This window comes from Procambarus clarkii, unplaced genomic scaffold, assembly GCF_040958095.1.
Source record: "Procambarus clarkii isolate CNS0578487 unplaced genomic scaffold, FALCON_Pclarkii_2.0 HiC_scaffold_261, whole genome shotgun sequence".
Classification (NCBI taxonomy): domain Eukaryota; kingdom Metazoa; phylum Arthropoda; class Malacostraca; order Decapoda; family Cambaridae; genus Procambarus; species Procambarus clarkii.
Genome location: NW_027189294.1, coordinates 206,503 through 272,500, shown reverse-complemented (window position 1 = coordinate 272,500; position 65,998 = coordinate 206,503). Strand labels below are relative to the sequence as shown.

Genomic DNA, 65,998 nt, shown 5'->3' with positions numbered 1-65,998 from the left:
TAGCCTTTCAATCGAGAATTTATCTGTGGGGAAAACCTGCTGGGATTTATATGAGAGGAGAACTTCCAGGGACTTGTACTGAACTAAATTAAAAATTATTGTCTGTAAATTAATTCTACTAAATCTCTAGCTAGGGTCGTAAATCCTAGCTCCTCTTTTCCTAATGACAGATTGTGGGCTGTAAGGGGCAGGTGGGGTGAATGAATTAGTCGATAGGTTGATTGAAGATCCACAGTCCACCTGTAGACAGGTATCTCACATCAGCTTGTATTTTATTCAAGGATAAGATTTAATAAATTCAGTTCAATGACTGAACACTGGCTCTGTTTAAATCAGATATTTAAACATGTACATAGCCTAGCCTAGCACCATAACTATTAACAGACAATATATTCTTATACTATAAACAATAATTTAAATTGTATAAGTATGATAAATGACCTTAAATATGGTCTAAGTACTGTTAAGTAGGTACTAAAATTATATTCAATTAAATGAACTTATATGATAACTTAAAAATAACTAAGTAAGCAATTGTTAACTTAATATATATATTCAAGTATATATGCAGATGTATTTATTCAATTTACATGGTGAGGTACAATCAGCCTTATTGAATCTTTTCCCACACAATGGAAACTCATGAGGTTTTGTTTATATATCATGACTGAATCTTTTCTTATACAATGGACACTCATAAGGTTTGATGCTTAAAGATTCAACTGCTGTATTACAATAGTAATAAATTTACTGAAATATGAGGCGTTGCCTTGCTTTATAACCGACAGACAGACTTATAGGATATTAAAGTCATACAAGCATACAATTGGCCAATTAATATACTAAATAACCTTCAATATACTTCTCTGAATGCCGGGTGCCTGTCTGACAGTGTGCCAGACTGGATAACTCTCTTGTCGCGAGTTTAGGCACGATATTTTATATCACAGCTTTGTTGTATGATGATCTAGTAGCGTTGCTACGTGATTGTCCTTAATAGCAGTTGCAGAAGGATGATAGTGGAGGTGGAGGCAGTGTCACTTTGTGCTCCACAATACACTCTTATATAGATTTAAATGTTCTAGGAATTTTCCTTGTAGATATTGTCCAAGTACTCCCCCAGTTCTAGAAAATACTTTTTGGTGATAAAGATAATTCGATAAGGTGTCCTGAGCTAAGTAATGTTCACTAAGGCACTGTCACTTGTTCACTCCTTTGTAAACAAATGTGCTCTGGCTGCGGGGTATGGTGGGTGCTTCTCTCCCAGCCATCGGCCCCCCCCCCCCTACCCCCCATGTTCCCTGAGCACGGTAGCCTTCTATGAATATTGATTGATTATTTTTACTGTCTAGACATATGATTGAGATAAGATGTGATTATAATATATTTAGATATAGGATATAAAGATTATAAGTAGTACTTGATAGTACTACTGATTCTTATTAAGGATTCAATTTATAATCCATACCAGAAATCGAATCATGTTCCAAAAGTTTTTTAATTAAGAAATCCTTCTGGATCCTTGAGAGATCATACACAAAGTCACGTAGGCACCTATAGGGTCCTATGGTGTACGTGATCCTAGTGGCATTGTCATCTAGGATCAAGATGTATAATGAATCTATTGTGATTCTAATATGATTTTGGTATGATTTAGATATGATATAGAAATAATACATTTCTTAGATGATAATATAGATATGGTGGGTAAAATTTCCCATATTATCGATTGACAGGAAAATTATTCTAAGGTTAATTCTACTGGTGTTAGTTTAATAACTGATAGTCTTATCTGATTAGAAGTCTTCAGTCTGGGCACAATAGTGGAACACTTGGGCAGTAACAGGTATGAGCCGAGTGACTACTGCCATCATCCTCTCCCACGTGTGGTGCTGATGTCGCTGGACCCAGGTTTGCCACAGAATCTGCCTTAAGAATACAATGTAGATATTACAAATATACTCATATTCACAGATATGGCATGTAAATGTTGGTTTAATAAAAGATTGTGAGAGGCTCACCCGGTTTAGGAGGTCACCCACCTCAACACCGATGGGATATTATAATATTACTAGCTGTACCCGGCCACGCGTTGCTGTGGCTCAGCAACGCAAGTGCGTTGCTGAGCCACAGCAACCTTCCCTGTCCCCCAGTCCTCCCCACCATTCCCCACTCCACCATTCCCTCTTTCTTCCCACCCTGCTCCACTCTCCTGTCCTTTTGTCCTCCCCACCATTCTCCATTCCCCCCGTCCCCTTGTCCCCACCATCCCAAACTCCCACATCCCCTCGTCCTTGCCCCACCATTACCCCCTCCCTTGTCCCCTCGTCCTCTGTACTATCTCTCACTTCCGTCCCCTCGTCCTCCCCACCATTCCCCACTCCCTCGTCCGATGCCTTCCCAAATGGTCTGATGTTCACATCAGAAAATTGGGAACATCAAGTGATCTGATGTTCCCATCACTGAAATATAAGAAAAACAGTTAAAAAAATTAAATGAAAATATGAAAAAAACTATACTCACGAAATGAATGGTATGGTAAACAACACAGCTCAATTCCAACGCAGTTCACACAAAAAAATTAAATCAAAATGAAAATAAATCAAAATCTATGAAAATTCAATTTATCAATGCAATCAGAAACATTGAAATGGAATTGTAACATATCTAGTATAGCATGTGTGTTGCTCTTACATGCAACAGATGGCGCTGTTTTTCAAGGAAACCATAGTTCTGCCTGTCACAGGTGTGGCATCAATACTTATACTTACTAAATGAACGGTATGGTAAACAACACAGCTCAATTCCAACACAATGCCACACAAAATATTTCAATAAAAAATAAAATAAATCAAAATCTATGAAATAAAATTTATCAATGCAATTGGAAACATTGAAATGGAATTCGTGACATATTTAGTATAGCATGCATGTTGCTATTATGTACAACAGATGGCGCTGTTTAAAAAAAACATGTTTTTTCCTGTCACAGGTGAGGCATGTATATAGTAGATATATTTATAAGACCTGGCCAGACGTGAATGGAACGTTGTGTGAAAATTTCAAAGCAATCGGTGAAGATCTTTCGGAGATTAGCGATTATGCACATACGAACATTTCCATTTTTGTTTATATACATAGGGCCCTGTGGCAAAACAGGTAATTTTAACCAACCGGAAACGAGGAACTCTCCTTATTTGAGGTCGTGGCAGCCGAGGTACCGAGAGATGGCTCGGGTATCGAGTATACACGACTGCCTCCTTTTGTTTCCTCACGAGAGTTATGCTGTCACAACAATGGCCGCCTCCCTCTTCCTCCTGGTCTGGTGATGCCACCAGAACCGATTTAATTGTCTGCCCATTTACGGAAGAAGGAAGGGAGGCGTTGGTTTTATTTATGAATATATTTTATCCAGTCACAGGGAACAATTTGTTATTAATTTTAATGCTGGATTGGAGGATTTTAGCAATTGATTTATGTTCAATGTGGATATTTTATGGCGTGGCAATATATATATCCCATGTTTATGGGAAAATTTCCACTGTAATCTCGTTTTCTTTGAACACGCTACTACATTAATTTGTGTTAGTATTGGTTAATGGGTTAGTACAAGAACAGCAGCACAATTATCTGCATATTGCAACGAAGATTATAAAAGGATATCGGTATTTTCCCGACCATAGTGGTGGTAGGGTGTGATGGTGGTGCTACAGGTGGAGGTGGTGGTAGTGGGGCTACAGGTGGAGGTGGTGGTGGTGGTGGTGCAATTGGTGGTGGTGGTGCAATTGGTGGTGTTGGTGGTTCAGGTGGTAGTGGTGGTGTTGGGGTGGTGGTGGTGGTTGTGGTGTTGGGGTGGAGGTGGTGGTTGTGGTGGCGGTGGTACATTGGTGGTAGTGGTGGTACAGGTGGAGGTTGTGGTGGTAGGGGTGGTGGTGGTGGTACAGGTGGAGGTGGTGGTACTGGTGATGGTGGTGGTGGTGGTACTGGTGGTGGTGGTAGTACTGGTTGTGGTTCTGGTGGTGGTGGTGGCGGTGGTACATTGGTGGTAGTGGTGGTACAGGTGGAGGTTGTGGTGGTAGGGGTGGTGGTGGTGTGACAGGTGGAGGTGGTGGTACTGGTGATGGTGGTGGTGGTGGTACTGGTGGTGGTGGTGGTACTGGTTGTGGTTCTGGTGGTGGTGGTGGCGGTGGTATAGGTGGTGGTGGGGGTGTTTTTTCTTTTTATTTATAAAACTAAATACATACAATATACATACAAGATAAAGGTACCGAAGCACCAAAATAAAACCGAGCATCAGCTCCACACCACACAACAACAAACACCATAAATCAGAAATGCAACAAAAAACATACAGAATAAACTTCACAGTAAAATACAAACAATGAACACATAATAACAATTAACACAGATAACAAGGCACATAGTGCAAAAAACGTAAAAGTGAAAACATAACAGATCCAAAAATAAAATACATAAGAACACACAATAAAAAACCGCTCCACCCAGACGGAGCGTGCCAAGTATGGACAGTAAACCACAAAAGTGCACAAAAGAAAAACACCAGAATACTAAAGTAAAAAAATATTAAAAACAATGCAAAACACACATACAACACACGGAACATGCGGGACACCACAATACAAACAAGTAACGCATGACCTGAACACACAAGAACCAGGAAGAACCTAATGAAATGGCACCCACACAAACAAACAAGAACTAAACCCTGGAACGCACAGGAACCAATGCTACAACCACAACCCAAACACACATGAAAGAAAATACCGAAACACGCAGGAACCGGCAAAGGAAACACAAAACACACACACACACACACAAACATTAGACAACACACACACACACACAAACATTAGACAACACACACACACACACACACACAAACATTAGACAACACACACACAAACATTAGACAACACACACACACACACACACACAAACATTAGACAACACACACACACACACAAACATTAGACAACACACACACACACACCCAACAGCACAAGAACGCAACACAGAAAGCAACATACAAAACACACAGGAAAACCATAGCACAGTGCAAACAAAACAACAAAACAAAATACCCAAACGGGGCGAGCCAAAAACATGGATACAAAGCATACATATAGCAGACAAGGCAACAATTACAAAACATACTGGGAATACAGAAGTCAAGTATAAGCACTATGCATATTTATCTGGGAACTCCTGCGCCAGAGAGCGCAAACAATAAGCCTCTCAAACCAGCATGATGTCATTGGGCATCTGTCTATCATAAGATGCACAAGGCCGAGGCATCAGATCCGGCACACCATAAATAAATCCCTTCTCCTGTGGCACCCTAAATAGTAGAGGAGCACCACGGGATCGGATGCACCCTATCATCCAAGGTGAGTTCAAACCACTGCAATCCACAGACCAAGTCCCCGGAGGCCGTGACCACAACGAGGGATTCCACATGAGGGGGTCTAGCACTGGGTTTTGTACTGGGTTCCGCACTGGCTGCATACTTGGGGGATCCGGTGGGGACGCAGGCTCGCCAGGGCCCCTGCCATCGGACACAGGAGCTGAGGCCACCCGGCGCACATCCTTCCTCAGTGCCATGACGAGGTCCCGATCACCGGGGCAACTTCCCACGGTGGAGAGTCAACAGCAGAAAGCGCAGGGGGCGACACAGGAGGCAGCACAGAGCCCTCCACAGCATCATCAACTACAACGTCACACTCGGCAACCCACTCACGAGGGAGCGATAACTTCCTAGCCTTCCGAGAGCTTTGACACAGGTCGCTGATCATTCGAACTGGTGCCACCAGCAGGAGGCACTCGAGTAGAGCCCTCGGCCGGTTGCACCAAACTGTGCAAAGCGCGAGCCGGAAGCACAGCAGCCTCAGCAACAGGGGATACAAGCCCACACCCCACAGGCGACACAGGAACTGGAGATGGGGCAGGCAGAGCCGATGGAGGTGAGGGAGCCTGCGGAGGTAAAGGAGCCGGCTGAAGCGAAGAAGCCGACAGCAGGGGCGGGCCATCACCCACCACCTCCCCGACACCCACAACACCAATCACACTCACGGGTACGTCGGCCGAGGAACCCAATAATAACACCAGGAGCTGCAGACGGCAGGGAAGCCTCCCCCACCACACCATCACAAGGCGACACCTCCGCAGCCACCAAATGGGGAAAGTCCTCCCTAAACAGATTCACAGGAGCCGCCGCCACACCACAGCAGGCCACCGCCTGGTGCCCCTCAAGGCCATGCCGAAAACAAGTCCGGGGCTGTCCTGCATAGAAGGCGTGCATGGTGTACCCCATCGATGTCACAGTCGACGGAACCGGAGAGTTGAGATGCATGGCGATGGTCCTGGTATTGCTCGAGACCCCCTTCCATCTACCGGAAGAGATGGCATTCATCTGGAGGGACACCACGGTCCCATATTTACCAAAGTAACGTCGAAGTAATGATTCAGGAAACTCAAAAGGGACCCCATGCAGTGCCACATAGGTGAGGAAGCAGCAGCGATCTGAGACAGAGACGGTACCACCGTCCACAGGGAGAGAGAACGAATGACCATCATAACGGCCCACTATATCCTGGTAAATAGCCGGAGAGCTGAACTTGACGAGTATCCAGTTTTTTGTAAGAACCTGGACGCCAAACACATCTGCTACATTGATGCGGAACATATCCAATATCACCACTTCCACAACCAGATACGATGCCCGGCCAGAAAATTCCAGACCAATTGTCTCAGAACGGTGGACAGGGGGAGAGGGTGCCCCATGTCACCAAACAAAACGACCGGAGGGCCGTGCCCTCGGTCTGGACACTCTGACAGCTGGGGCAAGACTGCATGGGGGTGGTGGTGGTGGTGGTGGGAACTGTTAGTTGTGATCCAAATAAGTAATTATCAAAAGAAGGCACCAAACCGGGAAGGCTATGTAGCACCACCAAATGTGCTGAATAATTAGAGGGCACTAAATATAACCAAGGATGCCAATACGAGAACAGAAACGCATAAGACAAACGATATCAAATAAATATCGGACCAAGAATTCTATCGAGGGACAATTGACCATGAGGGATGATCGGAAAGCAAAACACACGCTCATCCTGAAAGTCAGTGTCGGGAAACCGACACACACACACACACACATATAACACAGTCTCCCTTAGTCTGTATTCCCTTCAGGATGGAAAATGGGAGACTCCGTGACGTCATCGACTCCGTGACGTCATGGAAGTCATCGTATATTTACATTATGAAACATTGTTAATAGACTAGTTTAGTATCTAGAAGTAACAAAAAAGTATTCAATAAGACTGAATATAATTATTTACATCAAATTGTAGCTAGGTTCCCTTGTTAATGTAAAATTACTTTGAGAGAGGAACCAGCATGAGGGCGTTGCCTGACTGGGAGGAAGGCTCCCGCATCATAACAACAATAACAACAGAGCAGCCACCACGCTGTCTTGGCTAGAGCTGGTGTAACCAACTAGACACCCCATTTACGTGTCAACACCAGCAACACAGCCTAACAACCATCACAACAACGACTGTATCCGGCTTATCAAGTATTTTGTATCTGAATTATAATGTGCACATTTATTCATTTATAAAAATAAGTCGGTTATAATGTATGAACAACCTAAACCACATGTACGTGTACCCCATTTTACAACCCTCACAGTTCATGTCATACCTGTAATTGATATGTTTAGGGAACTTTGATTAATTCCTTGCATCCCATACAGGTAAATTGTGAGAGGAGCAGCAAGAAGTTGAGCAGACAGTTGGTTCATACACATTACTAATTGTTTGCCAAGCTTTATCATTCCCACAAGCCGCCATTACGTGGCACCAGGAGGCACAGGGCCACACCCAATCTGAGGCTACACCTACACGCCTTACCAGGCCCACACTACTGGCACAGCTAAGCCATTAATACTCTTAGTAGTTATAATTAGTAATTACTAGTAGATTAGACCACCATATGTGGTATACTGTATTATAACAAATTAAAAGGTAAACAATTGGTAGTTTAAGGAGGAGCCATAACAAAGTGGTTTAGGCTACCAATTGTCCCTCCCATTAGTGTGTAAGAAGATTTCAGGCAGTTTACAAGTATATACAGTCCACTTAATTAATTCTTACTTACTAAGAAAAATAAATAAGACATAACTTTATTTATTAAAGTCAATTTGAAAAAGAGAGATTAGCTGCCTGGAATTTCCCCACAATATTTGGTCCTTTGAACCTAGATATTATACATACATATAGTGCAATATTACCTACACACATTATAGCAGGAAGACACTGCTATATTTTTTGCATTTTTTCTAGCCTAACTTTTCAATCTCATAGCAAACAGAACTTACAACAAGCACTATTATTGTTCTGGCAGTACCAAAGGAACAAGTGTGCTTTTTTCATTTCATTACAAGAGGTTGATAAGAGGCTACTTTACTTATAAGTTACTTATAAATGTTTTTTTTGTAATTATTGCATTATTATTGCCATTACTGTAACATTTACTGCATGCCACATTATTTACAACTAATTCTTGCACAAGGGTAGAACATTTTAGGCTGGTGTTGTACAGCAACCTAGTCTAATTTATTGTGCTAACCTGGTGTAAGGGTAAGAATGTTACACTTGTCTAGAGTTGAACACATATTACAACCTAGCAAGTACATATTTTTATGCAGTATTTAAGACAACCCGAGTTGTGTTGTCAATATGATATCAATATAACTATAAGTATAATTTAACTATAATCATTACACCTTTGAGTGTTAACCTGTGTCTCTGTACCAACCAAGGGTGATAATGAAGGGCTAACTTGCGGATACCAACATTGATACAGGTCTACCACTCAAATTATAGAGTGTATGATTATACAGTGTATATTTAAATAAATGATAAGTAGCTCTAGTTCGGAAACTAGTGGCTTTACTAATACAAGTGCCATAAATAGTCCTGACACTAGTCTATACGACTATCAAGTCTTCCAAGATGTCTACTGTCAAAAATGTCCAAATAACCCTCACAGGATTGAGGGGACATTTATCACGGCAGATTAGCACATGTGAAAACATGAGTAGACAAACTCCAGTTAACTATGTCGCACTAGAAAACTATCTTAGGCTTACACGGAACAAGTATGACCGTGTGTTGCAACAAATGAAAGAATATCAAGTTTTACTTCAGAATACCAGTGTTGGTGGAGAAACATTACAAGATGTATTACAAGAACATTCCGATTATGAAGATGCAATGTTTATAAAGTTGCAACACTTTGATGATATCATACATGCCCATAAAGCCAATATAAATATTGCAACCACAACTTCCCAGAACCAGACAGCACCAGAAGTCAAATTGCCATCACTTAGTTTACCAACTTTTTCTGGAACAGAAGACGAGAGTTGGGACGGTTTCTGGAGCAAATTTGTCGATTCTGTGGATTCTAATGCCAATGTGCCAAAAACAACAAAGTTTACATACTTACAGAGTGTCTTGAAGGATGAAGCGTATCAGGTAGTCTGTAATCTAACTCACACAGATGATGATTATGACAATGCAGTACAACTCCTGAAAGATAATTACGCTAAACCTGAAAGGACCATCAGAATTCTAACACAGAAACTGTTAGACATTAAACCTCCAAATAATACTGCAGTCTCACTCCAAGCCTTCAGATTGGAGCTTGAGTCCATGCTCAAGGCACTTAAAAATAAAGTGAACTTGGATGAGTCAGACTGGATAATACAAGTCCATATGACACGAAAATTACCCAGGGACATACTGGATAAGTTGTTTGTATAAGTAGGTAAGTCATCCTTGACTGTAAATGAGATTACAAAGGGTTTGCAAACCATCATAGAACGAGAAAGAGTTAATCCAGAAGGAAAAACGACATCTAAACCTACGTCTGCTACTAATAGTAAACAACAGAGTACAAACAGTACTCCAAACAAAGCTAAAACATCTTCCCCCTCCACAAAGTGGAATCAGGGCAGTGTAGGAACATATGCAGTTGGTCCCTCCAAACCTACAGTTAACGCGTCATCCAAAACGGTGACTCCTCAAGATACTGTTAATGTCTGGAGACCATGTGTGTTTTGTGAGCAATCACATTCCATGTACAATTGCAGACGCTACCCTGATCGTGCAACACGCATAAAACGACTCAAGGAGTTACATAGATGTCGCAAGTGTATAAGGGAACATCATCCCGACAATTGCACAACTGCAATGCGCATCTGCAATAAGTGCCATAAGGGTCAACACCATACTGCACTTTGTGGGGACACAAGTACAAAGTCTCCCAAACCACAGGAGGAGGAAGGAGCTACAGCATCAGTACAGCTTTGTACTGTGTTACCTGACATAAGTGTCTTCTCGACAAGGTCTAATCATAAATCAGCTCTACCTACTGCACGATTGATCATTAGAAATGGAAAGAATAAAGCTACCGTACGTGGATTATTTGATCAAGGGTCCCAACTGACCTTTATATCAAAGGAGTTGGTAGATAAACTGAAACTTACACCTGTAGAGGAGACACGGATAAACATAGCAGGATTCCTGACTAACCCAGGAGCCCGAGCTTACAGGGTAGTACGACCCACAGTACGATTAGGAGGTTATGTACGAAAAGTACCAGCACTGGTAGTAGATAGATTCCCCACAGACCTGTATATAGAAGGTCTAGGAACAACAGCCAAATTTCTGGAAGAAAAGGGAATTCCTTTGGCTGATAACATTACATCGGACAACCTTTCCAATATTGGAATCCTTATGGGATCAGATGTCTACCATAAGTTTATCATAGGAAAGGAAGATTACCATGGTATGAACGTGTTACCATCTGCAGGTGGCTATTTACTAACAGGCCCAGTATTACGGCTAAAACAACCCGCACCTGTAGATCACCAACATGCCAACACAGTAATGGTTGCATGACTAGGAGAACAGTCTCCACTGCAACTCAGAGACATATCCGAGGATGAGCTTGATCCCCCAGTATATAAGTTATGGGACCTGGCAACTCTCGGCATTGTCCCTGAACAACCTAGCCCAGATGATGACTGGACTTACAAACAATACCTAGACTCAGTTATCTACAGAGATAATCAGTACTGGGTCAGGTTACCATGGAAGCTGAATCACCCTCAGCTACCCATCAACTACTTTATGGCACAAAATCAATTAAGATCACAGGTGTTACGCTTACAAAGACAACCTGAAAACTTGAAGTTGTACCATGAAATAATACAGAAGCAGCTCGATGACAAATTTATCGAAGTTGTAACAAATGATAACCCAAAGGAAGGACATTATCTGCCACACCACCATGTACAGAAGAATTCAGCTACTACCCCACTACGGATAGTATTTAATTGCAGTGCAAAGATGGGACAGAATAGTGTTTCGTTAAATGACTGCCTTCAAACTGGCCCTAGTCTAACACAAAGGCTTTACGACGTGCTGTTAAAGTTTCGTATAGGGACTTATGCATATACGGCCGACATAAGCAAGGCATTCCTTAGGGTAGGTCTTCAAGAAGAAGACCGGAACTACACAAAGTTCCTATGGATTAAGGATCCTAACGATCCAAACAGCGAAATAATCACTTATCGGTTTGCGTCTGTTTTGTTCGGGGCCACGAGCTCACCATTTCTGCTTCAAGCTACCTTGGATACGCACTTGAAGAAGTCCAATAGCCCGAACAAGACAGAAATTAGAGGAAACCTGTATGTGGATAATTTTCAAGGAACAACCAACAGTGAAAGTAAACTGTTGGACATATACCATGAGGCCAATCGAGAATTAATGCGAGCCAATATGCCTCTCCAGTCTTGGGTCTCTAACAATGACAAATTAAAACAACTGATCGCAACTGAATTTCCCGACTACCAAGTACCCGAGATGACAAAGGTACTAGGTGTCCAATGGAACACGACAACCGATCAGCTGACAATCAAGTCAGTGGAGACAGATACCACTAACTTAACAATGAGAAAATTGCTATCACAAGTCAGCAAACCCTGCGACCCATTAGGCTTATTAAGTCCAATACTAATTAATGGGAAGATGATAATACAGGAATGTTGGCAACAAAAGATAGGCTGGGATGATCTTCTAACACCTGCCCTACAAGAAAAATGGCAAGGGTTAGTGAAAGATTTAAGTATCCTAGAGTCTGTCAAGTTCCCTAGGAACACAGTAGTAAATGAAAAAGAACCAATTAAGCTGCATGTATTTTGTGATGCCTCAGGAAAGGCTTATGGTACAGTAGCTTACCTGGTCTCAAATGGGCAAGCCAATTTGCTCACATCAAAGGCCAGAGTGGCACCTTTAAAGAAAAGATCACTGCCACAACTGGAATTAACAGCCTAACTGCTAGGTGTAAGATTGGCTCATTATCTGATGAAGGCCTTAAGCCACATCCACTTTAAAGAAACAGTAGTATGGTCAGATAATGAGGCAGTGCTACAGTAGGTTAAAAACAATAACAGTAAGAATCCTTACGTGAGTAACCGCGTTAAGGAAATACGAGAGTTGTCAGCAGGGTATAAACTAAGATATGTACCTACTAAAGAGAATCCAGCTGACTATCTCTCCCGAGGCCTGACTTTACGGCAATTAACAAAGGCAGAGATGTGGTTCAATGGACCTCAGTGGCTAATCAGCGACCAGTGGCCTGAACAAAAGCCACAAGTCATTGTGACCAATGTCACTGTTCCCACTGAGAACCCGGAACTACCTCGGACTTTGGTAATTGATCCTGCTCGGTACTCTGAACTGAACTAACTTGTAGGTGTCACCCAAGTAGTGTTTGATTTTCTAAAGAAAATAGGAATCAAGCATAAATTCCCTAGTGCCTTAAGGTACTGGGTTAAAAGAGCTCAGACCGACCCATTCGGGACAGAAATTGACAATGTTCCTAAGAAGCTACAACATGATCTGGGTCTCTGGTTAGACACCAACAATTATAACTTGATAAGATGCGGAGGACGCTTACAACATGCTGACATAGATCTGGAAGCAAAAAATCCAATATTGCTCCCTCGTCACCACATAGTAAGCAAACTAATTGTGTTACATATACACAAATACTGCACTCTGCATGGTGGGGGTATTAGATACTCTCACGGAATTAAGACAACAGTACTGGCTACCCCAAGGTAGACAGACAGTAAAATCCATAATCAAATCCTGTGTTGTATGCCGGAGATACGATGCCAGAGTGTGTCCATATCCTGGCCCTCCTCCACTTCCGAAGGAACGAGTCGTACATATTCATCCTTTTGAGACAACAGGAGTAGATTTCACAGGAGCACTAACACTGACAGGCACTAAAGACAAGAAACTAGAAAAGGCCTATATCTGTCTTTTTACTTGTGCTACAACAAGGGCAGTCCATCTAGAAGTGACTCCCGATATGAGTGCTGAAGCATTCTTACAGGCTTTCCGCAGGTTTGCTTCACGTAGATCTTGTTTTAAGTTAATCATTTCAGACAATGGGTCCAACTTGGTGGCAGGAGAAGCATGTCTGAGGAAAATCTGGACACACCCAAAGGTACGCACAGCCCTAACTCAACGGCAGTGCCATTGGAAATTCATACCTCCCAGAGCACCATGGCATGGAGGCTTCTATGAACGCATGGTTGGTACAGTGAAACGGTCTTTACGGAAAACCCTACACCGCCAAAAGATTGACCTACAGGAGCTTCAAACAGTAATCATAGAGATAGAAGCACGAGTCAACAACCGACCACTTACCTACTTCTCAGATGATGTTTTGCAGCGTGAACCATTAAGTCCAGCTCATGTGATGTATGGGAGACCTCTCAAAACACTTGTGTCCCTTACGGATGTGGAACCAGAGGATCCTTCATATGTCAAAGAGAGTGATTTGGTTCAACGTTTCAAACATCTTTCAAGGGTGATAAGTCGGTGGAATGACGTATGGACTCGTGAATACCTTACAGCTCTGAGGGAGTATCATTACGGGGCAAACAACCCCTATAACAGAATTAACTTGAACCCTGGTGACATAGTTCTGGTGGATAGTGATGGACCACGCTCAGAGTGGCCTATAGGTCAAATAGTCTCTGTTCATCCAGACAGCCAGGGCATCTTGAGAATAGTGAAAGTAAAATGCAAAGGCAACACTACTCTCAAAACTTTAGAGAAATTAGTACCTTTAGAACTGGCCAGGAAAGAAGACGTGCAACGACTTCCAGCACCCGATACGCCAGTACGGGACATACGTCTCCAACGGACTGCTGCACAACAATGTAAACTCAAATTAAAGCAGCACTATAATTCTGAGGGAGAAGAATAAAGTGATCGCAGTCCTTACCGGGACTTCGACCCGTGTTCTGCCCCCCCAGAATTATATCGGGAAACCGACACACACACACACATATAACACAGTCTCCCTTAGTCTGTATTTCCTTCAGGATGGAAAATGGGAGACTCCGTGACGTCATCGACTCCGTGACGTCATGGAAGTCATCGTATATTTACATTATGAAACATTGTTAATAGACTAGTTTAGTATCTAGAAGTAACAAAAAAGTATTCAATAAGACTGAATATAATTATTTACATCAAATTGTAGCTAGGTTCCCTTGTTAATGTAAAATTACTTTGAGAGAGGAACCAGCATGAGGGCGTTGCCTGACTGGGAGGAAGGCTCCCGCATCATAACAACAATAACAACAGAGTAGCCACCACGCTGTCTTGGCTAGAGCTGGTGTAACCAACTAGACACCCCATTTACGTGTCAACACCAGCAACACAGCCTAACAACCATCACAACAACGACTGTATCCGGCTTATCAAGTATTTTGTATCTGAATTATAATGTGCACATTTATTCATTTATAAAAATAAGTCGGTCATAATGTATGAACAACCTAAACCACATGTACGTGTACCCCATTTTACAACCCTCACAGTTCATGTCATACCTGTAATTGATATGTTTAGGGAACTTTGACTAATTCCTTGCATCCCATACAGGTAAATTGTAAGAGGAGCAGCAAGAAGTTGAGCAGACAGTTGGTTCATACACATTACTAATTGTTTGCCAAGCTTTATCATTCCCACAAGCCGCCATTACGTGGCACCAGGAGGCACAGGGCCACACCCAATCTGAGGCTACACCTACACGCCTTACCAGGCCCACACTACTGGCACAGCTAAGCCATTAATACTCTTAGTAGTTATAATTAGTAATTACTAGTAGATTAGACCACCATATGTGGTATACTGTATTATAACAAATTAAAAGGTAAACAATTGGTAGTTTAAGGAGGAGCCATAACAAAGTGGTTTAGGCTACCAATTGTCCCTCCCATTAGTGTGTAAGAAGATTTCAGGCAGTTTACAAGTATATACAGTCCACTCAATTAATTCTTACTTACTAAGAAAAATAAATAAGACATAACTTTATTTATTAAGTCAATTTGAAAAAGAGAGATTAGCTGCCTGGAATTTCCCCACAGTCAGGACATTCAACAAGAATGTACACAGCCGTAAGAGGAACAATGCAATTAGGATAATAAGGAGCAGGGCAGTGCTCCATTAAGTGACCGTGAGTGAAACATGTATGCCCAATACATAACCTAGCCAGAGCCGTTTCCCACTGCCGGTTACAGTGGTAGGAGGAAGGCAACAGATACACATGACTCTTAAGAGTACGTAGTTTGTTACCAGTAACAGAAGACCAACAAGCCTGCCAACGGGCAAGGATGGAGGAATGAATAACTGGGTAAATGTTGGAATAAGGAATACCTTTACGGGAGATGGGACAAGTTCGGACAGCGTCCATAGCGGCAGCATCCGCACGCTCATTTAAAGAGACACCAACATGGCTGGGAACCCAGCAAAACTCAACCGACTTAAATTTACTGGAGATAAGAAACAGCCAATGTTGAATCTCGATGACCACCGGGTGGACCGGATTAAAGGACCCTAAAGCCACGAGGGCACTACGAGAGTCAACTACCACCACAAAGGAGGATTGACAACGAGAAAGCAGGAGACGAAGAGCATAGAGAATAGCATAAAGTTCTGCTGTGAAGATGCCAGCCTCCAGAGGAAGACGATACATATAAGTGTGGTCAGGAAAAACAACAGAGTAGCCCAAATCGTCAGCAGACTTAGACCCATCGGTGAAGATGGGAACTGAGTGGGAGTGCGAAGAAAAGTGTTCAAGGAAATGGTGTTTCATAACCTTAGGAGGGGTAAAAGCTTTAGTGATGCGGGTCAGGGAAGTACAAAATTTGGGAAGGTGGACCCTCCACGGGGGCAAGGATGGAACAATACGAGAAGAAACATTGGTAATATAAACCGGAAAAGAATCTTGTAAGCGAGACAAACGGACAGAAAGAGGGAAATGGTGAAGAGGAACAGGAACTACAGGAGGGGTAAAAGTTAAAGCACGACAAAGGCGAGATGAGGATGCTGTAAGGACCGCGCAAGATAGCGAAGACGGTAGTGATCACGGCGGTCCTGGAAAGATAGGAAGCCAGTGTCAGGGTACAAGCTGAGGGTGGGAGTGGAACGAAAGGCACCAGAGCTGAGGCACAACCTAGTATGGTGCAAAGGATCAAGACGGGGAAGAGTAGAAGGAGAAGCAGAAGAGTATGGGGGGCAACCATAATCGAGTTTAGACAGGACGAGAGAGGAGTGCAAATAGAGGAGCGTGTGCCTCTATTTGCCTAAGAAGGCAAATAGAGCGCCTAAGAAGTATGGGACAAAACCTTAAGTTGGTTAAAGGCCTTAGAGCACTCCACTCGGAGATGAGAGATATGTGGCGACCAAGACAAACGAGTGTCAAAGACTAACCCCAAAAGCTTTGCGGAATCTTTGTACAAAAGGGGATGACCATAAAGTGACAAAGAAGGACGAAGGACGACATGTTTTCGAGTAAAAGTCATGGCACAAGTCTTAGTTGCAGAGAACTTGAAGTCATGATTGGTGGCCCAAGACGGTCACGGAATCAATTGCAAGTTGAAGCTGCCGTTGAAGGAAAGGCGAATCATCACCTCGACAGCAAAGAGTAAGATCGTCGACATAAAAAGTGGAGAAGATGCCAGAAGGAAGGGAGGAAAGAAGACCATTGAGGGCAACCAGAAAAAAAGTAGTGCTCAGAACACTACCTTGGGGTACACCTTCGTATTACCGAAAAGAGGCAGAGAGGGTGGTACCAAGTCTGACTCGAAAGGAACGACGAGAGAGGAAGCTTTGGAGGAAGAGAAGGAGATTACCAGGAAGGCCAAAAGAACGAAGTTGGGACAGAATATGGTATTTCCAGGTTGTGTCATAAGCCTTTTCTAGGTCAAAAAGGACGGCAACAACGGAGGTCTTCGCAGCAAAAGCAGTACGAATATAGACCTCCAAGTTCACCAGGACATCCGTTGTGCTGCGGCACTTGACCATATTGAGAAGGAGAGAGGTGGCGATGGTGTTCCAAGAACCACATCAGACAACCATTTACCATACGCTCAAAGAGTTTGCAAGCACAACTTGTGAGGGCAATAGTGCCGAAGTCCTTTGGGGATGTCCTGAGAAACCCCGGTTTCCGAACAGGAAGTACAACGGCATCGAGCCAGTCCTCAGGGACTGATGACGACTCCCAGACCTGATTATACAGACTCAGTAAATACTGAGACGGGCAAGGAGGGAGATGGCGAAGCATCTCATAATGAATGTCATCCGAGCCCACTTCTGTTGAACCGCAGAGGGCCAGGGCAGACTGAAGTTCAGAGAGAGAGAGAAGAGATCGTTATAGGCAGAAGATGAGTGCAGAAATCTAAGGGATGAGATTTAAGAACGGGCTTACGAAAAAGAAAGGATTAAGGAAGATGAGAACCAGTGCTAACAGACGAAAAGTGGGAACCCAGTTCGGTCACGACCTGCACTGGGTCCGCCTCAAAAGTACCACGGAGGTGAAGAACAAAATAAAACAATCAGCTGTCTGTCGGCTTCGGTGTTTCTTCCAGGCTGCATGCTTACAGCGGACAGCCCGAGCACAGTCCGCATTCCACCAGGGAACCCAATTCCGCGTTCCCCGGGAGGTAGAGCGAGGAATAGAGCAGAGGGCAGCGTCGAAGATGGTGTCATGAAAAATGAAGAGGGAGCGAGGATGAGGCAGAGAGGAGAGGTCAGTGAGAGTAGCACGGAGGGTGAATATGTTCCAGTCAGCTTTGGCAAGCTGCTACCTAGGGAAGGAGAGGGGAGGATGAAAAGAGAAAAAGGAAACGAGGATGGGGAAATGGTCACTGTTATGGAGGTCATCAAGAACCCGCCACGTGAGATCTAAGTAATGGGACGACGAGCAGAGAGAAAAGATCAAGACAGGAAAGAGTGCGAGTTCGAGAGTCAACTGGGTGGGCTCATCAGAATTCAGAAGATACAGAGAAGAAGACAGGACGAACGGTTCGAGAAGGCGGCCCCAGGTGTTTATCAGAACATCACCCCAGAGGGAATGTCGACAGATGAAATCACCCATCAGGAGCACTGGCTCTGGCAAGGAGTCCAGGAGGTGCTTAAGAACAGGAAGGGAAAGCGAGACATTTGGGGGGAGATAAATAGAACAGACTTTATAACTTTTACTCACAAAAACACGGGCAGCAGAACAATGGATAGGTGACGGAAACAGTAGGGGACGAAGGAGAATATCAGTGCGAATCAAGAGAGCAGTAAAGGTATGGGCCCCCTTCCCCCCCTGGGGGGGGGAAGGGGAGAGAAAGGAATAACCAGGAAAGTGACCAGGACGAGCACCAAGCATCGGTTCCTGGAGACAAACACAAAGTGGTGAAAACTGTGTAATCAGAAGTTGGAGTTCATGGAAGTTGGCATAAAATTCACGAATATTTCATTGAAGAATAAACATTATCGAAAAGAGAAAGGACAGTAACAGAGAACAATGAAGAAACAAAGGTAAAGAAGAACACAGTATATTAAAGAAGCTCAGGATCAGGATCAGGGTCAGCAAAATCTGGGTTAGGGGGCATGGGTAAACTGAGTAAGGATGGAGGGGAGGGAGCGGGAGGGCAGACCAGAGGTGGACGGGTCCAGAGGAGGAGGAGAAAACCGAGAGAGGAGGTCAAGGACAGGAGAAGGAGAAGGAGGGGCAGAAACCGGGGAGCACACTTTAGCAAGGACAGCAACTGAGAGGGGGATCAGGGGCTAAAGAAACCTCCATAGCTGAGACAGGGACCACTGAAACCACTGAAATGGAAGAAACGGACCGAGAGAGTTAGAGGTGGAGGGTGAGGAAGAAAGCGATGCCTTCTTACCTGCCGGGGAGGGCGAAGGATAGGAGCCAGGCTTACGTTTCTGACTCAAAGCGACAGGTGTTCCAGTAACAACGTATTGGGCGACAGACTCTATTGTCTCAACAGGAGAAGATGAACGGGAGTGAACAACATGAAGATTGCTGGGAGGATGATGGACATCAGCCTGGACAGACAGGCAGCGTGGAGGGCCAAGAGACTGGGGAGGAGAGATGGGAAGAAGGATTGGGAGATGAAGGGAAAGAAGACACAGGAGACATGGCAGACTGGGTAGGAAGGGGGGGGGGGGAACTTTAGATGGAGAACCCTGAGGGGGCCCCGTCGGGACAGAATGTACAGGAAAGGAGGTGGTGTACGTGTCCGGGTCTGAGATCTGGAAACGGTTGTGAGACTGAGTAAAGTGGGAAGGACAAAAAGAGGTAGAACGCAACACGCAAGCATAGGATACGCCAGTGAAAGGGGTGAGACGGCGAACTTGGCGTCTCGCTTCAGGAAAAGACAGACGATCCCGGTGTTTCAAGTTAAGGACGGCTTCCTCAAGTTTGTAGTGTATACACGAGTGGGAGAAGGTAGGGTCGGCCTCACCGCAATTGAGGCAGCGAGCCTGGGGAGAAGTGTTCTCGGATTCAGAGTGATCATCGGCCCCACACATGGGGCATAGATACACAGTACTTGAGCATTTGAGGACACCGTGCCCGAACTTCCAGCACTTATTGCAAAGTCTAGGAGAGGGAATGTACTCCTGAACGGAGCATCTGGCATCAGCAAGAATTATAGAGGGCGGAAGGGTCCTACTATCAAAGTTGATTTTCACAACTTGAAGGGGCTGACGGCGACGACCACGAGGGGGTCGAGTAAACGTGTCTACCTGGAGGACAGGATGGCCTTGGGCTTCGAGGATATGTTTAATATCCTCATGGCAGTCTTTTAGGTCCCGAACACCAGTTGCAACATGGTGTGGGAGGAGAATAGTGCCAACACTGGCATTTAACCGAGCTTTTTTGGAGACCCAAACAGGGGTCTCCCCAATGCAGGACAATGCAGCTAAGCAGGTAGCTGCATCCGGTGAAGGAGCAGCGACAACACGTGTACCTAAACGGGTGGGGTTAAAAGTAACAGAGGCATCCACCGAATCAACAAGGTGTTTATAGAGTGAGAAATCGTCAGGAGGTGTAGAATCCAGAGGGAGATCAAAGTATTTAGCCCACGAAGCAGGACCAAACAAGGCTTGGTACGTATTAGTATGGGAAAGGATCGTGCGAGTGTGGCCGCTCATTGAGAACCACCAGAGAGAGAGAGGGGTTAAAAGGTGCAGTAGCACAATGAGAGACTGAGCCGCGCCAGGGGACGAGGTGGTCACCGCTCGGGGGTGTGGCTCGACCCAACCACAGAGGAGGGAGGAGCTGGAGGAAGTATTCAGGAGGGTCAAAGGAGGATCTTGGTCTGGGCGCAGTGTAGCGCCCAGACCGGTACAGAGTCCGGTCTTCCAACACAGTCCGACTCGGGAGCTTGGTCGCCTACCCCACGAGGCTGAGAAGTCATAATAGGAACAGTATTCATCGACATGGAAACAAGAGGTAATACTTTCATTCACAAATGCGCCACCCGCACCCACCACGGAGCCACAATTAGAGGCAGGACACCCAACAAGAGACAGTTTGCCAATCTTGCCGGACCCCCCAGGGGTGCATCGTGAGTATACGCCCCACAAACACCACCTTAAGAACCATCAGTCCGTCGAGATCGGATTCAGTGACAAAAGGAGGATTGACAATATAAGGGTCCTCTCGCTCAAGAAGTTGGGTACTACATTTCTACGGTTGCAAGAGTATGCCTTCTCAAACACCTGGGCATCAAAACAAAAGAAGGCTGAAAGAATGATCAAAACAGGCAAAAGGTCGGTGGGAAATGACTATTTGTAAGGAGAAGAGGGTGCGGGGGGAGGAGAAAAATGAAACAGGAGGAAAAGGAAAGATGTCTGGCACAATTGGTAAAGACAGTAGGAGGAGCATTAGGCTGCAAAAGAACCGTGGACTGACCCATGGATCATCACACTCCGGCAGCCGCCCACCAAGCCCCCTTACGGCGTCAACGGATCAGACAGTGAGGGGGTGGGTGTGATCCAAATGCACTTCTCCTGAGCGGGTAGCAGCCATTGATGAGCAGGGTATGTGAAGGCCTAAGTCATGGGCTGATAAACCGCTACTAACTCATATTTCTGGTGTTTCTCCTGAGGGCCCCCTGGGGCCGTGACAATCTGCAGTATGGGAGGGCCTGTGCCCCGTCACCAAGCAGGCCTCAATTGGCCTGGAGTTTTCTGGGAATGCTTCCTACCATGCGATACAGTTGGTGTTACTCGATATGCTACGTGTCCCTGTGGAGTCTGTGTGTGGTATGCAGCTGCTTGCTGGGAGGCGAGCGATTGTCAAGTTCAACTCGTCAGTGATTTACCAGGATCTTGTCGTGCACTATGATGGGGGCTCTTTCAATCTTCCTGGAGATGGTGAGTCAGTGACCCTCTCCGACCGTTGTGGTGCCACGACGTATGTAGCGGTGCATGGGATGCCCTTCGAATTCCCTGAGGACCTACTACGTCGGTACTTTACCCGTTTTGGGCGGGACCTTCATGTGAGGAAGAATGCCGTCCCTACCGGGAGGTGGAAGGGGGTCCCGTGTGGGACCTGCATTCTCGCATAGCCTCAAGGATCCTATACCGTCCTCCATCATGATGTTTGGGTTCCCAATTCGTGTCTTTCATGCAGGCAAGCCTAGGACATGTTTCAGGTGCGGCCTATACCGGGTCACCAGGCCGCTAGGTGTGAGGAGCACCAGGTCACCCCTGTTAACCTCTTCCGGGATGAAGATTTTCCACCGTTGTCGTCTCTGGACCTGTCTCCAAGTACTGGAATTTGTGTTGCTTTCCTCCCGGCTTCTGCCATGGTGTTGGATCCTGCGGCTCGCCTGGGTGCGGATGTGGGTGGTGGTGTGGATGTTGCCGTGGGGGTTGGGGTGGCCCCAGCCCCGCCGCCGGCTTCCCCGCCTGCAACGTCCCTGTTCCTGAAGCCCCTGCCCGCCCCTGCCTGTTCCGTCCCTGGATACGTTGACTCCTGTCACTCTGGATGTCTGCAAGGGGCTGTCTCCTGTGGTGTGTGGTCCGGTGCCCCCGACTGTGTGGGGAAGGTCCGGAGCTAGCGTTGGAAGAATCATGATCATGCCCCCGACTGTGGAGGCTACAGTTCTCAGGGGCTGGGCTTGAAGGCGCGCCCTTCGGAGAGATCTGCTGTGATGTGGAATGATGGGGATGATAGATCGGACGACCGGCAGCCTGTCTCCAAGCGCTCGAGGCGGGTTCTGAGTGTGTCTCCCTTTCACAGTGTGCCTTGGGTGTAGGTGGGTGAGTGTGATGCTCCAGTGTCTCCCACTGTGGTTGGCGGTGCTGTGGAGGGCTCTGTGCTACCTTCTGTGTCGCCCCCTGTGCCTACTGCTTTTTGCTCCCCACAGTGGGAGGTTGCTCATGCTGATTGGGACCTCGTTGTGATCTTAAGGAAAGATGTGCGCCAGGGGGCCCCTGCTCCTGTGCCTGGTGGCGGGGGCCCTGGCGCATCTGTGTCCTCTACTGGTCCCCCCAGTGCACAGCCCCCGTGAAAAGTCCAGTGAGAAGCCTTGTGCGCAACCCAGTACAAAGCTCAGTGCACTGCCCTATGCGGTGCCCGATGCGACGCCCAGTGCGGTGCCCCCTCGTGTGGAACCCTTCCCTGTGATCACAGCCGCCGGAGGCGTAGTCCCTAAGTCACAGCGTTTGGACCTCACTTGGGATGACAGGGTGCGTCCGGTCCCGTGGTGCTCTTCTATTATTTGGCTGCCGCGGATAAAGGTGTTTATTTATGGGGTGCCTGATTTGATGCCTCGGCCTTGTGCGTCTCCTGGTCGACAGGTGTCCGAAGACGTCCAGCTGATTTGAAAGGCACTTTCCGGCACGAGAATTCCCGGATAAATATCAATAGTCTTGTGCTTGATTTGTATACTCCCTGTCTTTTGTTTTTATTGCTGTGTGTGCTATATGTATGTTTGTATTAGTGTTTTGATTCGCCAGTTTGGGCATTGTGTTTGTTTGTGTTTGTTTTGCGTTTTTGATTGTGCTGTACTAGTTGTTTCCTGTGTGTGTTTTATGTGTTCTGTTTGCTTGTGTTGTTCTGGTGCTGTTGGGTGTGTGTGTGTGTTTTCTGGTGTCTGTGTTTGTGTGTGTTTTGTGTTTTTTTGCCGGTTCCTGCATGTTCCGGTGTATGTTTTTGTTCTTGTTTGAATGTGTGGGTGTCATTTCATTATGTTTTATCCGGTCCCTGCTTGTTCCGGTTATGCGTTACTGTTTATTTTTGGCTTTTTGGCTTTTCCATGAGGCCCTTCAGGCTGGCTTTCTCCCTCCTGTTGGAGAGTTTTCTCTTCCCGTGTTTTTTTTCCCACGGGCTAGTACTGTGTATATTTATATATCATTGTGTAAGATATCGTTTCAGTGTTTTTCAATGTTTCCTGTTATAAGCTTGTTTTGTTTTTCAGTTTTGTGTTATCTTTCTCTGTTGTTTCTCATGTTTTGCTCTTGTGCTTTCCATGGTTCACTGCTTGTATTTTTTTTGTCAGACTGTTTTATTGTATTTATTGTGCTTTATCAATAAAAAGAAAAAACTCTCATATTTCCCCACCAATAACCCCACCTATACTCCCACATATACCCCCCACATAAACCCCACCTATACTCCCACCTATACTCCCACATATACCCCCACCTATACTCCCACATATACCCCCCACATAAACCCCACCTATACTCCCACATATACCCCCCACATAAACCCCACCTATACTCCCACATATACCCCCCACATAAACCCCACCTATACTCCCACCTATACTCCCACATATACCCCCACCTATACTCCCACATATACCCCCCACATAAACCCCACCTATACTCCCACATATACCCCCCACATAAACCCCACCTATACTCCCACATATACCCCCCACATAAACCCCACCTATACTCCCACATATACCCCCCACATAAACCCCACCTATACTCCCACATATACCCCCCACATAAACCCCACCTATACTCCCACATATACCCCCCACATAAACCCCACCTATACTCCCACATATACCCCCCACATAAACCCCACCTATACTCCCACATATACCCCCCACATAAACCCCACCTATACTCCCACATATACCCCCCACATAAACCCAACCTATACTCCCACATATACCCCCCACATAAACCCCACCTATACTCCCACATATACCCCCACCTATACCCACATCTATACCCCAATTTTTACCCCCACCTATACTCTCCTATACCCCCACATATATCTTACCTATACCCCCCTCTATACCTTTGGCAGCGCAGCCCAAATTACCAGGAAAGGCAGCATTGGAGGAAGTTAATGAAGACTGAGTGTTAAGGCGGTGCAGCGGGCCATTACAACGCAGTGTTGACCATTGGTGCTGTGGGGGGTGGCCATTGGTGCTGTGGGGGGCAGATTATCTTCCCAGCATCCACTACGGAGGCACACACAGCCCGCGCCCCAATGCTCCTCTTATCCCACCACTCTCAACCTGCACCCCGCCACAAAATGTGGCGCGCTCATTACAAACGTGGAAGGCGCAGATGGAGGTGGATACTTAACAGCAGAGTGATGACAGCAAGAACAAACCAATTATTATGACGAGGGCGGCAGAGTTGTGAGGACGTGCGGGGCGTGTGGGAAATACTGACACTAGATTACTAACACCCAATATAACCAGCAAATTCGGTTCTGTAGTCATAAAAGGATTATAGAGAACAGCAGATCCGTGACGTCGTCAAATTATTCATTTAAACTCAACACACATTCTTAAAACAACAATTTAGTGATTAAAACTTGATAGAAAAGTGTTCTCAATACTCTACCTTAATGAAATCAACCATAAAATTAAAGGTTCTCTCTCATTGTCAATAAAAGACAGAAAATAGAACCGTATTTTCCGAGACGCCGAGAGGAGGGAAGGTGGCTGGTCATTGTGTGTAAACAAAAGGCTCCTCGTGAGGGCCGCGATGCGCCACACAACAAAGACTCGAGACTCGAAGTCAATCAACAGTGAACCTACCACAGTGACCTCACCAACCCGGGGAGTACCTGTATTTCCGGTCTGTACTAATTATCCTTTATTAGAAGGCCTGATAACATTAGATAAATTCAACTGACAACTGAGGATGACGTGCAGGGCGAAGGTGAGGATGACGTGCAGGGTGAAGGTGAGGATGACGTGCAGGCCGAAGGTGAGGATGACGTGCAACTTGATGGTGAGGATGACGTGCAGGGTGAAGGTGAGGATGACGTGCAGGGCGAAGGTGGGGGTGACGTGCAGGGTGATGGTGAGGATGACGTGCAGGGCGAAGGTGAGGATGACATGCAGGACGAAGGAGAGGATGACGTGCAGGGCGAAGGTGAGGATGACGTGCAGGGTGAAGGTGAGGATGACGTGCAGGCCGAAGGTGAGGATGACGTGTAGGGTGAAGGTGAGGATGACGTGTAGGGCGAAGGTGAGAGTGATGGTGAGGATGACGTGCAGGTAGAAGGTGAGGATGACGTGCAGCGCGAAGGTGAGGATGACGTGTAGGGTGAAGGTGAGGATGACGTGCAGAGCGAAGGTGAGAGTGATGGTGAGGATGACGTGCAGGGAGAAGGTGAGGATGACGTGCAGGGCGAAGGTGAGGATGACGTGTAGGGCGAAGGTGAGGATGACGTGCAGGGCGAAGGTGAGAGTGATGGTGAGGATGACGTGCAGGGCGAAGGTGAGGATGACTAGCAGGTTGACAGTGAGGATGACGTGCAGGGCGATAATGAGGATGACGTGCAGGGTGATGGTGAGGATTACGTGCAAGGTGATGGTGAGGATGACGTGCAATGGAAGGTGAGGATGACGTGCAGGGTGAAGGTGAGAATGACGTGCAGGGCGAAAGTGAGGATGACGTGCAGGACGAAGGTGAGGATGACATGCAGAGTGAAAGTGAGGATGACGTGCATGCACGTCATCCTTTCCTTCGTCCTGCACGTCATCCTCACCTTCACTCAGCACGTTATCCACACCTTTGCCCTGCACGTCATCCTCACCTTCGCCCTGCATGTCATCCTCACTTTCGCCTTGCACGTCATTCTCAGGGTGATGGTGAAGATGACGTGCGGGGTGAAGTTGAGGATGACGTGCAGGGCGATGGTGAGGATGACGTGCAGGGTGATGGTGAGGATGACGTGCAGGGTGAAGGTGAGGATGATGTGCAGGACGAATGTGAGTATGACGTGCAGAGTGACAGTGAGGATGACGTATAGGGCGATGAAGAGGATGACGTGCAAGGTGATGGTGAGGATGATATACAGGGCGATGGTGAGAATGACGTGCAGGACGAAGGTGAGGATGGCGTGCAGAGCGAAGGTGAGGGTGACGTGCAGGGTGATGGTAAGGATGGCGTGCAGGGCGAACGTGAGGGGGAAGTGTAGGGTGATAGTGAGGATGGCGTTCAGGGCGAAGATGAAGATGACGTGCCGGGTGAATATGAAGATGACGTGCATGGGATGGTGAGGATGACGTGCAGGATGAAAGTGAAGATGACGTGCAGGGTGATGGTGAGGATGACGTGCAGGGTGATTGTGAGGATGACATGCAGAGTGAAGGTGAGGATGACGTGCAGGGCGAACGTGAGGGGGACGTGTAGGGTGATAGTGAGGATGGCGTTCAGGGCGAAGATGAAGATGACGTGCCGGGTGAATATGAAGATGACGTGCATGGGATGGTGAGGATGACGTGCAGGATGAAGGTGAAGATGACGTGCAGGGTGATGGTGAGGATGACGTGCAGGGTGAAGGTGAGGATGACGTGCGGGGTGAAGTTGAGGATGACGTGCAGGGCGATGGTGAGGATGACGTGCAGGGTGATGGTGAGGATGACGTGCAGGGTGAAGGTGAGGATGACGTGCAGGGTGACGGTGAGGATGACGTGCAGGGTGAAGGTGCGGGTGACGTGCATGGTGGTGAGGATGACGTGCAGGGTGAAGGTGAGGATGACGTGCAGGGCGAAGGTGAGGATGACATGCAGGGTGATGGTGAGGATGACGTGCAGGGTGATGGTGAGGATGACGTGCAGGGTGATTGTGAAGATGACGTGCTGGGTGAAGGTGAGGATGATGTGCATGGCGATGGTGAGGAAGACGTGCAGGGCGAAGGTGAGGGTGACGTGCAGGGCGATGGGGAGAATGACGTGCAGAGTGAAGGTGAGGATGACTTGCAAGGCAAAGGTGTGGATGACGTGCAACGTGATGGTGAGGATGACGTTCAGAGCGAAGGTGTGAATTGACGTGCAGGGCGAAGGTGAGGATGACGTGCAACGTGATGGTGAGGAAGACGTGCAGGGCGAAGGTGTGGATGACGTGCAACGTGATGGTGAGGATGGCGTGCAGGGTGATGGTGAGGATGACGTGCAGGGTGAAGGTGAGGATGACGTGCTGGGCGAAAGTGAGGATGACGTGTAGGACGAAGGTGTGGATGACGTGCAGAGTGAAGGCGAGGATGACGTGCAAGGCGATGGTAAGGATGACGTGCAGGACGAAGGTGAGGGTGACGTGCAGGGTGAAGGTGAGGATGACGTGCATGGCGGTGAGGATGACGTGCAGGGTGAAGGTGAAGATGACGTGCATGGTGAAGGTGCGGGTGACGTGCATGGTAATGAGGATGACGTGCAGGGTGAAGGTGAAGATGGCGTTCAGGGTGAAGGTAAGGATGACGTGCATTGCGGTGAGGATGACGTGCAGGGTGAAGGTGAAGATGACGTGCAGGGAGAAGGTGAGGATGACGTGCAGGACGGAGGTGAGGATGACGTGCAGGGCAAAGGTGCGGGTGACGTGCATGGTGGTGAGGAGGACGTGCAGGGTAAAGGTGAAAATGACGTGCAGGGTGAAGGTAAGGATGACGTGCAGGGTGAAGGTGAGGGTGACGTGCATTGCGAAGGTGAGGACGTCGTGCAGGACGAAGGTGAGGATGACGTGCAGAGTGAAGGTGAGGATGACGTGCAAGGCGATGGTAACGATGACGTGCAGGACGAAGGTGAGGGTGACGTGCAGGGTGAAGGTGAGGATGACGTGCAGGTCGAAGGTGAGGATGACGTGCAGGGTGATGGTGAAGATGACGTGCAGGGTGCTGGTGAAGATGACGTTCAGGACGAAGGTGAGGATGACGTGCAGAGTGAAAGTGAGGATGACGTGCAAGGCGATGGTAAGGATGACGTGCAGGACGAAGGTGAGGATGACGTGCAGAGTGAAAGTGAGGATGACGTGCAAGGCGATGGTAATGATGACGTGCAGGACGTAGGTGAGGATGACGTGCAGAGTGAAGGTGAGGATGACGTGCAAGACGATGGTGAGGATGACGTGCAGAGTGAAGGTGAGGATGACGTGCAGGACGAAGGTAAGTAGGACGTGCAGGGTGAAGGTGAGGATGACGTGCAGGGTTAAGGTGAGTATGACGTGCAGGGTGAAGGTGAGGATGAGGTGCAGGTCGAAGGTGAGGATGACGTGCAGGACGAAGGTAAGTAGGACGTGCAGGGTGAAGGTGAGGATGATGTGCGGGTTGAAGGTGAGGATGATGTGCAGGGTGAAGGTGAGGATGACGTGCAGGTCGAAGGTGAGGATGACGTGCAGGGCGAAGGTGAGAATGACTTGCAGGGTGAAGGTGAGGATGACGTGCAGGGAGAAGGTGAGGATGACGTGCAGGGAGAAGGTGAGAATGATGTGCAGAGTGAAGGTGAGGATGACGTGCAGGGCGATGGTGAGGATGACGTGAAGGGCGATGGTGAGGATGACGTGCAGGGCGATGGTGAGGATGACGTGCAGAGTGAAGGTGAGGATCACGGCAACGTGATGGTTAGGATGACGTGCAGGGAGAAGGTGAGGATGATGTGCAGAGTGAAAGTGAGGATGACGTGCAGGGTGAAGGTGAGGATGTCGTGCAGGGTGATGGTGAGGATGACGTGCCGGGTGAAGGTGAAGATGACGTGCAGGGTGAAGGTGAGGATGACGTGCAGGGCGGTGAAGCGGATGACGTGCATGACGAGGGTGAGGATGACGTGCAGGGTGATGGTGAGGATGACGTGCAGGGTGAAGGTGAGGATGACGTGCGGGTAGAAGGTGAGGATGACTTAGATGTGCGAAGGTGAAGATGACGTGCAGGGTGAAGGTGAGGATGACGTAAAGGGTGAAGGTGAGGATGACGTGCGGGTTGAAGGTGAGGATGACTTAGATGTGCGAAGGTGAAGATGACGTGCAGGGTGCAGGTAAGGATGACGTGAAGGGTGATGGTGAGGATGATGTGCAGGGCGAAGGTGAGGATGACGTGAAGGGTGATGGTGAGGATGATGTGCAGGGCGAAGGTGAAGATGACGTGCAGGGCGAAGGTGAGGATGACGTGCAGGACGAGGGTGAGGGTGACGTGCAGAGTGAAGATGAGGAGTACGTGCAGGGCGAAGGTGAGGATGACGTGCAGGACGAAGGTGAGGGTGACGTGCAGGGTGAAGGTGAGGATGACGTGCAGGGTGAAGGTGAATATGACGTGCTGGGTGAAGGTGAGGATGACGTGCAGGACGATGGTGAGGATGACATGCAGGGTGATGGTGAGGATGACGTGCAGGGCGATGGTGAGGATGACGTGCAGGACGAAGGTGAGGATGACGTGCAGGGTGATGGTGAGGATGACGTGCAGGGCGATGGTGAGGATGACGTGCAGGGCGATGGTGAGGATGACGTGCAAGACGAAGGTGAGGATGACGTGCAGGGTGATGGTGAGGATGACGTGCAGGGTGATGGTGAGGATGACGTGCAGGGCGATGGTGAGGATGACGTGCAGGGTTATGGTGAAGATGACGTGCAGGGTGAAGGTGAGGATGATATGCATGGTGATGGTGAGGAAGACTTGCAGGGCGAAGGTGAGGGTGACGTGCAGGGCGATGAGGAGAATGACGTGCAGAGTGAAGGTGAGAATGACGTGCAGGGCGATGAGGAGAATGACGTGGAACGTGATGGTGAGGATGACGTGCAGAGCGAAGGTGTGAATTGACGTGCAGGGCGAAGGTGTGGGTGACGTGCGACGTGATGGTGAGGAAGACGTGCAGGGCGAAGGTGTGGATGACGTGCAACGTGATGGTGAGGATGACGTGCAGGGAGAAGGTGAGGATGATGTGCAGAGTGAAGGTGAATATGACGTGCAGGGTGAAGGTGAGGATGACGTGCAGGTCGAAGGTGAGGATGACGTGCAGGACGAAGGTGTGGATGACGTGCAGAGTTAAGGTGAGGATCACGGCAACGTGATGGCTAGGATGACGTGCAGGGAGAAGGTGAGGATGATGTGCAGAGTGAAGGTGAGGATGACGTGCAGGGTCAAGGTGCGGGTGACGTGCATGGTGGTGAGGATGACGTGCAGGGTGAAGGTGAAGATGACGTGCAGGGTGAAGGTAAGGATGACGTGCATGGTGGTGAGGATGACGTTCAATGCGAAGGTGAGGGTGACGTGCCGGGTGAAGGTGAGGATGACGTGCCGGTTGAAGGTGAGGATGACGTGCAGGGTGAAGGTGAGGATGACGTGCAGGGTGATGAAGCAGATGACGTGCAGGGTGATGGTGAAGGTGACGTGCAGGGTGATGGTGAGGATGACGTGCAGGGTGATGGTGAGGGTGACGTGCAGGGTGATGGTGAGGGTGACGTGCAGGGCGAAGATAAGGATGACTTGCAGGGTGATGGTGTGGATGACGTGCAGGACGATGATGACGTGCATAGCGATGGTGAGGATGACGTGCAGGGTGAAGGTGAGGATGACGTGCAGGGTGAAGTTGAGGATGACGTGCAGGGCGAACAATTAACGTAATGGTGATGGTGAGTATGGAAGATGAGGGTTAAAGCTATATGTGTCGAAATACGGTAATTGGCGGGTTAAAGTTGACACTGGAGGGATAAGGTTAAAGGGGAGTTTTTATGGGGGGGGGGGGGGAGGAGACAGGTTTTCTCTAATACACGTCATTAAACACAACAACATTATGACTAATGTTAATTGTCTTATAAATATTTTCCACTCAGCACAAATATCTCCCACCATCTGGAGGGTGAAGAAACACTTGAGCATTAATCTTGCCGTTGTAGTGTTTGATGTTTGGTCAGCAATGTGACATGTTCAGGAGTACACTGTTGCACTGACACAGGTATACTGAGCTGACAATATACACGTGTAAGCTCACACTTGCGTAGAATAGAAAATATCAATCCATAAGGAAATTAACAATAGTCAACTATAGGTGACTAAAATACCTTTCGTCCTCTTGACATAAAGCTCGCCTTTCGACAAACTAACACACTTCGTAGCAATCTAGTTCACACTGCTCCTCCTGCTTCTAATGCTGCTGGTGTCTACTCTATTTCCTGTTCGTCTTGTCCTCTCCAATACTTTGGCGAAACTGGCCGTACACTGAATGACGACTTAAAGAACACAAGAGAAATGTTAAGTCTGCAGACACTAACAATGCTCTCTTCTGCCATGTGAGGGATTCTAATCATCCCATTGATTGGTCTTCCTCCAAAATAATCTTTCGTGCCTCTACTCTACACAGACGCCGTCTTGTAGAATCGGCTCTGATACACAATGTACCCAACATGAACTTGAGTCCTGGCTTTGTTGCTGTGGACTCTTCCCTTTCACAGTATATACTTAAATGCTCTAATCTTTCTAACAAACGTGACCTTACATAAGCTTACCCCTTCCATTTATCTTTCTTTCTCTCTTTTTTCTGTTCATTGTTTTCTCTTACGTTCCCTTGCTATCCTTTTCTTATTCCAATTACTATCCCTTTCTCATTCGGTGGTTATAATAGGAGCTGCCCCATATGGGCCAATAGGCCCTCTGCAGTTCTTATGCCTACTATTATCCCCTCTACTACACCTTACCATTCGTTTCCTTTTGCCTTGCTCCTGACCTCTCTCTTGCCTATTTATTGCCTGCATCTATTATTTATTTATTGCCTGCATTTATTGCAACTATGCTGGAATAAAGAGTTAGCAAATTTGTTAAACATGAACGGCCATATGTAAAACCATGTTGCGACTCATTTATTAATTTATGTTTTTCAAGATGGAGACGAATTGTATTTGCAATTATTGATTCAAGTAACTTTCCTACAATAGACGTTAGGCTAATTGGCCGATAGTTTGACGCAAGTGATCTATCTCCTTTATTAAAAATTGGTACCACATTAGCTACCTTCCATGACTCCGGCACTCTGCCTAACTCTATTGATTTATTAAATATGGTAGACAGTGGCTCGGAAAGCTCCTCTTTGCATTCTTTAAGCACCCTGGCAAACACTTCATCCGGCCCTGGGGATTTGTTTGGTTTTAGTTTTTCTAATTGTTTAATTACATCCTCCCTAGTAACTGCTAAACTAGTCAACCTGTCCTCATTCCCACCCACATAGACTTGTTCGGCTGAAGGCATATTGTTAAGTTCTTCTTTAGTAAATACAGATATAAAATATTTGTTAAAAATACTACTCATCTCCTTGTTATTATCCGTTCTTTGACATGTCTCAGATTTTAATGGACCTATCCTTTCCCTAGTCTTAGTTCGATATAACTGAAAAAAAAACTTCAGGATTTGACTTTGCTTGCTCTGCTATGCGAACTTCATAGTTTCTTTTTGCTTTCCTAATCTCATTTTTAACATTTCTAAACAGTTGTATGAATTCCTGTTCTAAACTGACTTCCCCATTCTTAATCCTTTTGTACCAAGCTCTCTTTTTACCTATAAGGTTCTTTAAATTATTTGTTTGTTCATTAGTATTCGATCTGTTCAATTTGTATGGTATACTACGTTCCTGTACTTTGTTTAGAATATTCTTAAATAAGTTATATATTAAATCCACATCGAAATCCCCTTTTACGTCACCTATCGCTGGGTTCATGTCTCGCTCTAAGACCGGCCCACACCCCATACCCAAGACTTTCCAATCTATTTGACCCAAAAAATTTCTTAGGCTATTAAAATCAGCTTTTCGAAAATCTGGCACTTTAACAGAATTTTCTCCTACAGGTCTATTCCATTCTATGCTGAATCTGATTACTTTGTGATCACTGTTCCCTAGCTCACTCCCTATTTCGATGTCATTAATTTGTGTTTCCCTGTTAGTTAACACTAAATCTAAAATATTATTTTCCCGCGTTGGTTCCTTAATGTGTTGCGTAAGAAAGCAATCGTCAATTAATTCTAGAAAATCTTCTGCTTCACTATTCCCTGTTTTGTTCACCCAGTTTATTCCACTAAAATTAAAGTCACCCATGACATAAATACTGTTAGATCTAGATGCCCTAGATATTTCATCCCATAGATGCTTTGCTTCCATTCTGTCTAAATTTGGTGGCCTATATATAACTCCTATTATAATATTATTAGCTTTTTCGTCTAATTGTATCCAAATAGTTTCTGTGTGTGGCTCAGTTTTGATTCCCTCTTTGAGACTACATTTCAAATTGTCCCTAACATATATGGCTACTCCCCCTCCTCGTCTAATATATCTATCTGTGTGAAATAGTTTAAATCCATTTATTTGATATTCAGCTAATAGTTCTCTATTTTCTACATAAAATATATAACTTCTGATTCAATATATAACTTCTTAAATAAGTTGTATATTGAATCCACATCGAAATCCCCATTTAAGTCACCTATCGCTGGGTTCATGTCTCGCTCTAAGACCGGCCCACACCCCATACCCAAGACTTTCCAATCAATTTGACCCAAAAAAATTCTTAGGCTATTAAAATCAGCTTTTCGAAAATCTGGCACTTTAACAGAATTTTCTCCTACAGGTCTATTCCATTCTATGCTAAATCTGATTTCTTTGTGATCACTGTTCCTTAGCTCACTCCCTATTTCGATGTCATTAATTTGTGTTTCCCTGTTAGTTAACACTAAATCTAAAATATTATTTTCCCGTGTTGGTTCCTTAATGTGTTGCGTAAGAAAGAAATCGTAAATTAATTCTAGAAAATCTTCTGCTTCACTATTCCCTGTTTTGTTCAACCAGTTTATTCCACTAAAATTAAAGTCACCCATGACATAAATACTGTTAGATCTAGATGCTCTAGATATTTCATCCCATAGATGCTTTGCTTCCATTCTGTCTAAATTTGGTGGCCTATATATAACTCCTATTATAATATTATTAGCTTTTTCGTTTAATTCTATCCAAATAGTTTCTGTGTGTGGCTCAGTTTTGATTCCCTCTTTGAGACAACATTTCAAATTGTACCTAACATATATGGCTACTCCACTTCCTCGTCTAATATATCTATCTGTGTGAAATAGTTTAAATCCATTTATTTGATATTCAGCTAATAGTTCTCTATTTTCTACATTCATCCACGTTTCGGTAAGTGCAATAATATCTATTTTTTTCTGTGCGGACAAGAGCATTTAATTCGTTAATTTTATTTCTTAGACTTCTACCACCTTTCTCTTTTGAGGCCTTTCTCTTTCCCTGATCATTTTGCCAATTCCTTTCTCCCACAAACACACACTTTTATTACCTCCTTCCTCCAAATCAATTCCCATACCTCTATCTACTAACAGTTTAAACCCAAACACCTCTAACCACTTCTTCCAACGAGTTCGCAACAGCAACAACCCCAGCTCTCGATAGATGCACCCCATCACGAGCATACATTTCATTTCTTCCATAGAAGTGTTCCCAGTTTTCTATGAAAGATATTGCATTTGATTTGCAATATCTTTCCAGCCGGCAATTGACACCAATTGTTCTCGACATCCATTCATTTCCCACTCCCTTTCTTGGAAGAATGCCACATATGATCGGGATTCCTCCCTTGCTCCTAACTAATTCAATGGCTGTCCTGAATCTCTGTATTAGTTCCTCACTCCTAACTCGCCCAACATCATTACCCCCTGCACTAATACAAATAATGGGTTTGTTTCCATTTACCGTCATAATATCATTCATGTTTCCAACAATATCACCAATTCCAGCTCCCGGATAGCAAACCCTTAATCTGTTCTCCCTATCTCTGGCACAAAACGTTCTGTCTAAATACCTCACCTGGGAATCTCCCACAACCAAAATTCGCTTCGATTCTCCCTTTTCCTTTCGAGCAGTTTGAGGGACCTGCGCTTCAATGCTCCTCGTTGCTTTTCTTCCTCTTTGAACGACAGGTTCACCACAGCACTCGTCCTCTAATACGTCAAATGCATTAAAAGTCCTTAGGTGTAGGCTATTAGTTGTCGGTTTTGCTTGTCGACATGATAGAGGTTTACAAGTGGATGAATGGACATAACAAAGGGGATATTTATAGGGTAATTAAAGTATCAACACAAGAAAATCCGAAACAATGGGTATAAATTGGATAAATTTAGATTTAGGAAAGACTTGGGTAAATACTGGTTCGGTAACAGGGTTATTGACTTGTTGAACCAAATACCGCGTAACGTTATGAGGTTGGGTCCCTCGCTTGATTCAGACATGGGCTAGATATATATATGAGTGGAATTGGGTGGTTATAACTAGGAGCTACTTCGTATCCTTGTTCTTATTGCCCCCTCCCCGCTCAGCTCGTTGTCGCCGTGTGGGGGCTTGGTGGGCGGCTGCCGGAGTGTGATGCTCCTTGGGACAGTCCTGTCCTTTTCTAGCCTTGTGCTCCTGCTGCCGTCCTCTCCAATTCTGCTGGGCATCTTTTCCTTTTCCTTCTGTTTCGTTTTTCTCCCCCCTCTTCTCCTATCTGCTTGCCGTTTCCTGCCGACCTTTTGCTCGTTCTGGTTCTTCCCTTGGACTTCTTCTATTTTGACGCCCGGGTGCTTGAGGAGGCATACTCTTGCACCCGTAGAACTGCAGTACCCGACGTCGAGAGCGAGGGGAACCTTTTATTGTCAATCCCCACTTCGTCACTGAACCCGATCTCGACGGACTGTCGGTTTCTTAAGGTGGCGTTTGTGGGGCGTATACTCACGACGCACCCCTAGGAGGCCCCGACAAGATCGGCGATAGCTTCTTGTTGGGTGTCCTGCCTCTAATTGTGGCTCCATGGTGGGTGTGGGGGCACATTCGTGAGTGAATTCTTCTTTCGTCAAGATGATTACCCCTGCTTCGGCTTCTTCTGGTTTACCTTCTCAGGCTCGTGGGGTGGGCGACCAAGCCCCCGAGTCGGTCCGTATTGGAAGACCGGGCTCTGTAGCCTCCGCTGCATTGGGCCCCGACCTTGCTCCTCCTTTGGCCTCTCTGACTCCTTCCCCTGGCTCCCCTCCCTCCTCTGTGGTTGGGTCGAGCCCCAAGCCCCCAGTGGTGACTACCTCGTCCCCTGGCGCGGCTCCTTCTCTCGTTGTTACTACTGCGCCTTTTAACCCCTCTCTCTCTGGGGGTTCTCACCGCCGTTCTCGTCACGGCCGCCCTCGCTCGATTCCTTCCAGTTCTGCTACCTATCAAGCCTTGTTTGGTCCCGCTTCGTGGGCCAAATATTTTGATCTCCTCCCTCTTGATTCTGCGCCTCCTGACGATTTCTCCCTTCATCGACATCTCATTGATTCCGTGGATGCCTCCATTACTTTTAACCCCACTCGTCTCGGTACGCGTGTCGTTGCTGCTCCTTCTCAGGATGCTGCTTCCCGCTTGGCTGCCTTATCCTGCCTTGGCGAGACCCCCGTTCGGGTCTCGAAGAACGTCCAGTTGAATGCCAGTGTTGGCACTATTTTGCTCCCGCCCCATGTTGCGACCGGTGTTCGGGACCTACGCGACTGCCACGACGATATTCGACATATCCTCGCTGCCCAGGGCCATTCTATTCTCCAGGTGGACACGTTTACTCGTCCCCCTCGTGGTAGTCGCCGTCAACCCCTCCGGGTTGTGAAGATTACCTTTGATGGTAGGACCCTTCCACCCTCTGTCATTCTTGCTGGTGCCAGGTGCTCTGTCCAGGAGTACATTCCTTCTCCTCGGCTCTGCAACAAGTGCTGGAGGTTTGGGCATGGTGCCCTCCGCTGCTCCGGGACTGTCTCTCTCTGTCCTTTGTGTGGTGGCGAAGGTCACTCTAAGTCGGAGTGCGCTTCTCCCCAGGCTCGTTGCCTCAACTGCGGTGAGGCCCATCCTACCTTCTCCCGTGCGTGTGTCCATTACAAGCTTGAGGCAGCCGTCCTCAACTTGAAGCACCGGGAGCGTTTATCTTTTCCTGAGGCGAGGCGCCAGGTTCGCCGGCTCCCGCCTTATGCTAATATCTCTTATGCTCGCGTGTTGCGCTCTTCCTCTCCTCGTCCTTCCCGCCTTCCTCAGACTCACAACCGTTTCCAGGCCTTGGACCCTGATGCGCCCACTGCCCCCTCCTCTGTCCCTTTGGGTTCTCTCCCGAAGGATCCTCCTCCTGGTCCTCTGTCTGGGGTTCCCCTTCCTTCTACCCGGTCTGTCGTGTCTTCTGTGTCTCCTTCCTCGTCCCCCTCCGATCCTCCTTCCCATCCTCTTCCTCCATCTATCGGCTCTCCCCGCCGCCTGTCGGTGCGGGCGGATGTCCATCGCTCTCCTAACGGCCGTCGTGTGTGCTCTCGTTCGGCTTCTCCTGTTGAGACACTGGAATCCGTTGCCCGGTACGTAGTTGCTGGGACACCGGTCCCTTTAAGTCAGAAGCGTAAGCCTGGCTCCTCTCCTTCCTCTTCCCCGGCGGGTAAGAAGGCTTCGCTTTCTTCCTCAGCTCCTCCTTCTGGCTCTGTTGCTCCTTCCACTCCCGTTTCAGTGCTTGCGCCCCCTGTTCCTGCTATGGAGGTTTCTTTGGCCCCTGCTTCCCTTTCGGTTGCTGCTCTTGCTGGGGTGCTCTCCTCTCTTTCTACTCCCCCTCTTCCTGCTGCTGTCCTTGACTGCTCCTCTCCGTTGTCTCCTCCTCCTCCTCCTCCTCCTCCTCCGGACCCTGCCCGCCCACCTCTGATCTGTTCTCCCGTTTCCTTCCCTCCGTCTTTGCTCAGTTTACCCATGCCCCCTAACCCTGACTTTGCTGACCCTGATCCCGACCCTGATATTCTTTAACGTGCTCTGTTGGTCTTTCGCCTTTGTTTCTTCCTTGTTCTCTGTTTTTGTCCTTTCTCTTCTCGTCGTTGTCCATTCTTCAATGGAACGTTCGAGGTTATTACGCCAATTTCCTCGAACTCCAACTTCTGGTTTCGCGGTTTTCGCCCCTTTGTGTCTGTCTCCAGGAGCCGATGCTTGGTGCTCGTCCTGGTCGTTTTCGTGGCTATTCCTTTCTCTCCCCCCCCCCCAGCCATTGCTGGGGCTTCTAATTCTTCTGCTCTCTTGATTCGGGCTGATGTTCCCTTTGTTCCTTTACTTTTTCCTTCGCCTCTCCATTGTTCTGCTGCTCGTATCTTTGTGGGGAAATGGTACACAGTTTGTTCCATTTATCTCCCCCCGAGTGTCCCGCTCTCTCTTCCTGATTTGAAACACCTCCTAGACTCCTTGCCGGAGCCTGTGCTCCTGCTGGGTGACTTCAATTGTCGTCATTCTCTTTGGGGTGACGTTCTGACGAATACCCGGGGTCGCCTCCTTGAGCCGTTTCTCCTCTCTTCTTCCCTGTCTCTTCTGAATTCTGGTGAGCCCACTCATTTGGACTCTCGAACTCGCACCCTTTCTTGTCTTGATCTTTCTCTCTGCTCTTCTTCTCTTTACTTAGATTTCACATGGCAGGTTCTTGATGACCTCCATGGAAGTGATCATTTCCCCATCCTTGTTTCCTTTTTCTCTTTTCGCCCTTCCCTCTCTTTCCCTAGATGGCAGTTTGCTAAGGCGGACTGGACCCTGTTTTCCCTCAGTGCTACTCTCTCTGACCTCTCCCTTCTGCCCCTCTCTCGCGCTCTCCTCCTTTTTCATGACACTGTCTTCGACGCTGCCCTCCGCTCTATTCCTCGCTCTTCCTCTCGGGGTCCACGGAAGTGCGTTCCCTGGTGGAATGCGGACTGTGCTCGGGCTGTCCGCTGTAAGCGTGCAGCCTGGAAGAAGCACCGCCGTAGGCAGACGACCGATTCTTTTCTTTTCTTTCGGAAAGCGAGTGCGGTGGCCCGTAGGGCCATCCGTACGGCTAAACGTGAATGTTGGGCTTCTTATGTCTCGACAATTACGTCCGAAACCCCTCTGGCCCAGATCTGGAAGCGTATCCGCAAGATAGCGGGTAAGTTCGTTCCCGATGTTTCACCGGTCCTTCACCTCCATGATACTCTTGTGGCGGACCCGTTGCAGGTCGCTTCCGAACTGGGTTCCCACTTTTCTTCTGTTAGCTCTGGTCTTCATCTTCCCCAATCTTTCCTTCTTCGTAAACCTGTCCTTGAGTCTCGTCCTTTAGATTTCTGCACTCATCTTCAGCTTCCCTATAATGATCCCTTCTCTCTCTCTGAACTTCGTTCTGCCCTGGCCCTCTGCGGTTCTACGGCGGCGGGCTCCGATGGTATTCATTATGAGATGCTTCGCCATCTCCCTCCGAGCACGTCTCAGTATTTACTGAGTCTGTATAATCGGATCTGGGAGTCGTCGTCAGTCCCTGAGGACTGGCTCGATGCCGTTGTCCTCCCTGTTCGCAAACCAGGGTCTCTGGGTACTTCCCCTAAGGACTTTCGCCCTATTGCTCTCACAAGTTGTGTCTGCAAACTCTTTGAACGTATGGTTAACGTTCGTCTGATGTGGTTCCTGGAACACCATCACCTCCTCTCCCCTTCTCAATTTGGTTTCCGCAAGTGCCGCAGCACGACAGATGTCCTGGTGAACTTGGAGGTCTATATACGTACTGCTTTTGCTGCGAAGACCTCCGTTGTTGCCGTCCTTTTTGACCTAGAAAAGGCTTACGACACCACTTGGCGTTATCATATCCTATCTCAACTTCATTCTTTTGGCCTTCGTGGTCATCTCCCTCTCTTTCTCCGCAGCTTCCTCTCTCGTCGTTCCTTTCGGGTGCGCCTTGGTACCGCTCTCTCTCCCCCTTTTCAGCAATACGAAGGTGTGCCCCAGGGTAGTGTTCTGAGCACTACTCTTTTTCTGGTTGCCCTCAATGGTCTTCTTTCCTCTCTTCCTTCTGGTGTCTTCTCCGCTCTCTATGTCGATGATCTTACCCTTTGTTGTCAGGGTGATGATTCGCCTCTCCTTCAACGCCGGCTTCAACTTGCGATTGATGCCGTGTCGTCTTGGGCCACAGGTCATGGCTTCAAGTTCTCTACTTCTAAGACTTGTGCCATGACTTTTACGCGGAAACGGGTTGTTCTTCGTCCCTCTTTGTCACTTTATGGTCATCCCCTTGAATACAAAGATTCCGCGAAGCTTTTAGGGTTATTCCTTGACACTCGTTTGTCTTGGTCTCCCCATATCTCTTACCTCCGTGTTGAGTGCTCTAAGTCCCTTACCCTCCTTCGGGTCTTGTCCCATACTTCTTGGGGGGCAGATAGGCGCACTCTCCTTGCTTTACATTCCTCTCTCGTCCTGTCTAAGCTCGATTATGGTTGCCCTGCTTACTCGTCTGCTTCTCCTTCTACTCTTCGCCGTCTTGATGCTTTGCACCATACTGGGTTGCGCCTCAGTTCTGGTGCCTTTCGTTCGACTCCCGTCCTTAGCTTGTATGTTGACACTGGCTTCCTGTCTCTCCAGGACCGCCGTGATCGCTACTGTCTTCGGTATCTTGCGCGGTCCTTGCAACATCCTTCCTCTCGTCTCTGTCGTGCTTTAACTTTTACCCCTCCTGCGGTTCCTGTTCCTCTTCACCACCTCCCTCTTTCTGTCCGGTTATCTCGCCTGCAGGATTCTCTTTCCGTTCGTATTTCTGATGTTTCTCCTCGTGTTGTTCCTTCTTTGCCCCCGTGGAGGGTCCCTCTTCCGCGGTTTTGTACATCCTTGACTCGCATCACTAAAGCTTTTACCCCTCCTACAGTTCTCAAACGCCTTTTCCTCGAGCACTTTTCTTCTCACTCCCGCTCCGTTTCTGTCTTCACCGATGGGTCTAAGTCAGCGGACGGTGTTGGCTACTCTGTTGTTTTTCCTGATCGCACTTATATGTGTCGCTTGCCTCCGGAGACTAGCATCTTTACAGCGGAACTTTATGCTATTCTCTATGCTCTTCGTCTCCTACTTTCTCGTTGTCAGTCTTCCTTTGTAGTTGTTGTTGACTCTCGTAGTGCCCTCATGGCTCTCGGGTCCTTTAATCCAGTTCATCCAGTGGTTGTCGAGATCCAGCATTGGCTGTTTCTCGTTCATAGTAAATTTAAGTCGGTTGAGTTTTGTTGGGTTCCCAGCCATATTGGTGTGTCTTTAAATGAGCGTGCGGATGCTGCCGCCAAGGAAGCTGTCCGCTCTTGTCCCATCTCTCGTAAGGGCATTCCGTATTCCGACTTTTACCCGGTTATCCATTCCTCAGTCCTTACCCGTTGGCAGGCTTCTTGGTTGTCTGTTACTGGTAACAAGCTACGTACTCTTAAATGTTGTGTTTCCTCGTGGCAGTCCTCCTTCCACCGTAACCGGCGGTGGGAAACAGCTCTGGCGAGGTTGCGTATTGGCCATACTCGCTTAACCCATGGTCACTTGATGGAGCGCCGCCCTGCTCCTTATTGTCCTAGTTGCATTGTCCCTCTTACGGTCGTGCATGTCCTTCTTGAATGTCCTGACTTCCAGGACGAGCGTATGTCTTGCTTTCCGACCGCCCCTCGCGGTCACCTGTCCCTCGATAGAATTCTTGGTGACTCGGATACTTTTGATATCGTTCGCCTTATGCGTTTTTGTTCTCGTATTGGCATCCTTGGTGATATTTAGCGCCCTCTGATTATTTTGCGTATTTGATGGTGCTACATAGCCTTCCCGGTTTGGTGCCTTCTTTTGATAATTACTTACTTACTTACTTGTTCTTATTGATAACTGGGAAAAATTTCTAAGAAAGAATGATATATATACTGCTCGGGATAATGTGAATTTATCGAGGGCTGGAGTTGCTAATTCTTTGGAATCTGTGATTGGAGGGATTTCTTTGATTTTACACTGTTAGTTGGTAGTCGTACGACTATAGGTTTGGGGGAAAAGAAGTGATAAAAGCAGGTGCACGATAGGAAAAAGGTTTGAATAAAATGAACAAAGGTGAAGATTAGCTTCAATATTCAAAGTAACAATATTCTAAAGTGCATTACACATACACTAGACTTAGAAATAAACTAAACGATATAAACGCTAATGTATGTACAAATGTCAAGCAAAGTGATTCATATCCAGATCTTTAGGCCCCGATTTTGCAAAGAATTTGCCAGTCACAATAACTTGGTTGTAACGATACAGGTACAATAAGGCCAGTGGGCATAGAGCTAGACCTCACTTCCCTGTAGACACTGATGGGTAAGTACATTGCTGCTATCCTTGATATCCTCGTGTTGTGTTGTCTATGTAATTCAATAGTGTTATCCAATTGGTCCTCGTGTCCACTAATGTGATCTTTGCAGTTCCCTGGTTCAATAATTGTGTTCATCGGTGTTACGGCCTCACTAACCGGATTCTTTTAATTTAAAAAAAAATTCTTGACCCACATATCACAGTAACAAGGTTATCGTGAATAACCGAATTCAATTACTGGCTCACTATAGCCCATGCTACATGGACATTATGTTCACAGTAACAATCTAAAACAACAAGTGCTAAATATGAAGAAGTGGTTTCGATTTAAAATGTATATATTGGATCAACTTATGGATAATGTATAAAGTTTACACCTAACATAAGAAGAACATAAGAACAAAGGTAACTGCAGAAGGCCTATTGGCCCATTCGAGGCAGCTCCTATTCTATAACCACCCAATCCCACTCATATACTTGTCCAATCCGCGCTTGAAACAATCGAGGGACCCCACCTCCACCACGTTACGCGGCAATTGGTTCCACAAATCAACAACCCTGTTACTGAACCAGTATTTACCCAAGTCTTTCCTAAATCTAAACTTATCCAATTTATACCCATTGTTTCGTGTTCTGTCCTGTGTTGATACTTTTAATACCCTATTAATATCCCCCTTGTTATGTCCATTCACCCACTTGTAAACCTCTATCATGTCGCCCCTAACTCTTCGCCTTTCCAATGAATGCAACTTAAGCTTTGTTAATCTTTCTTCATATGAAAGATTTCTAATTTGGGGAATTAACTTAGTCATCTTACGCTGGACACGTTCAAGTGAATTTATATCCATTCTATAATATGGCGACCAAAACTGAACTGCATAATCTAAATGGGGCCTAACTAGAGCAAGATATAGCTTGAGAACCACACCAGGTGTCTTGTTACTAACGCTGCGATTAATAAATCCAAGTGTCCGATTTGCCTTATTACGAACATTTATGCATTGATCCTTTTGTTTTAAATTCTTACTAATCATAACTCCCAGATCCCTTTCGCAATCACAACACCATCTAGCTCGTATCTTGTAACTCTATCATCATTACCCAATCTCAGAACTTTACATTTATCAGCATTAAACTGCATCTGCCAATCCTTTGACCATTTCAAAACCCTATCTAGATCAACTTGAAGTGATAGTGAGTCCTCCTCCGAATTAATTTCCCTACCGATTTTCGTATCATCGGCAAATTTGCAAATGTTGCTACTCAAACCTGAATCTAAATCATTTATATATATTATAAACAACAGAGGTCCCAGGACAGAGCCTTGAGGCACTCCACTTACAACATTTTCCCACTCTGACTTGATTCCATTTATACTAACTCTCTGTTTTCTTTGGTATAGCCATGCCCTAATCCAGCTTAATATAGCACCCCCAATACCATGAGACTCTATCTTTTTAATCAGTCTTTCATGTGGCACTGTATCAAAAGCTTTGCTAAAGTCAAGGTATACAACATCGCAATCCTTACCACTATCAACTGCCTCAACAATGCTAGAATAAAAAGATAACAAATTTGTTAAACATGAACGGCCATTTATAAAACCATGTTGAGACTCAATTATTAATTTATGTTTTTCAAGATGAAGACGAATTTTATTTGCTATTATAGATTCGAGTAACTTTCCCACAATAGACGTTAGGCTAATTGGTCGATAGTTAGACGCAAGTGATCTATCTCCTTTCTTAAAAACTGGTATCACATTAGCAACTTTCCAAAACTCTGGCACTCTGCCTGACTCTATTGATTTATTAAATATGGTTGACAGTGGGTCACAAAGCTCCTCTTTGCATTCTTTAAGCACCCTGGCAAACACTTCATCCGGCCCTGGGGATTTGTTTGGTTTGAGTTTTACTATTTGTTTAAGAACATCCTCCCTGGTAACTGCTAAACTCGTCAACCTGTCCTCGTCCCCACCCACATAGACTTGTTCAGCTGAAGGCATATTGTTAAGTTCCTCTTTAGTAAATACAGATACAAAATATTTATTAAAAATACTACTCATCTCTTCATCACTATCTGTTATTTGACCTGTATCAGTTTTTAATGGACCTATCCTTTCCCTAGTCTTAGTACGATATAACTGAAAAAACCCTTTAGGATTTGTCTTTGCTTGCCCTGCTATGCGAACTTCATAGTTTCTTTTTGCTTTCCTTATCTCTTTTTTAACATTTCTAACCAGTTGTACGAATTCCTGTTCTAAAGTGACCTCCCCATTTTTAATCCTTTTATACCAAGCTCTCTTTTTACCTATAAGGTTCTTCAAATTCTTTGTTATCCACTTTGGGTCATTAGTATTCGATCTATTCAATTTGTATGGTATACTACGTCCCTGTGCTTTGTTTAGAATATTCTTAAATAAGTTATATATTGAATCCACATCGAAATCCCCATTTAAGTCACCTATCGCTGGGTTCATGTCTCGCTCCAAGACCGGCCCACACCCCATACCCAAGACTTTCCAATCAATTTGACCCAAAAAATTTCTTAGGCTATTAAAATCAGCTTTTCGAAAATCTGGCACTTTAACAGAATTTTCTCCTACTGGTCTATTCCATTCTATGCTAAATCTGATTTCTTTGTGATCACTGCTCCCTAGCTCACTCCCTATTTCGATGTCATTAAGTTGCGTTTCCCTGTTAGTTAACACTAAATCTAAAATATTATTTTCCCGTGTTGGTTCCTTAATGTGTTGCGTAAGAAAGCAATCGTCAATTAATTCTAGAAAATCTTCTGCTTCACTATTCCCTGTTTTGTTCAACCAGTTTATTCCGCTAAAATTAAAGTCACCCATGACATAAATACTGTAAGATCTAGATGCTCTAGATATTTCATCCCATAGATGCTTTGCTTCCATTCTGTCTAAATTTGGTGGCCTATATATTACTCCTATTATAATATTATTAGCTTTTTCGTTTAATTCTATCCAAATGGTTTCTGTGTGTGGCTCTGTTTTGATTCCCTCTTTGAGACTACATTTCAAATTGTCCCTAACATATATGGCTACTCCACCTCCTCGTCTAATATATCTATCTGTGTGAAATAGTTTAAATCCGTATATTTGATATTCAGCTAATAGTTCTCTATTTTCTACATTCATCCACGTTTCGGTAAGTGGAATAATATCTATTTTTTCTTTGCAGACAAGAGCATTTAATTCGTTAATTTTATTTCTTAGACTTCTACTGTTAGTGTAATATACCCTAAGTGAATTGTTATTTTGCGGACCTTCTCTTTCCCTGATCGTTTTGCCAATTTCTTTCTCCCACAAACACATACTTTTATTACCTCCTTCCTCCAAATCAATTCCCATACCTCTATCTACTAACAGTTTAAACCCAAACAAACACCTCTAACCACTTCTTCCAACGAGTTCGCAACAGCAACAACCCCAGCTCTCGATAGATGCACCCCATCACGAGCATACATTTCATTTCTTCCATAGAAGTGTTCCCAGTTGTCTATGAAAGATATTGCATTTGATTTGCAATATCTTTCCAGCCGGCAATTGACACCAAGTGCCCTCGATATCCATTCATTTCCCACTCCCTTTCTTGGAAGAATGCCACATATGATCGGGATTCCTCCCTTGCTCCTAACTAATTCTATGGCTGTTTTATACCTCTGAATCAGTTCCTCACTCCTAACTCGACCAACATCATTTCCTCCCACGCTAATGCAAATAATGGGATTGTTCCCATTACCAGCCATAATATCATTCATGTTGTTTATAATATCACCAATGCCAGCTCCGGGATAGCAAACCCTTAACCTGTTCCCCCTATCTCTAGCACAAAACGCTCTATCCAAATACCTTATCTGGGAATCTCCCACAACTAATGTTTGCTTAGGTACCTTTACTTTCTGAGGGGCCTGCTCTTCCTTTCTCTTCGTTGCTTTCCCTTTTGCGCGATCCGCAGTCTCACCACAGCACTCGTCCTCCAAAACGTCAAATGAATTAGAAGTTGCTATGGCGTTTGAAGGCGGCTTTATCAAAGTCTTCTTAAGGCCCCTGTCTTTCGCAACTCTCCAAGACGAGGTCCCTTTACTACTGGTCTCCTCCTTCGTTACTTCTCGTTGTTCTTTAAGCTGACGCACCTCCTCCCGCAGAGAGTCCAACTCTGTCCTCAGGGCTCCCACTAGAGTCACCAGGTCCTTAACTACAACTTCCATATGGAGCTCCGGTTTACACAACCTCTCACTGTGACTTCACCTGACTGACCTATTCATTATAACGCTATTAATGGTATGTAAAACAAAACCTTTTTAATAAATCTTTATTGATTATTTACATAGCTTTTCTATTTTCTAATAAATATTTATATCATTTGATTTATGCACATATAAAGAGTCAATATCGTTTAGTAAAGCAAAATCTCCAACCGTCTGCATTTCTTCTATTATGTCCATTAATAAGGGCTGTAGAAGACCTTCCGGCTTCTGTATGGTGGTCTCATTGGTCGATATCCAGAATAAAAGTTTCGTGGCCCACGGTCAAAAGCCCCTATGACACGTGGAGGTCGATTACTGGTGGTAATACCTGGCCGGTTTGAGCGCTTAGGCCTTACCTTAAGTTGCCGGCCTCTGAAGAGTGAGTCATCCAGTGCCATGGCCACCTCAACTGAGTCTTTTTCTGCAAACTCCATATATGCGAAGCCCTTTGGGTGGCCATTATATTTATTTGTAAGTATAGTAACTTTGTTCACGAAACCACATCCCAGAAAGTGTTGACCAAGTTCTTCTCCTGTCGCCCCATAGTCAACATTACCCACATATATGGAACGACCATCCACTTCTATCTTTTCTTTAGTAGACATATTGAATGGTAATGTTGCTCCTGCAGCGCTTGGAGGTTTATCCAAAGTCACTTGTTTTTTCACCTTTGTTTGACTTTGACGAATTGCCTTCAGAACTTCTTCCATTTTACTGACATAAGCATTAATTTCCACCAGCTTTGTTTCAATTGACGTGTCCTCGTCTCTGCTACATTCAGAGCTCTCGTCATCGTCGTCGCTACAATCAACATCATCATAAATCAGTTCTTCTTCTTCCATTGTCACAGTAAATAGAGTTGACTGGGATATAACAAGGAATAGTGACCAATAGTTGATGAGAGGTTGGAGAATAAATAAAATTTGGGATCGCGTCGTGATAATATGAGGCTGTAATGAGCAGTCCGGCCGGTGGTACGTCTAGGTTGTGGCAGACCCAAGGTGTTGCCTCTGGCTGAGGTGTGTTAAGAATGGTCACATGCAGAGTCAGAAGGCCTTATATTCTCATACACCTGACGTGGTTTTAACGGCCACTTCTTGTGTATTTGTCGACGAGTGTAAAACCTGCGGACGTCTTTTAAAAAATAAGAATCAAGGAAATTGCAGAAGGCCTATTGACCCATACGAGGCAGCTCCTGTTTATATTCACCCAATCCCATTCATATATATTTCCAACCTACGCTTGAAATCATCAAGAGAACCTATTTATATTATGTTACGCGGAAATTGGTTCCACAAAACAACAACCCTGTTACCGGACCACTATTAACCCAGGTCTTTCCTAAATCTAAACTAATCCAATTCATAAACAAATCCACGAGGGCCGAGACGAGGATTCTAATTTACTCCCAGGATGATCCTAGACGCTGCCTTACCCATTGCCCTCTGTTCTTATGTTCTATACGAGGCAGCTCCAATTTATAACCACCCTTTCCCACTCATATACATGTCCAACCCACGCTTGAGACAATCAAGGGACTCCACCTCCACCACATTACGCGGCAATTGGTTCCACAAATCAAAAACCTGTTACTGAACCAGTATTTACCCAAGTCTTTCCTAAATCTAAACATAACCAATTTATACCCATTGTTTCGTGTACTGTCTGGTCCATACGAGGCAGCTGCTATTAGCCCATACGAGGCAGCTGCTATTGCGCCCACACGAGGCAGCTGCTATTGGCCCATACGAGGCAGCTGCTATTGGCCCATACGAGGCAGCTGCTTTGCCCATACGAGGCAGCTGCTATTGATAACCACCCAATCCCACTCATATACATGTCCCAACCCACGCTTGAAACAATCGAAGGACCCCACCTCCACCACGCTACGCGGCAATTGGTTCCACAAATCAACAACCCTGTTACTGAACCAGTATTTACCCAAGTCTTTCCTAAATCTAAACATAACCAATTTATACCGATTGTTTCGTGTACTGTCTGGTCCATACGAGGCAGCTGCTATTAGCCCATACGAGGCAGCTGCTATTGCGCCCATACGAGGCAGCTGCTATTGGACCAAACGAAGCAGATGCTATGGGCCCATACGAGGCAGCTGGTATCGGCCCATACGAGGCAGCTGCTATCGGCCCACACAAGGCAACTGAAATGAACTGTTCCATTTGCCTTATTACGAACATTCATGCATTGTTCCTTTGGTTCTAAATTCTAACTAATCATAACTCCCAGATCCCTTTTGCAATCCGACTTTGATATCTCATCACCATCTAGCTCGTATCTTGTAACTTTATCATCATTACCTAGCCTCAAAACTTTATATATATCAGCATTAAACTGCATCTGCCAATCTTTTGACCATTTCAAAACCCTATTTACATGTAGAAAATGTAAATAATAATGTAAATCTATCTATATGTAGAAAATATAGAATTATTAGCTGAATATCAAATAAATGGATTTAAACTATTTCACTCAGAGATATATACTTTTATTGATGTTGATACTTTTAATACCCTATTAATATCCCCTTTGTTATGTCCATTCATCCACTTGTAAACCTCTATCATGTCACCCCTAACTCTTCGCCTTTCCAGTGAATGCAACTTAAGCTTTGTTAATCTTTCTTCATATGAAAGATTTCTAATTTGGGGAATTAACTTAGTCATCCTACGTTGGACACGTTCAAGTGAACGTGTCCAGCGTAGGATGAACGTGTATTAAAAGTATCAACACAAGACAGAACAAGAAACAATGGGTATAAATTGGATAAGTTTAGATTTAGGAAAGACTTGGGTAAATACTGGTTCAGTAACAGGGTTGTTGATTTGTGGAACCAATTACCGCGTAACGTGGTGGAGGTGGGGTCCCTCGATTGTTTCAAGCGCGGGTTGGACAAGTATATGAGTGGGATTGGGTGGTTATAAATAGGAGCTGCCTCGTATGGGCCAATAGGTCCATACGAGGCAGCTCCTATTTATTCCTTCCAACTCCTTCTGCAGTTGCCTTTGTTCTTATGTTCAAAGGTAACTGCAGAAGGCCTTTTGGCCCATACGAGGCACCTCCTATATATAACTACATAATCCCACTCATAAACATGTCCAATCCACGCTTGAACATGCGTCCCTCGATTGTTTCAATAAATTATTAAATGAGTCGCAACATGGTTTTACAAACGGCCATTCATGTTTAACAAATTTGCTATCTTTTTATTCCAGCATAGTTGATAGTGGTAAGGATTGTAATGTTGTGTACCTTGACTTTAGCAAAGCTTTTGATACAGTGCCACATGAAAGACTGATTAAAAAAATAGAGGCTCATGGAATTAGGGGTGCTATATTAAGTTGGACTAGGGAATGGCTATTCCAAAGGAAACAGAGTTAGTATAAATGGGGTTAAGTCAGAGTGGGATAATGTTGTTAGTGGAGTGCCTCAGGGCTCTGTCCTGAGCCTCTGTTGTTTATAATATATATAAATGATTTAGATTCAGGTTTGAGAAGCAACATTTGCAAATTTGCAGATGATACAAAAATCGGTAGGGAAATTAACACGGAAGAAGACTCACTATCATTTCAAGAAGATCTAAAGTGGCTTTTGAAATGGTCAAAAGATTCGCAGATGAAGTTTAATACTGATAAAAAGTTTTGAGGCTATGTAATAAGAACATAAGAACAAAGATAACTGCAGAAGGCATATTGGCCCATACGAGGCAGCTCCTATTCTATAACCACCCAATCCCATTCATATACTTGTTCAACCCGCGCTTGAAACAATCGAGGGACCACACATCCACCACGTTACACGGCAATTGGTTCCACAAATCAACAACCCTGTTACTGAACCAGTATTTACCCAAGTCTTTCCTAAATCTAAACTTATCCAATTTATACCCATTGTTTCGTGTTCTGTATTGTGTTGATATTTTTAATACCCTATTAATATCCCCCCTGTTATGTCCATTCATCCACTTGTAAACCTCTATCATGTCACCCCTAACTCTTCGCCTTTCCAGTGAATGCATAAGAAGAACATAAGAACATAAGAACAAAGGTAACTGCAGAAGGCCTATTGGCCCATACGAGGCAGCTCCTATTCTATAACCACCCAATCCCACTCATATACTTGTCCAACCCGTGCTTGAAACAATCGAGGGACCCCACCTCCACAATGTTACGCGGCAATTGGTTCCACAAATCAACAACCCTGTTACTGAACCAGTATTTACCCAAGTCTTTCCTAAATCTAAACTTATCCAATTTATATCCATTGTTTCGTGTTCTGTCCTGTGTTGATACTTTTAATACCCTATTAATATCCCCCCGGTTATGTCCATTCATCCACTTGTAAACCTCTATCATGTCACCCCTAACTCTTCGCCTTTCCAGTGAATGCAACTTAAGCTTTGTTAATCTTTCTTCATATGAAAGATTTCTAATTTGGGGAATTAACTTAGTCATCCTACGCTGGACACGTTCAAGTGAATTTATATCCATTCTATAATATGGCGACCAAAACTGAACTGCATAATCTAAATGGGGCCTAACTAGAGCAAGATATAGCTTGAGAACCACACCAGGTGTCTTGTTACTAACGCTGCGATTAATAAATCCAAGTGTCCGATTTGCTTTATTACGAACATTTATGCATTGATCCTTTTGTTTTAAATTCTTACTAATCATAACTCCCAGATCCCTTTCGCAATCCGACTTCGCAATCACAACACCATCTAGCTCGTATCTTGTAACTCTATCATCATTACCTAACCTCAGAACTTTACATTTATCAGCATTAAACTGCATCTGCCAATCCTTTGACCATTTCAAAACCCTATCTAGATCAACTTGAAGTGATAGTGAGTCCTCCTCCGAATTAATTTCCCTACCGATTTTCGTATCATCGGCAAATTTGCAAATGTTGCTACTCAAACCTGAATCTAAATCATTTATATATATTATAAACAACAGAGGTCCCAGGACAGAGCCTTGAGGCACTCCACTTACAACATTTTCCCACTCTGACTTGATTCCATTTATACTAACTCTCTGTTTCCTTTGGTATAGCCATGCCCTAATCCAGCTTAATATAGCACCCCCAATACCATGAGACTCTATTTTTTTAATCAGTCTTTCATGTGGCACTGTATCAAAAGCTTTGCTAAAGTCAAGGTATACAACATCGCAATCCTTACCACTATCAACTGCCTCAACAATGCTAGAATAAAAAGATAACAAATTTGTTAAACATGAACGGCCATTTATAAAACCATGTTGCGACTCAATTATTAATTTATGTTTTTCAAGATGAAGACGAATTTTATTTGCTATTATAGATTCGAGTAACTTTCCCACAATAGACGTTAGGCTAATTGGTCGATAGTTAGACGCAAGTGATCTATCTCCTTTCTTAAAAACTGGTATCACATTAGCAACTTTCCAAAACTCTGGCACTCTGCCTGACTCTATTGATTTATTAAATATGGTTGACAGTGGGTCACAAAGCTCCTCTTTGCATTCTTTAAGCACCCTAGCAAACACTTCATCCGGCCCTGGGGATTTGTTTGGTTTGAGTTTTACTATTTGTTTAAGAACATCCTCCCTGGTAACTGCTAAACTCGTCAACCTGTCCTCGTCCCCACCCACATAGACTTGTTCGGCTGAAGGCATATTGTTAAGTTCCTCTTTAGTAAATACAGATACAAAATATTTATTAAAAATACTACTCATCTCTTCATCACTATCTGTTATTTGACCTGTCTCAGTTTTTAATGGACCTATCCTTTCCCTAGTCTTAGTACGATATAACTGAAAAAAACCCTTTAGGATTTGTCTTTGCTTGCCCTGCTATGCGAACTTCATAGTTTCTTTTTGCTTTCCTTATCTCTTTTTTAACATTTCTAACCAGTTGTACGAATTCCTGTTCTAAAGTGACCTCCCCATTTTTAATCCTTTTGTACCAAGCTCTCTTTTTACCTATAAGGTTCTTCAAATTCTTTGTTATCCACTTTGGGTCATTAGTATACGATCTATTCAATTTGTATGGTATACTACGTTCCTGTGCTTTGTTTAGAATATTCTTAAATAAGTTATATATTGAATCCACATCGAAATCCCCATTTAAGTCACCTATCGCTGGGTTCATGTCTCGCTCCAAGACCGGCCCACACCCCATACCCAAGCCTTTCCAATCAATTTGACCCAAAAAATTTCTTAGGCTATTAAAATCAGCTTTTCGAAAATCTGGCACTTTAACAGAATTTTCTCCTACTGGTCTATTCCATTCTATGCTAAATCTGATTTCTTTGTGATCACTGCTCCCTAGCTCACTCCCTATTTCGATGTCATTAATTTGCGTTTCCCTGTTAGTTAACACTAAATCTAAAATATTATTTTCCCGTGTTGGTTCCTTAATGTGTTGCGTAAGAAAGCAATCGTCAATTAATTCTAGAAAATCTTCTGCTTCACTATTCCCTGTTTTGTTCAACCAGTTTATTCCGCTAAAATTAAAGTCACCCATGACATAAATACTGTTAGATCTAGATGCTCTAGATATTTCATCCCATAGATGCTTTGCTTCCATTCTGTCTAAATTTGGTGGCCTATATATTACTCCTATTATAATATTATTAGCTTTTTCGTTTAATTCAATCCAAATAGTTTCTGTGTGTGGCTCTGTTTTGATTCCCTCTTTGAGACTACATTTCAAATTGTCCCTAACATATATGGCTACTCCACCTCCTCGTCTAATATATCTATCTGTGTGAAATAGTTTAAATCCATATATTTGATATTCAGCTAATAGTTCTCTATTTTCTACATTCATCCACGTTTCGGTAAGTGCAATAATATCTATTTTTTCTGTGCAGACAAGAGCATTTAATTCGTTAATTTTATTTCTTAGACTTCTACTGTTAGTGTAATATACCCTAAGTGAATTGTTATTTTGCGGACCTTCTCTTTCCCTGATCGTTTTGCCAATTCCTTTCTCCCACAAACACATACTTTTATTACCTCCTTCCTCCAAATCAATTCCCATACCTCTATCTACTAACAGTTTAAACCCAAACAAACACCTCTAACCACTTCTTCTAGCGAGTTCGCAACAGCAACAACCCCAGCTCTCGATAGATGCACCCCATCACGAGCATACATTTCATTTCTTCCATAGAAGTGTTCCCAGTTGTCTATGAAAGATATTGCATTTGATTTGCAATATCTTTCCAGCCGGCAATTGACACCAAGTGCCCTCGATATCCATTCATTTCCCACTCCCTTTCTTGGAAGAATGCCACATATGATCGGGATTCCTCCCTTGCTCCTAACTAACTCTATGGCTGTTTTATACCTCTGAATCAGTTCCTCACTCCTGACTCGACCAACATCATTTCCTCCCACGCTAATGCAAATAATGGGATTGTTCCCATTACCAGCCATAATATCATTCATGTTGTTTATAATATCACCAATGCCAGCTCCGGGATAGCAAACCCTTAACCTGTTCCCCCTATCTCTAGCACAAAACGTTCTATCCAAATACCTTATCTGGGAATCTCCCACAACTAATGTTTGCTTAGGTACTTCCTTTACCCTCTGAGGGGCCTGCGCTTCCTTTCTCTTCGTTGCTTTCCCTTTTGCGCGATCCACAGTCTCTCCACAGCACTCGTCCTCCAAAACGTCAAATGAATTAGAGGTTGCTATGGCGTTTGAAGGCGGCTTTATCAAAGTCTTCTTAAGGCCCCTGTCTTTCACAACTCTCCAAGACGAGGTCCCTTTACTGCTGGTCTCCTCCTTCGTTACTTCTCGTTGTTCTTTAAGCTGACGCACCTCCTCCCGCAGAAAGTCCAACTCTGTCCTCAGGGCTCCCACTAGAGTCACCAGGTCCTTAACTACAACTTCCATATTGCTATGATAATATAACAACACTCAGGAGCTCCGGTTAACACAACCTCTCACTGTGAATTCACCTGACCGACTGCAATTTAAGCTTCGTTAATCTTTCTTCATATGAAACATTTCTAATTTGGGGAATTAATGTCATCCTACGTTGGACACGTTCAAGAGAATTTATATCCATTCTATAATATGGCAACCAAAACTGAACTGCATAATCTAAATGGGGCCTAACCAGAGCAAGATATAGCTTAAGAACCACACCAGGTGTCTTCTTACTAACGCTTCGATTAATAAATCCCAGTGTCCTATTCGCCTTATTACGAACATTTATGCATTGATCCTTTTGTTTTAAATTCTTACTAATCATAACTCCCAGATCCCTTTCGCAATCCGACTTCACAATCTCAACACCATCTAGCTCGTATCTTGTAACTCTATCATCATTACCTAGCCTCAGAACTTTACATTTATCAGCATTAAACTTCATCTGCGAATCTTTTGACCATTTCAAAAGCCAATTTAGATCAACTTGAAATGATAGCGAGTCTTCTTCCGTGATAATTTCCCTACCGATTTTTGTATCATCTGCAAATTTGCAGATGTTGCTACTCAAACCTGAATCTAAATCATTTATATATATTATAAACAACAGAGGTCCCAGGACAGAGCCTTGAGGCACTCCACTAACAACATTATCCCACTCTGACTTAACCCCATTTATACTAACTCTCTGTTTCCTTTGGAATAGCCATGCCCTAATCCAACTTAATATAGCACCCCCAATACCATGAGCTTCTATTTTTTTAATCAGTCTTTCATGTGGCACTGTATCAAAAGCTTTGCTAAAGTCAAGGTACACAACATCACAATCCTTACCACTATCAACTGCCTCAACTGTGCTGGAATAAAAAGTTAGCAAATTTGTTAAACATGAACGGCCATTTATAAAACCATGTTGCGACTCATTTATTAATTTATGTTTTTCATGATGGAGACTAATTGTATTTGCAATTATTGATTCAAGTAACTTTCCTACAATAGACGTTAGGCTAATTGGCCAATATTTTGACGCAAGTGATCTATCTCCTATTTTAAAAATTGGTACCATATTAGCTGCCTTCCATGACTCTGGCACTGTGCCTAATTCCATTGATTTATTAAATATGGTAGACAGTGGCTCGGAAAGCTCCTCTTTGCATTCTTTAAGCACCCTGGCAAACACTTCGTCCGGCCCTGGGGATTTGTTTGGTTTTAGTTTTTCTAATTGTTTAATTACATCCTCCCTAGTAACTGCTAAACTAGTCAACCTGTCCTCATTCCCACCCACATAGACTTGTTCGGCTGAAGGCATTTTGTTAAGTTCTTCTTTAGTAAATACAGATATAAAATATTTGTTAAAAATACTACTCATCTCCTTGTCATTATCCGTTATTTGACATGTCTCAGATTTTAATGGACCTATCCTTTCCCTAGTCTTAGTTCGATATAACTGAAAAACCCTTTAGGATTTGACTTTGCTTGCTCTGCTATGCGAACTTCATAGTTTCTTTTTGCTTTCCTAATCTCTTTTTTAACATTTCTAAACAGTTGTATGAATTCCTGTTCTAAACTGACTTCCCCATTCTTAATCCTTTTGTACCAAGCTCTCCTTTTACCTATAAGGTTCTTTAAATTATTTGTTATCCACTTTGGGTCATTAGTATTCGATCTATTCAATTTGTATGGTATACTACGTTCCTGTGCTTTGTTTAGAATATTCTTAAAGAACAACGAGAAGTAACGAAGGAGGAGACCACTAGTAAAGGGACCTCGTCTTGGAGAGTTGCGAAAGACAGGGGCCTTAAGAAGACTTTGATGAAGCCGCCTTCAAACGCCATAGCAACTTCTAATTCATTTGACGTTTTGGAGGACGAGTGCTGTGGTGAGACTGCGGATCGCGCAAAAGGGAAAGCAACGAAGAGAAAGGAAGAGCAGGCCCCTCAGAAAGTAAAGGTACCTAAGCAAACATTAGTTGTGGGAGATTCCCAGATAAGGTATTTGGATAGAGCGTTTTGTGCTAGAGATAGGGGGAACAGGTTAAGGGTTTGCTATCCCGGAGCTGGCATTGGTGATATTATAAACAACATGAATGATATTATGGCTGGTAATGGGAACAATCCCATTATTTGCATTAGCGTGGGAGGAAATGATGTTGGTCGAGTTAGGAGTGAGGAACTGATTCAGAGGTATAAAACAGCCATAGAATTAGTTAGGAGCAAGGGAGGAATCCCGATCATATGTGGCATTCTTCCAAGAAAGGGAGTGGGAAATGAATGGATATCGAGGGCACTTGGTGTCAATTGCCGGCTGGAAAGATATTGCAAATCAAATGCAATATCTTTCATAGACAACTGGGAACACTTCTATGGAAGAAATGAAATGTATGCTCGTGATGGGGTGCATCTATCGAGAGCTGGGGTTGTTGCTGTTGCGAACTCGTTGGAAGAAGTAGTTAGAGGTGTTTGTTTGGGTTTAAACTGTTAGTAGATAGAGGTATGGGAATTGATTTGGAGGAAGGAGGTAATAAAAGTATGTGTTTGTGGGAGAAAGGAATTGGCAAAACGATCAGGGAAAGAGAAGGTCCGCAAAATAACAATTCACTTAGGGTATATTACACTAACAGTAGAAGTCTAAGAAATAAAATTAACGAATTAAATGCTCTTGTCTGCACAGAAAAAATAGATATTATTGCACTTACCGAAACGTGGATGAATGTAGAAAATAGAGAACTATTAGCTGAATATCAAATATACGGATTTAAACTATTTCACACAGATAGATATATTAGACGAGGAGGTGGAGTAGCCATATATGTTAGGGACAATTTGAAATGTAGTCTCAAAGAGGGAATCAAAACAGAGCCACACACAGAAACCATTTGGATAGAATTAAACGAAAAAGCTAATAATATTATAATAGGAGTAATATATAGGCCACCAAATTTAGACAGAATGGAAGCAAAGCACCTATGGGATGAAATATCTAGAGCATCTAGATCTTACAGTATTTATGTCATGGGTGACTTTAATTTTAGCGGAATAAACTGGTTGAACAAAACAGGGAATAGTGAAGCAGAAGATTTTCTAGAATTAATTGACGATTGCTTTCTTACGCAACACATTAAGGAACCAACACGGGAAAATAATATTTTAGATTTAGTGTTAACTAACAGGGAAACGCAAATTAATGACATCGAAATAGGGAGTGAGCTAGGGAGCAGTGATCACAAAGAAATCAGATTTAGCATAGAATGGAATAGACCAGTAGGAGAAAATTCTGTTAAAGTGCCAGATTTTAGAAAAGCTGATTTTAATAGCCTAAGAAATTTTTTGGGTCAAATTGATTGGAAAGTCTTGGGTATGGGGTGTGGGCCGGTCTTGGAGCGAGACATGAACCCAGCGATAGGTGACTTAAATGGGGATTTCGATGTGGATTCAATATATAACTTATTTAAGAATATTCTAAACAAAGCACAGGAACGTAGTATACCATACAAATTGAATAGATCAAATACTAATGACCCAAAGTGGATAACAAAGAATTTGAAGAACCTTATAGGTAAAAAGAGAGCTTGGTACAAAAGGATTAAAAATGGGGAGGTCACTTTAGAACAGGAATTCGTACAACTGGTTAGAAATGTTAAAAAAGAGATAAGGAAAGCAAAAAGAAACTATGAAGTTCGCATAGCAGGGCAAGCAAAGGCAAATCCTAAAGGGTTTTTTCAGTTATATCGTACTAAGACTAGGGAAAGGATAGGTCCATTAAAAACTGATACAGGTCAAATAACAGATAGTGATGAAGAGATGAGTAGTATTTTTAATAAATATTTTGTATCTGTATTTACTAAAGAGGAACTTAACAATATGCCTTCAGCTGAACAAGTCTATGTGGGTGGGGACGAGGACAGGTTGACGAGTTTAGCAGTTACCAGGGAGGATGTTCTTAAACAAATAGTAAAACTCAAACCAAACAAATCCCCAGGGCCGGATGAAGTGTTTGCCAGGGTGCTTAAAGAATGCAAAGAGGAGCTTTGTGACCCACTGTCAACCATATTTAATAAATCAATAGAGTCAGGCAGAGTGCCAGAGTTTTGGAAAGTTGCTAATGTGATACCAGTTTTTAAGAAAGGAGATAGATCACTTGCGTCTAACTATCGACCAATTAGCCTAACGTCTATTGTGGGAAAGTTACTCGAATCTATAATAGCAAATAAAATTCGTCTTCATCTTGAAAAACATAAATTAATAATTGAGTCTCAACATGGTTTTATAAATGGCCGTTCATGTTTAACAAATTTGTTATCTTTTTATTCTAGCATTGTTGAGGCAGTTGATAGTGGTAAGGATTGCGATGTTGTATACCTTGACTTTAGCAAAGCTTTTGATACAGTGCCACATGAAAGACTGATTAAAAAGATAGAGTCTCATGGTATTGGGGGTGCTATATTAAGCTGGATTAGGGCATGGCTATACCAAAGGAAACAGAGAGTTAGTATAAATGGAATCAAGTCAGAGTGGGAAAATGTTGTAAGTGGAGTGCCTCAAGGCTCTGTCCTGGGACCTCTGTTGTTTATAATATATATAAATGATTTAGATTCAGGTTTGAGTAGCAACATTTGCAAATTTGCCGATGATACGAAAATCGGTAGGGAAATTAATTCGGAGGAGGACTCACTATCACTTCAAGTTGATCTAGATAGGGTTTTGAAATGGTCAAAGGATTGGCAGATGCAGTTTAATGCTGATAAATGTAAAGTTCTGAGGTTAGGTAATGATGATAGAGTTACAAGATACGAGCTAGATGGTGTTGTGATTGCGAAGTCGGATTGCGAAAGGGATCTGGGAGTTATGATTAGTAAGAATTTAAAACAAAAGGATCAATGCATAAATGTTCGTAATAAGGCAAATCGGACACTTGGATTTATTAATCGCAGCGTTAGTAACAAGACACCTGGTGTGGTTCTCAAGCTATATCTTGCTCTAGTTAGGCCCCATTTAGATTATGCAGTTCAGTTTTGGTCGCCATATTATAGAATGGATATAAATTCACTTGAACGTGTCCAGCGTAGGATGACTAAGTTAATTCCCCAAATTAGAAATCTTTCATATGAAGAAAGATTAACAAAGCTTAAGTTGCATTCACTGGAAAGGCGAAGAGTTAGGGGCGACATGATAGAGGTTTACAAGTGGGTGAATGGACATAACAAGGGGGATATTAATAGGGTATTAAAAGTATCAACACAGGACAGAACACGAAACAATGGGTATAAATTGGATAAGTTTAGATTTAGGAAAGACTTAGGTAAATACTGGTTCAGTAACAGGGTTGTTGATTTGTGGAACCAATTGCCGCGTAACGTGGTGGAGGTGGGGTCCCTCGATTGTTTCAAGCGCGGATTGGACAAGTATATGAGTGGGATTGGGTGGTTATAGAATAGGAGCTGCCTCGAATGGGCCAATAGGCCTTCTGCAGTTACCTTTGTTCTTATGTTCTTATGTTAAATAAGTTATATATTAAATCTACATCGAAATCCCCTTTTACGTCACCTATCGCTGGCTTCATGTCTCGCACCAAGACCAGCCCACACCCCATACCCAAGAGTTTCCAATCTATTTGACCCAAAAAATTTCTTAGGCTATTAAAATCAGCTTTTCGAAAATCTGGCACTTTAACAGAATTTTCTCCTACAGGTCTATTCCATTCTATGCTAAATCTGATTACTTTGTGATCACTGTTCCCTAGCTCACTCCCTATTTCGATGTCATTAATTTGTGTTTCCCTGTTAGTTAACACTAAATCTAAAATATTATTTTCCCGCGTTGGTTCCTTAATGTGTTGCGTAAGAAAGCAATCGTCAATTAACTCTACAAAATCTTCTGCTTCACTATTCCCTGTTTTGTTCACCCAGTTTATTCCACTAAAATTAAAGTCACCCATGACATAAATAATGTTAGATCTAGATGCTCTAGATATTTCATCCCATAGATGCTTTGCTTCCATTCTGTCTAAATTTGGTGGCCTATATATAACTCCTATTATAATATTATTTGCTTTTTCGTTTAATTCTATCCAAATAGTTTCTGTGTGTGGCTCAGTTTTGATTCCCTCTTTGAGACTACATTTCAAATTGTCCCTAACATATATGGCTACTCCCCCTCCTCGTCTAATATATCCATCTGTGTGAAATAGTTTAAACCCATTTATTTGATATTCAGCTAATAGTTCTCTATTTTCTACATTCATCCTCGTTTCGGTAAGTGCAATAATATCTATATTTTTCTGTGCAGACAAGAGCATTTAATTCGTTAATTTTATTTCTTAGACTTCTACTGTTAGTATAATATACCCTAAGTGAATTGTTATTTTGAGGCCCTTTTCTTTCCCTGATCATTTTGCCAATTCTTTTCTCCCACGAACACATACTTTTATTACCTACTTCCTCCAAATCAATTCCCATACCACTATCTACTAACAGTTTAAACTCAAACAAACACCTCTAACCACTGGTTCCAACGAGTTCGCAACAGCAACAACCCCAGCCCTGGATAGATGCACCCCATCACGAGCATACATTTCATTTCTTCAATAGAAGTGTTCCCAGTTGTCTATGAAAGATATTGCATTTGATTTGCAATACATTTCCAGCCGGCAATTGACACCAAGTGCCCTCGACATCCCTTCATTTCCCACTCCCTTTCTTGGAAGAATGCCACATATGATCGGGATTCCTCCCTTGCTCCTAACTAATTCAATGGCTGTCCTGAATCTCTGTATTAGTTCCTCACTCTTAACTCGCCCAACATCATTTCCCCCTGCACTAATACAAATAATGGGTTTGTTCCCATTTCCCGTCATAATATCATTCATGTTTCCAACAATATCACCAATTCCAGCTCCCGGATAGCAAACCCTTAATCTGTTTCCCCTATCTCTGGCACAAAACGTTCTGTCTAAATACCTCACCTGGGAATCTCCCACAACCAAAATTCGCTTCGGTACCTCCTTAACTTTCTGAGCAGCCTGCGCTCTGCCACTCCTCGCTGGTTTCCGTTCCGAGTGAACTGCAGGCTCACCACAGCACTCGTCCTCCAACACGGCAAATGAATTTGCTGTCCTTAGGGCGTCTGTAGGTGGCCTTGTCAAGGTCTTCTTAAGACCCCTGTCCTTCACGACTCTCCACGATGAGGTCTCGTCAACACCGGTCTCCTCCTTCGTTTCCTCCCGAAGTCTCAGCCGTCGTTCCTCCTCGTGCAGGGAATCCATCTCTGCTCTCAGAGCTCCAACCAGACTCACCAAATCCTTCACTAATCCTTCCATTATTGCATTAATAATGTTACAACAATCGGAGCTCCAGCTAACACAACCTCTCACTGTGACTGCACCTGACTGACTGATTATGATAGAGTTTCTAATGATGATAGAGTTACAAGATACTACCTCGATGGTGTTAAGAATGCGAAAAGGTATCTGGGAGTTATGATTAGTAAGAATTTATAAGTTAACTCAGAAAGTTGAGGAGGTACCGAAGCGAATTTTGGTTGTGGGAGATTCCCAGGTGAGGTATTTTGACAGAACGTTTTGTGCCAGAGATAGGGGAAACAGATTAAGGGTTTGCTATCCGGGAGCTGGAATTGGTGATATTGTTGGAAACATGAATGATATTATGATGTGAAATGGGAACCAACCCATTATTTGTATTAGTGCAGGGGGTAATGATGTTGGACGAGTTAGGAGTGAGGAACTAATACAGAGATTCAGGACAGCCATTGAATTAGTTAGGAGCAAGGGAGGAATCCCGATCATATGTGGCATTCTTCCAAGAAAGGGAGTGGGAAATGAATGGATGTCGAGGGCACTTGGTGTCAATTGCCGGCTGGAAAGATATTGCAAATCAAATGCAATATCTTTCATAGACAACCGGGAACACTTCTGTGGAAGAAATGAAATATATGCTCGTGGTGGGGTGCATCTATCATCTTGTGGGAGAAAGGAATTGGCAAAATGATCAGGGAAAGAGAAAGGCCTCAAAATAACAATTCACTTAGGGTATATTACACTAACAGTAGAAGTCTAAGAAATAAAATTAACGAATTAAATGCTCTTGTCTGCACAGAAAAATATAGATATTATTGCACCTACCGATACGAGGATGAATGTAGAAAATAGAGAACTATTAACTGAATATCAAATAAATGGATTTAAACTATTTCACACAGACAGATATATTAGACGAGGAGGGGGGAGTAGCCATATATGTTAGGGACAATTTGAAATGTAGTCTCAAAGAGGGAATCAAAACTGAGCCACACACAGAAACTATTTGGATACAATTAGAAGAAAAAGCTAATAATATTATAATAGGAGTTATATATAGGCCACCAAATTTAGACAAAATGGAAGCAAAGCATCTATGGGATGAAATATCTAGAGCATCTAGATCTAACATTATTTATGTCATGGGTGACTTTAACTTTAGTGGAATAAACAGGTTGAACAAAACAGGGAATAGTGAAGCAGAAGATTTTGTAGAATTAATTGACGATTCCTTTCTTACGCAACACATTAAGGAACCAACGCGGGAAAATAATATTTTAGATTTAGTGTTAATTAACAGGAAAACACAAATTAATGACATCGAAATAGGGAGTGAGCTAGGGAACAGTGATCACAAAGTAATCAGATTTAGCATAGAATGGAATAGACCTGTAGGAGAAAATTCTGTTAAAGTGCCAGATTTTCGAAAAGCTGATTTTAATAGCCTAAGAATTTTTTGGGTCAAATTGATTGGAAAGTCTTGGGTATGGGGTGTGGGCCGGTCTTGGAGCGAGACATGAACCCAGCGATAGGTGACTTAAATGGGGATTTCGATGTGGATTCTATATATAACTTATTTAAGAATATTCTAAACAAAGCACAGGAACGTAGTATACCATACAAACTGAATAGGTCGAATACTAATGACCCAAAGTGGATAACAAATAATTTAAAGAACCTTATAGGTAAAATGAGAGTTTGGTACAAAAGGATTACAAATGGGGAGGTCACTTTAGAACAGGAATTCGTACAACTGGTTAGAAATGTTAAAAAAGAGATAAGGAAAGCAAAAAGAAACTATGAAGTTCGCATAGCAGGGCAAGCAAAGACAAATCCTAAAGGGTTTTTTCAGTTATATCGTACAAAGACTAGGGAAAGGATAGGTCCATTAAAAACTGAGACAGGTCAAATAACACATAGTGATGAGGAGATGAGTAGTATTTTTAATAAATATTTTGTATCTGTATTTACTAAAGAGGAACTTAACAATATGCCTTCAGCCGAACAAGTTTGTGTGGGTGGGGACGAGGACAGGTTGACGAGTTTAGCAGTTACCAGGGAGGATGTTCTTAAACAAATTGTAAAACTCAAACCAAACAAATCCAAAGGGCCGGATGAAGTGTTTGCCAGGGTGCTTAAAGAATGCAAAGAAAAGCTTTGTGACCCACTGTCAACCATATTTAATAAATCAATAGAGTCAGACAGAGTGCCAGAGTTTTGGAAAGTTGCTAATGTGATACCAGTTTTTAAGAAAGGAGATAGATCACTTGCGTCTAACTATCGACCAATTAGCCTAGCGTCTATTGTGGAAAAGTTACTCGAATCTATAATAGCAAATAAAATTCCTCTTCATCTTGAAAAACATATATTAAATTGAGTCGCAACATGGTTTTATGAATGGCCGTTCATGTTTAACAAATTTGTTATCTTTTTATTCCAGCATAGTTGAGGCAGTTGATAGTGGTAAGGATTGTGATGTTGTGTACCTTGACTTTAGCAAAGCTTTTGATACAGTGCCACATGAAAGACTGATTAAAAAAATAGAGTCTCATGGTATTGGGGGTGCTATATTAAGCTGGATTAGGGCATGGCTATACCAAAGGAAACAGAGAGTTAGTATAAATGGAATCAAGTCAGAGTGGGAAAATGTTGTAAGTGGAGTGCCCCAAGGCTCTGTCCTGGGACCTCTGTTGTTTATAATATACATAAATGATTTAGATTCAGGTTTGAGTAGCAGCATTTGCAAATTTGCCGATGATACGAAAATCGGTAGGGAAATTAATTCGGAGGAGGACTCACGATCACTTCAAGTTGATCTAGATAGGGTTTTGAAATGGTCAAAGGATTGGCAGATGCAGTTTAATGCTGATAAATGTAAAGTTCTGAGGTTAGGTAATGATGATAGAGTTACAAGATACGAGTTAGATGGTGTTGAGATTGCGAAGTCGGATTGCGAAAGGGATCTGGGAGTTATGATTAGTAAGAATTTAAAACAAAAGGATCAGTGCATAAGTGTTCGTAATAGGGCTAATCGGACACTTGGATTTATTAATCGAAGCGTTAGTAACAAGACACCTGGTGTGGTTCTCAAGATATATCTTGCTCTAGTTAGGCCCCATTTAGATTGTGCAGTTCAGTTTTGGTCGCCATATTATAGAATGACTATAGAATGACTAAAGAATGACACCATACAGAAGCCGGAAGGTCTTCTACAGCCCTTATTAATGGACATAATGGAAGAAATGCAGACGGTTGGAGATTCTGCTTTAGTAAACGATATTGACTCTTTATATGTGCATAAATCAAATGATATAAATTTTTATTAGAAAATAGAAAAGCTATGTAAATAATCAATAAAGATTTATTAAAAAGGTTTTGTTTTACATACCATTAATAGCGTTTTAATGAATAGGTGTAAACTTTATACATTATCCATAAGTTGATCCAATATATACACTTTAAATCGAAACCACTTCTTCATATTTAGCACTTGTTGTTTTAGATTGTTACTGTGAACATAATGTCCATGTAGCATGGGCTATAGTGAGCCAGTAATTGAATTCGGTTATTCACGATAACCTTGTTACTGTGATAAGTGGGTCAAGAATTTTTTTTAAATTAAAAGAATCCGGTTAGTGAGACCGTAACACCGATGAACACAATTATTGAACCA

General features: G+C 44.1%; 6 protein-coding genes and 1 pseudogene across 6 annotated transcripts; 2 read left to right on the top strand and 5 right to left on the bottom strand.

Moving 5' to 3' along the window:
• Nucleotides 1–25,543: 25,543 nt before the first annotated feature.
• LOC138361218 (dynein heavy chain-like) lies at nt 25,544–26,955 on the bottom strand. The gene is made up of 2 exons (XM_069320634.1): nt 26,524–26,955; nt 25,544–26,434 (listed from the first exon to the last, which is right to left on the bottom strand). Exons 1-2 carry the CDS (start codon nt 26,953–26,955, stop codon nt 25,544–25,546), a joined length of 1,323 nt encoding a protein of 440 aa, XP_069176735.1.
• Nucleotides 26,956–27,118: 163 nt separating this feature from the next.
• Nucleotides 27,119–28,379, bottom strand: LOC138361217 (dynein heavy chain-like). Its single transcript, XM_069320633.1, has 2 exons — nt 27,713–28,379; nt 27,119–27,663 (listed from the first exon to the last, which is right to left on the bottom strand). The coding sequence occupies exons 1-2, from the start codon at nt 28,377–28,379 to the stop codon at nt 27,119–27,121; spliced, it is 1,212 nt and encodes a 403-aa protein (XP_069176734.1).
• Nucleotides 28,380–28,393: 14 nt separating this feature from the next.
• Nucleotides 28,394–28,810, bottom strand: LOC138361216 (late cornified envelope-like proline-rich protein 1; the record flags this gene model as incomplete). Its single annotated transcript, XM_069320632.1, has 2 exons — nt 28,394–28,575; nt 28,690–28,810. Coding segments are annotated over 2 exons (303 nt in total), but the record flags the coding sequence as incomplete, so codon positions are not given.
• A 14-nt stretch (nt 28,811–28,824) lies between these two features.
• LOC138361215 (S-antigen protein-like) lies at nt 28,825–29,590 on the top strand. The gene is made up of 3 exons (XM_069320631.1): nt 28,825–28,842; nt 28,980–29,321; nt 29,363–29,590. The coding sequence occupies exons 1-3, from the start codon at nt 28,825–28,827 to the stop codon at nt 29,588–29,590; spliced, it is 588 nt and encodes a 195-aa protein (XP_069176732.1).
• Nucleotides 29,591–29,673: 83 nt separating this feature from the next.
• On the top strand, nt 29,674–30,715 carry LOC138361214 (sodium/potassium/calcium exchanger 1-like). Its single transcript, XM_069320629.1, has 2 exons — nt 29,674–30,462; nt 30,494–30,715. Exons 1-2 carry the CDS (start codon nt 29,674–29,676, stop codon nt 30,713–30,715), a joined length of 1,011 nt encoding a protein of 336 aa, XP_069176730.1.
• Nucleotides 30,716–30,723: 8 nt separating this feature from the next.
• LOC138361213 (dynein heavy chain-like) lies at nt 30,724–31,200 on the bottom strand. The gene has a single exon (XM_069320628.1). It carries the CDS (start codon nt 31,198–31,200, stop codon nt 30,724–30,726), a length of 477 nt encoding a protein of 158 aa, XP_069176729.1.
• Nucleotides 31,201–47,265: 16,065 nt separating this feature from the next.
• Nucleotides 47,266–47,910, bottom strand: LOC138361212 (polyadenylate-binding protein 2 pseudogene; annotated as a pseudogene).
• Nucleotides 47,911–65,998: the final 18,088 nt, after the last annotated feature.

Bases quoted from the DNA above. Each gene is read 5' to 3' on its own strand.
- LOC138361215 (XM_069320631.1), top strand. The intron at 29,322-29,362 runs GTGAGGATGATG...GATGACGTGCAG, and splicing joins GGATGACGTGCAGGGAGAAG to GGTGAAGGTGAGGATGTCGT.
- LOC138361214 (XM_069320629.1), top strand. From the start codon at position 29,674: ATGTGCGAAGGTGAAGATGACGTGCAGGGTGCAGGTAAGGATGACGTG. The intron at 30,463-30,493 runs GTGCAGAGCGAA...ATTGACGTGCAG, and splicing joins AACGTGATGGTGAGGATGAC to GGCGAAGGTGTGGGTGACGT.
- LOC138361218 (XM_069320634.1), bottom strand. From the start codon at position 26,955: ATGCACGTCATCTTCATATTCACCCGGCACGTCATCTTCATCTTCGCC. The intron at 26,435-26,523 runs GTGAGGATGACA...GATGACGTGCAG, and splicing joins GAATGACGTGCAAGGCGAAA to GACGAAGGAAAGGATGACGT.
- LOC138361217 (XM_069320633.1), bottom strand. From the start codon at position 28,379: ATGCACGTCACCCTCACCTTCACCCTGCACGTCATCCTTACCTTCACC. The intron at 27,664-27,712 runs GTCATCCTCACC...TTGCCTTGCAAG, and splicing joins TTCACACCTTCGCTCTGAAC to TCATCCTCACCTTCACTCTG.
- LOC138361213 (XM_069320628.1), bottom strand. From the start codon at position 31,200: ATGCACGTCATCATCGTCCTGCACGTCATCCACACCATCACCCTGCAA.